Raw genomic sequence first — 69,791 nt, 5'->3', positions numbered from 1 at the left:
GCTTTCTTCTTCATTGGTGTAGGTCCTCTCCCCTAGCTATCTCAACCCCTATATTTTTACTTTTTTTAATTTTTTAATTTTTTTATCTCTGTTATATTCTCTATCTTCTTCATGCTTGATTCGACTGCATGATGTTCTCTGCTTGATTTAGTCATTGACACAATAAAAATTAAGATCATTAATCTGAATAACTGTGCATGTAATTATTCTCTTTTTTTTTCACATTTTGACTTGCAATATTAAAAAAATATATATATATATATATATTAATTTATAGGTCAAAGGAACAACATGAGAACATGAGCATGGAGGAGAAGTAATGTGGTGCTTAAATTGAAAACCTTGAAGACAAGTTGTCCTTCAACAGTGACCTTCTTCTCCCTCATGGCCGGACAAATATGGCTCCTGACTTGTACTTTTGTGCATGAGAGGTCCTTGTAAGTCCCCACTTGTTTTTCCTGCATGGGGGCCATATGACTCTGTCCCCTTCCTCTCATCTCCAAGTATCCCTACCTAGCTTCCCTTTTGTTCAATATTCACTACTACTGTGATCAATTACATATGCGGACAGATATTTAATTCACAGTAACTCAAATTAATAGTCATATTTTGATCACTGCGATTAATGAGATGTTATCTCTGTCCCTTACCTCACTTATTGTACGTTTCCTTCAAGTGGCATAATAATGAAAAGATTCTGACATATGAATGAACCCTAATCCTATAATATAGGTGCAGAAAGGCCTAGCTAGCTAGAGATTTTCTAGAAGAAGCTAACCGGTGCATTTTTCATGAAGATGAGAAAAATCTAGTCTCTGTCTTGCAACTGTACTTAGGGCTACATGTTTGAAAGATAAGTTATTGAGGAAGAAAATTCAAGAGTGAGCTGGTGAGTTCAAAATAAGACAAATCTTGAGTAAGATGATTGAAAGAGAAAGGTTTCAATGGCTAGTTGGTGCAATAAATAAAGAGATCGATCAGTAGAATAAACCAATTTTTTTTTTTCAAAGTTAAGTTTATAAACTATGTATACTATTAATTATTTTTTATTAAATTGATAAACCACAAAATTAGTTAAAAATGAAAGCATGTCAACCACATATATATATATATATATATATATATATATATATATATATATATTAAAGTAAAGAAAAACAACATATTATGTTTTTTTTTAATTCTAATCAAAATTTAACCTCTGTTAACTACCTAATATAGACTTTTCTTTTTTTTTCCAATCTAGGGTTGAAACTAATAAAAACAGTTTATTTAGTCATTTAGTTTCACTAGAACAATATGGAAGGAAAAGATTTTGTAGCTATCTTGCGGATTATTAGCTACCTTATACAGTGGGGTTTTTTTTTTTGTTTTTCATCTAAGCAGCTTGGAACTAACAAAACACAGTTTATATAGTCCTTTGGCTTTCAGTAGAACAACATGGAAGGGGAAAAAAAATTCATATAGCCAATCATAAATTGTTGGGATTGTTGGGGTGATGCCATATTTGGGGCCCCAACTAGCTAATAAAGTAGGCCTTCCCACTTAATGAAGAGTTATGTCAATTAATGAAAGATCAAGAACAAAATGGTATTCTCAAGAGAATGGGTTTTATTTGTGAATTTCTCATTTGTATGATTGTGGAGAGTGAGTGTGTGATATACTGTAGTAAGATTGAGAGAATGAAAGAACTCAAGGAGAAGAGGAGAAGATATTAAGGTTTGATGTTTGCAAAAGGATCAGATAACATCTAGTGTGGGATTCCGCTTATATCTCGGGTAGTACATCCTTGCATGTAGATCTCCAAATCCACCAGTTTGATCTCTCTTTTATCTCTCTTTCAAGTCGTAGTTTTCATCTTTGTATGAAGATGATGTACGTCCATTGTTGAGAGTCTCTCCCAGTGAATACTCATGCTAGCTAGAGAGAAATCTTTTTGGGAAGAGGAGCAGGCGAGCCCACTAAAGACCAGGGGGACATGCACTGAGCCTCGGTGGAACAAGTGGGGGATGGGGGCCACGCTCACGTGGTGCCCGAAACCACCCGTACACAATCACTATTCATAACTCCCAGAAATGTGCCCTCAACCGAGAATCGAACTCTCACCACTCGGTGAGAGCTCTATCAGCGACTCGTGTACTAATACACCCGAAGGTCGTTGGCCTAGAGAGAATTCTTTTGTAACCCTATTGTTGATATAGTGAAAATATTTTAAGTGACTCTAAAAGTCCCGTGGGTTTTTCTCTTAATTTGAAAGGCTTTCCATGCTAAAATTAGTATCATTGCATTGATTGTTTTGCATTTATCGGTTTAGAGCTTATTATCTAATTCTAGATCACAAAGAGGGATTAGAATTGTATTTTTAAAAGTTATATATAGCCTATAGGGTTATAGGCCTGCATAGACGCTGCACAATATTGCTAGAAAGTCATACGGGCTCATTGCGACCCGCATATGTAGAGGTTACACAAAGTCAACAAAAAATGTGCACATGTAGAGGTTACACAAAGTCAGCAAAAAATGTGCGGGCAGTGTATACAAACCGTGTATGTAAACAGTAACAGTACTATAATAGTCAACAAAAAATGTGCGGGCAGTGTATACAAACCGTATATATAAACAGTAACAGTACTATAGTATTATTACATTAGCATGAACAATGATAGTACTACTAGGGATGGCAAAACCCGATCCGCCTCGAAGTTCCCGCTCCGATCCGTCCCGATCCGCCCCGATTTTGAGCGGGGCGGGGCGGGTTTGGTATTTGCTTGCCCCGCCCCGCCCGCCCCGCCACGCCCCGATAATAATTTAATTTATTATAAATATTATATAATGTATAGAGTAAATGAATTTTTTTTAAAATTTTCAATAAATTTCTTATGAGTTGTCTTTAAAAATATATGTTTTATAAAATAAATCTATTCTATAAATGTTTTTAAGAATTTTAAATACTTATTTATAACTATAAGCATGGAGGGAGATTAACGAAAAACAAAAAACGGGATGGGAATAGTGCCCCGCCCCTCGCCCGCCCCATCCCATTGCCATCCCTAAGTACTACAGTATTTCATTGAGATTTTAAACTATATATTGCAAAACCGTAACCTTGGCAGGGACTAATGATTGTTGTTGTATCAACCCCACACACACACACACACACACATATATATATATATATATATATATATCATATATATATATATATATATATATATTCCGGTGAGCTTTCCATGTGTTCTTATTTATTTTAATTCCATTATAATCAATTATTATTAAAAATAAGGAAAAAAAAATAAAGGTAAGAGGTAGCAGCTCAACGGAGGAGAGAGACACAAAACAGAACTTGAGTGGATTGATGGTCTCGTCTCCAGCACACAGAAATCACAAGAAGTAGGAAAAACAATAAACAAGAATTTCTAGGGGTGCCGTTGTATTTTATTTATTTTTTATTTACTAGTTTGGACAATGTACAACTAAAGTAATATTAAAATTTAAGAGAAATTCCATTGATTAGACTAATTAATTTTAAGTATATTAAATAGAAATTTTACTAATATTCCCAAACATTTGATAATCAAATTAACATATAAGCCCGGATTAACTAAATTCTAATTTTACCAAATGCTTTATTTCAGCTCTCAATAACTGGCAGTCCTCTATAGCAGTACAGATATAGTGTTTTCTTTGTGTGTGTGTATATATATAAATGGATAAAAGATTGTATCATTCAAATTAAAAGGCAAATTACATAAGAAACACTATATATAAAATATCATGCAATAAATTGGTGATCCATATATATGAGTATATCTCTTAATTAATCCACTAGTGGTGGAGAAAGGCTGGTAGGGGAAGACTACAGTGGGGCATGAAGCCGTGTTGGTGTTAATGTTGGTGACAGTTAGGATACTATATATTGCTCCGAATGGCTCATTTGTCATTGGGCTTATCATGTTACTTAAAACATTAGTTGCTTTGACCCGCTCCAGTGTGGGGGATTGATCCATCTTCATAGATGGGTGAGAACCTCTTTGAGAAATCAAGGCTTCAATTGAAGGTTAGTACCTAATTCTCTAGCTTGGTACAGATATAATTGTTACTTACAACATAAAACTCGCTCCTCCAATGTACATTTTCATTAGCTCCATATATATAACAATATACTTTAGTTATATATCTAATTAAATACCACATGAGCAGAAACAGTCCATGTTTATTGAGCTAAATAGTGTACTTACGAAACAATAATCACTCTATTACATAGTTATCTTTTAAACAACCCAACAAAAAAATTGAAATAACTCAATTCCAAAAAGCGAAAAACTAAAATGCAATCACTAGTAACATCTAAACATATTTGTTAGGTCCTTCAGTGTGGTTTGTGAGTTTTAGGGAACACTCAATCACTCATAGAAATCTCACACAAACCAACAAAGAAAGATACACACGACGTTGGTAACCCAGTTCGGCGTCCACTCACCTACGTCTGGGGGGTCAAGCCCGAAAATAAACAATCCACTAAAAGAGGTGAAAATACATGAGTACAAACACTTATCACTCAACGCTCACAAACAAAAATCACTACTCTCTCTAGATTGTCTTGTGCACCCACACTCTTTAGCTCCGGTCACACTTACAATCTACGAGCAAGGTAGCTTATATAGACGCCTCAACGTCTCAAATATAGTACATACCTCTTTTGAAATCTCCGCGGCTACTAATTTAAAAACCTTCCGAAATTAGCTGTTGCAACTCCTGTTGTAACATAAGTTGCAACATGGCCCTGACTGCTGACTTGACTGAGTTCTGCTTACGTTGCGGACGACCTCAAGACCCATCGACCTCCCGGTCATGCTTAGTCCGAGTCGATGCAGCTAAATCTCCCGATCCCGACTGCCAGCAACTAGCCTACATCCTCAGTTTCTCATCACGCAGTCCCCTCGCAAGGGGCGCACGTCCTTGTGCGTCTTCATGAAACTTGCCAAACTTAGTCTTCAATCTTCTAAGTTTAGTCTTCAAAGATTCTCCAAACTTGATCTTCAATTAATCAATTCAATCATCAAGGATTCTTCAAATCATATCTCCTTCATTCATACCATAAATAGATATTTCTTCAAATAAGCTACACCATATTTAGTCTTCAATCATATCTCTCTAAGAATAGTCTTGATATGATCTTGAACAAGTTATCAAGAATAATACCACCAAGATCTTCAAGATATTTTCCTCCAAGTTATAAACATACTAAAAATAGCTCCACCAAGATCTTCAAGATGTTTTGCCTTGCAAGCCAAGTCTCCTTGTCATGTCACCATACTTTCCATGTCATCAATTATACCTTGTCATCATGGTTGACACGTCATCTTGCCTTGGTGTCAAATCATGCCAATTAAATAGTGCGGTTGCACTAATAATATTTATCAGGAAGAATGTTTAGTATGGATACAAAAACAGAACTCATGCATGTAGGCAAGATGAACAACATTATTCTTTAGTATCCATAATTGATGTTATATGTACATGACTGATAAAACATGAGTCACATAAATAGAAAACCTAACCTAGGAAGAGCAATTAGATACTAAAGAATCCATAAAACATACATTCATAGACCCGAAAACAGAACTCATGCATGCAGGCTATGAACAACATCAATTAAACTAATTGATGTTATATGTACATGACCAGTGGCGGACCCACATGGGCGGCAGCCCGGGCTGGCCGGCAGGAAAACCTTAGAAGAACTCCATCCGATAAGGTTTAAATCTGAGCTAAGGAAAGGAAGCCCAAGGTGAAACCGTGATTGGGACACAATGTGTTTATTATGAAGATTGATTTTTATTTAAGCCCGGGTTGTACCAAATTTCTGGGTCTGCCACTGTACATGACTGATAAAACATAAGTCACATAAATAGAAAACTTCACCTAGGGAGGGCAATTAGATACTAATGAGTCCATAATTAAAATTTCTTAACTTGCTGATGTAACATATATTATTACGAGTAGTTACCTTAATTTTAGTATTATATGCTTCGATGATGCAACAAAAGGAGAATAGAACATAACATACTAACATAATCTTGAGGCATTAAATTATTCAAGTGATAAAATATAAAAGGTCTATTAAATTACATGAAAAGCCACTTATCTTTAATAGCTAACCTAACAAGGCTTAAAAAGGGCTAGATATTATAAAGTGAGAGCCACGAGGATATTCACCAAATGTGAAATTTGCACTAATGACTAGGATTTGAGATCAATTTCCAATCAAGAAACTCACTATAATATATGAATCACTCACGATCTCCTTATAGTTAGCTTGAAGTAAGAAAAAGAAAGAAAATTATAGTTGCTGATAGCTGTTGTAAATCTAGGATCCCATATCACATAATCATTTATTTTTTTATTGCTTTTTTAAGTATTACTTAATCGATATAGTGCTACGCAGTTATTAAAATAAAGTTGCATTTATTTATTTTTTGTATTAATAAATCATGAATTTATTAAAAAATAATAATAATAAACAAAATATATAAGGAAAGCTAAACCACAACAAGAGATAATGAGCTAGTTAAAAACATAGGTGATGATAACGAAAAACAACAACAACAGAAGAGAATGAGAAAAAAGAGACATTTTTCCAATAGGATGCCTATCCCGCTGGCAAATCATCTCATCTACTCTTCCAACTTTGTTGCTGAAAGTTTTTCCCCCACAATCCACAATGGATGAGTTTTGTGATATTGAAATCAAACCCACATTAATTTAATGGTTGTGTCACGCCCCGAACCCGGCTCATCAGACCCGGTGCGTAGACAAACGGCCGCACACCTATGGGCTGAAACCCAATAAGCATGCAAGGCCTCAGAACTGTTCTCACAACAAAAATATAACCTCAAAATTTTTAAACTTCAAATATGAAATGAACATAAAAAGTTCAAATACAAAGAAGTTTTTCCTAAAACAGAATTCACACACCAACCTAAACATAAAGACAACTCAATTAAAAGGGAACACAAGCTCTCACTAGCCAAGTAAGTTGCTTGACGATCTATTTACTCCTTATCTGAAAAATATTAAACAACAGATTATGAGCTTGACATAATTCTGACATATCCCTTTCAAACATGCATATCTCTTAATCTACAAATCTAAAAGCAATGAAATTATTGACAACGAGATCACTCAAAAATAAACAACTTTCCTATTTTTCACCTTACCCAAATCAATCTCTATGACCATCAAAAACACCCATCAATCTTGATCTTCTGCACAAACATCCCATCCGAGCTAGTTTACTAATAAAATCATATCTCAGAAAATACAGGTGTATAAAATCTGAAATTATGGAGGTACTTAAATAACATCAAACTCTACAATTCTCTTATTTTACAGTCCTCTAAATTCTGCCTCCAAGACCTCTAAAATTGATGAGGAATTTCTGCTATTTCAAAAGCAGATATCTGAAACTTATCAAATGAGATCAATCAACAATTCCTCTGCCCTAACCGTATAAAAGATTTTGAAGGCATAATATGAATTTCACCCGAGGTTAAGAGACCATTCAATAAGGCATCAAAATTAAAGATAGGTAAGGGTAACTGATGCGGGACGTATTGAGGAGATGGCATGCCCGTTTCCCATCAGACTAGGCCCAAGTAACATAAAAACTCCACTGCCCGGCGAATTACTAAAATACCCTTATTACTTCGAGTCCCATTTCCGCATGAACGCGCATGTCATCTCCTCAATACGTCCCGCATCATTCTCGCGGTGAGGATAGAATTCGACCCAATTTTTCATCATCCGAAGAGTCTCCATAGAAGGGTAACAAATGTTTGATATTGAAGACATCCGCCCGTTCGGATATGGCTAGGGAGTCGAGCCGGTGAGGCATTGGAATTAATCTTCTCAATAATCTCGACAGGGCCCAATTTTTTGCCTTGAGCTTATTATACTCCCCAACGAAAAACGCTCTTTAGATAACACGACCCACACAAAGTCACCCACCTCGAACTCACTATGGCGGCGATGTTGGTCGAGCATGCCTCTTGTAGCGTGCATTTGAGGAAGTTAAGTTGTCAAAAGACAGTCTTGTGAATGTCTTGTAACCCCGTGACAAAAATCAGTGACCTTTCCATGGACTTTAGTCTTTGCGGGAAGGGAAGGAGGTCAAGTGGTCCACGTGGAGCGTCCGAATACACCACACGAAATGGGTGAATCTCGTACTCTGTTGGTAGCATGGTTGTGAGCAAACTCGCTCGATTCAACTTCATGTCCCACCCTTTCGGATGGTCCCCCACAAGGCAACGCGACAAATTGCCCAAGGAGGCGGTTGGCGACTTGATGCCGCCCATCCGATTGAGGGGTGATATACCTTTGCTCATGTTAAGTTGTGTATTCAACATCTTCCACAGGCTTCGCCAAAAATGACTAAGAAACCGAGTATCCTTGTCGGAGACAATGGAGGACGGAAGGCCATGGAGGCGGTAGACATCCCGAAAGAAGAGTTGGGCGACATTGCGACATCGATGAGTTTTCTTGCGAGGGGATGAAATGCGCCATCTTGGAAAAAGCGGTCCTACCACAAAAAAATTGAATCACTACCACGCTGGAGTGCAGGGGTAGTCCAAGTACAAAGTTCATGCTGATGTCTGTCCACGGCCGTAAGGGTAGTGGCAGCGGCATATAAAGGCCGGCGTTGGTGGCTCCCCCTTTGGAGATCTGGCAAATCCGACACCGTTGGACAAATTTTTCCACTTCCTTGCGCATACCCGGCGAGTAGGAAGAGCGAATCAAGTGGAGTGTTCGGTCCCGTCCCACATGCCCTTCGCCATGCAACTCCCTAATGATGCTGCAGCGTAGGTGCAATCATGGAATACAGAGCTGATTTCCCCGGAATAAGTACCCATCATGCAGCACGAAATCCGTTCGCTTTGCCGCTTGGACATCTAAGAAAATCTCCAAAAAATATGGGTCAGTAGCAAATAAATCACTAAAAGAGTCAAAACCGGGTACCTCGGCTCTCATTGTTGTTGTTGCCACCAGGCGGTGGCACGCCCACGCAGTCGTGTTGCCACTAGCGCCACTCTTTTATCCTCCGGGATTCCTTTGAACTCCAAGACTTCCTCGACCGTGGTAAGCCAATCAAGGAACTCCTCCGCTTGTAGTCCACCATGGAATTTTGGAATGTCTACCCGTATGCCCGATTCCCAACGCCTATCTTCATCGCGGTGATGACGGGTGTCAACCCCATGATCCCGTCCTCCCCGACGCCCTAAGATGTCAGCAAAGTAACAATTGTCTTCCTCGATGGTGCCATCACTCCCACTCTCGGAGACACGCCCCTGATTGCCGCCACCCGTCGATTGGGCGATCCGTTCGATCGATTCCTCCATCATCCGCTCCATTCGAACATCGAAGATGTGCCAGCGACTTTGCTCAAATCTAGCATTGTCATCACGATGCGTAGATCTCCTCCACCCCTTTGTGGAGTCGTCCCGTACCACGTCCTCGCGGTGTCGTGATCGCTTCGACTCCGGTACCAAGCGATGCGGTGATATACTCAGCTGATTGATTCAGCTACGAATACCGGTACAAGCCTTCAAAACACTGTTGATTAAAGATAGCCGAGGGAATTGGAAAGAGGTAAATTTTTATTACTCAAGAGAATAACTATTACAAAAGCTGAATTCCTCTTGCCCATAGGCTTACATTAAATAGGAAAAAATATCAAAGATATGAAAATAATCCTAAAACGGAGATAATTTGAAAATATACCAAAATTGGTAAATTTTCAAATACCCGACAAAAATAAAAGAGTTAACAAAATAAAGACTAACGCCATAAAGCGACACAAATCGGAGATTTCTAGCCAAAAGAAATGGCGAAATCAATTATTACTAAAAAAATAGCAAAATCGAGGGTTTTCGAGGGCCTAAGCGATGGAATTTGGCGAAATCATGCATGACTCACGAAATTACTATCTCGCATGAGGCTGGTGAGTCATGCATGATTTCGAGCTCAAGTCAAACGTCTGCTATGTTCATTCATGACCGCAAATCGTTCATGCGCTGAAACTCGTTATTTGATGATCTCTGATTGGCGTTATCAGTTACTGGTTACTTTGTTGCTGCGTGATTTGATCACGATTTTCGTATGATTTTCAAATTATCGTTTGTGATTTTCATATCGATATCTTGTCGACTGATGTGTATCGGCTGAGTCAGCAGGCAATCCAGATGCTACTCTTATCTGATCGCGAGTCTTTCAATCGACTGTTTCTGAGGCTGATCTTGTGATCAGTCAACGGATCAGATATCATTGCATCGACTAACTATCAAAAAGGTCAAACTACACGGCCCACAAGCAATTCCCTTTTACAGAAAAGTTTTCTAGCTTTAATGTTGGCAAGAATGTGAGTACGGATCAACACAATATGCTTAAAAAAAACAATAAAAAACGATAAACATGGTTTGAAAATTATGCTTAACCCCTAGAATTGATGATAATCTAACAAGACCTAATAACTATAATTGAGGATTTAAAAAGAACTCATAACACAAAAGGACGAAGATAGCATAAAGAAAATCTTGTTTAAGGTGTAGGTTTTCTACGATCACCTACCTGTGGTTATGCTTGCTATTCTGGATCTCCCCTAGGCAATCCATTAAAGAGAAAGGGAGACGCGTTCTCTTACCAATTTCAAAGTACGCGAACTCCCAACATGATAAGGGTCAGTTGTGGAGATCGTGGCTTAAAAAGTAAAAATAAAAGAAACAATAATTTAAATCAAACAATACAGATAGAATAATGATATTTAAAATTTAAATATAGATTTACTTTAAAGTAAATCTAATGGTGGGAATCTAATCAGGGTTATATCTAACGGTGGGGATCTAATCAGGGAGTGGGGTCCACAGGTTGGGTCTAATTTCTCAAACATTGGTTTTAAAAACCTGCATTAAAAAAAAATGATCAATCCCAATTATAACTAATTTGGGAGGAAGAATATACTGATTCAAAACTCAATATTTTGCACAGGTCATACATTTCACAAGATAGCATGAATCAAGAGGTCTCATATTCCCCAAATGCCGCTACTTAAGTTGGCCCTCCAACAGGTCCATTTCTTGGCTATGTTGGTTAGACAGCTGGATTGCTCATGTAAGTGGCTATATATATTCATTCAAAGCACAAGTAGAGCAAAAGAATATACGATCAACCATCTTCACAACTGCTTTTTTTTTTCTCAGATGCATGGAATTATTTTAGAAAGTTTGGAGAGGTATAAAAACATATCAAATAGAAGAAATGTAGAAAAGCTACATATTCCAACGCTCGATCTCAATTTTGGGTGGGAAATAAAATATCAAATCTTCTGTTAGTAAGAATAGTCTTTTGTATTTTTATTTTTTTAATTTTAGTTTTAGTTTTAGTTGGTCTCTTTTCTTCAATAAATTTGTAGTTGGTTTATTCTATTAAATAATAATAATAATAATAATAATAATAATAAAACAAAACACACACAGAATTGATTCTATAAGGCCTTGTTTGGATTAGCTTAATAAAAAAGTGCTTTTTTTAAGTTTGGTAAAAGGACTTTTAAAAAAAGTGCTTATGAGAGTAAGTTAAGTGTTTTTTTATATTTTATGTTTGGATATGTTAATGTAAAAGCACTTTTATATATGTAAAGTTGTTTGGATATGCATTCTTGAAAGGACTTTTTTCAATGTCAAATTACTAAAATGGACCTTCATTAGTTTATTATGATAACACTAATTCTAATACTAATATACTAACATACTAATATTAATACAAATATAATAATAATATTAATATGAATACAAATACTAATTAATATACTAATTATAATATATGAATACTAATATGAATACTAATATACTAATACAAATACAAATATACTAACATACTAATATTAATACTAATATACTAATAATAATAATATCCTAATAATTATAATAATACTAATATACTAATATATTAATAATAATACTAATATGAATACAAATACTAATATACTAATAATAATACTATTACTAATACAAATATACTAATATACTAGTACTAATACTAATATACTAACATACTAATACTAATATATTAATGTACTAATTCTAACACTAATACTAATGTACTATGATTATAATTATAATTATAATCATAATTATTATTATTGAAAAAACAAAAATATAAAAGCATAGTCATTTCTTTATTTGATAAGGGTAACCTAGTAATTTAATAACTCCAAAATAGCTTCTAAGAAGTGCTTTTTCCAAAAGCACCACAAGACTAGCTTATCAAAAAAGCTGTTTTTCAGCTTTTTTATCAGCTTCTGCTTCTGCAGAAAAGCTAATACAAACATGATTTTTTGAGCCCAGAAGTGCTTAACTTATAAAAAAGCACTTCTGGGCTTTTTAAAAGCCAATCCAAACACCCCCTAAATCTAATAAAATTGTCAGAAAAAGAAAACTGGGCTGGATATAGCCCAATATGATTGGGCCTATATGTACTCGCTTTAGATAAGGCCTAGGTTAATAGAAATTGCATTTGAAAAATAAATTATTTTAATATCCCTTTAACCGGATTTAATATATAAATCAGACATGACTTTTTCTCGTCTAAGTATTACTCGTTTGTATTAATTCTAATTCCATCAAGTCCTAGTATTTTTAATATTCTTTATTTAATCAACTACAAAACATAGCCACATCAGATGGCTTCCTTTTCATAATGTTCATCCGCTAGTTGGCCCTATCAGTAATGTTGATACACTAAAATATTTTAATATTTTATTTTCTTACAGTTATTTGTATCTATTTATATATTACGGTCGTCACCATGTTGGCACACTTTGGTATACTCTCACGGTTGTCAATTGATTCATTCATATTTCCATTTCACTTTGTCTACTTCTTTAGTTCTTTTCATCACTACTTTTGTATTATTTACTTTAATGTATTCTAATTAAATATTTAAACTTAATATAATTAATTCACATATTTAATTATAATAATTAAAATAATAATAGTTTAAAAAAAATAATGATGTTTAAATTATTTTATTATGTTAATCAATATGTAAATATGTTGTTATAATTTAAATTATTATAATTAATTATTTAAACTAATAATTTTTTATTAACATATAATTAAATTAACAAAAATAAAAGTTTTTTATTTATAAAATAATTTAAATATCATTACTTTTAATTATTATTTATTTGAAATTAATATAATTAAACTTATTAATTAATTATATTAATTTCAAATATTAATTAATGTAAAGAGAAGGGTAATATGGGTATTACCCCTCCCATGAATCCCATTACCCCTAATTTTGGGGGTAATGGGAATCCCTTTAATGGGATGGTCCAGCAATGGAACTCCCATTAATCTAACCCAAATTTAGGAGTGAGATGTATATGTGTTTGTGATTCCCACTCCCAATGATCCAATCAAAGATCCAACCCACCTCTCTTAATTCCATCTCAGCTGATACACTAATTTTTTTTTTTTTTAATGTTTTTATCACATGTCATTTGTCTACGAAACTAATGAATTTATTATATAATAATAAAATTGAGAGTAAAAAAACACTTATGTATACATGGATAAATCACAAAATATAATGTAAGTCATTTACAAATCATGACTCATATTATTTTTCATCACCGGTGGATCAAGTATCAAATTCTTTTTATCTTTTACGTATCATTTGTAAAATTTCTTCAGAAATAGTTTTATATTTGAATAAAGTAATAATTTATTTATTTTTATTAAAAAATTATACTAAAATAAATAACTTAAAAACATAAATCACTTTCACAAATAACTCTCACAATAAAAGAGTGTAAGTTATTTCTCTTTTAAATAAAAGATTGATGGTTCTGACGGCAATAGTTTTAAGGTGTACATTATGGCTTTCCATATTTATTAAAAAATTTAATAAATAATAAATTTTAACTAAAATTAGAATGCGTAAAAAAAATTAAACATATTTAAAACTTTGAATGCCGTATAGAAGAAAATAAACAAACACTTATCTTTTGATTTATAAAACCAAGATGGTATCTTTATATTAAAAAAAAAATCTCTTATTTGTTTGTCTTCATCTTTGTTGAGTTTTACTTCTATTTCTCTTTTGATGTTTAATACATGCGTATTATCCAAATTTATTTATAAATATAAAATAATGCTCATTGATTTTATGTATTTATCACACCACGCTGTCAGCACTCTAACTCTAATTATAAAAATCTCCGAAATATATAACAAATAGTATCACATTGAATATAGTATTATGTGAGGGAAAAGGAGTAAATTTTTTGGTAGGTTACCTATCTTATGCCTTTTTTCGAAAAGGTATCCCACCTTTAATTTGTATCAAAAAGGTATCCAAAGTTGTGTTTTTTTATTTCAACTGGCAGTGACTCGACCAAATCCCGGTCATTTAAGTCGATGTGGCGCTTAGGGCATTGTTTTGTTGCCACGCCAGCAAAGCCACATCAGCCAATAACCATGTGGACTTCACCCTAGACTACCCTTTCATCTGAGAAGAGGAGGTCGGGCAATATGGATTTTTCATCATTTCTCCACCGGAAAAAGCAGATGCAATTCCTCCTCATTAGAGAAGAGAAGGCCGGGCAATATAGATCTGGAGAAGGAGGATGGTCGAGTGAATTGAGAGAGAGCACAAAACCTAGACTTCAAGGGAAGGAGGAAGTTGTTTTTTTGTTTTCTTGTTTGTTTTAATTCTTTTTTTAGGGAGCAAGATCATATTGTTTAGTCCCACAATTTTGCACATCAAATCATATCGGTTGATTCAATCATGCGGGCTTAGCATGGTTGATCGCCGGAATCGTCGAGTCGGGTATAGATTCGAGGGTTCATTGTGTAATGTGTTGTCTTTCATATTGATTAAGTTTAAAAATAACTTTGATGTACCACAACAATGAAGGTAGGATTTCAATGAATTGATGTGTTTGTGTTTTGAATTTGAGTATGAATTTTTATTTTTGGTCCGATGTTATACTCGACAAAAACCAAATATTAACTCACTCCAACCTCGAATGCATAAGACTCACTTCAAAATTTTAAAGATTTCACCTGGACACTGCAAAAACAACTGGAAAAAAACTAGAGAAAATTGCAAAGAATAAAAACCGAGAAAAACCGGAGAAAAAAACTGAATTGAAAAAGTCAGATCTCGCTATTGATTCAATGGTAATAATTTTTTTTACAAAATTGTGTGCAGGTTTAGAGAATTCTAACCCTCTCATCTGCAGGTTTACATAATATTAACTCACTCCAACCTGAATGCATAAGACTCACTTCAAAATTTTAAAGATTTCACCTGGACACTGCAAAAACAGCAGGAAAAAAAACTAGAGAAAATTGCAGTGACAAAACTGGAGAAAACTGGAGAAAATAAAACTGAATTGAAAAGCTGTATCTGCTATTGATTCAATGGTAATAATTTTTTTTACAAAATTGTGTGCAGGTTTAGAGAATTCTAACCCTTTCATCTGCAAGTTTACATAATACCAAGCCTGCAGAATTCTAAGTCTGCAGGTTTACAAAATTGAACTGTTTCCAGAATATTGCAGTCTTTACAACATACATAGAACCAATGAAGTACCAGAATTCTATACCAAAATACATATGCAGGTTAACATAATACCAAGCCTACAGAATTCTAAGTCTGCAGGTTTACAAAATTGAACTGACATTCTGGAAACAGTTTTCCAAAATATTACAGTTTTTACAACATACCTAGAACCAGTGAAGCACCAAAATTCTATACAAAATTCATTGAACCAATAAGATTGCAGTTGTAGTTGCATAGCAACTCTCTCAAAAATGGTAATTGGTCAATGGCCTCCAACCCCTGGTGGCAACCAGATCTTCCTCTTTTTGTCAGCACATCTGGGTCTGTTGGATTCCCCCCCTTCTTTGTTTTTAACTTGAGCTGGTTGTAATGGTTTGATTGTTTGTCTTTGTCTATATTGAGCTGCCTGGAAAGTAGAATTAATCCAATCTATCAATAATAAAAAATTACAACAGTATTCAAAATATTCTAAAAATAATTAACTTACATGTGTTTTTTTGCTATCCCTAACTTGGTCTGCTTTTGTCACCTGACTGCATCCTGCAGATCTCTGTGTATGTGTATTGAATGCCTGCAATTGAGCCATTAGGGAACTAATCAAAAATTAATTACTACAACACAAGTTACAAAATAGATTGAGAGGTTCATATACCTGATCTTCCACTTGTGGATTTGGCAATTGTGTGGTAGGTGATTTTCCATATGATGCACCACAAACAGGAACTGTAAAAAACTGCAGTGAAACACATAAAGGTGTCATCAGACTCATGGACAACTCTAATAGTAATTAACACAAACAATGCAAATTCTCACCTGTGACTGGTTTGGTGTACCTATGTTAGATGAATTTCCCTTCTGCCTAGAAGGGAAGTCCACACCATGGAACCTTTTATTGTGGCCTTGTGCACCACAAACACTGCAAGTCATCCTCATACCTTTCTTACTCACCTTTCCCTTGTTGTAGCCACTTGTTTCACCAAACTCCTTTCTCCTAAGCATGGTTTTCCTGCCCTTTCTCTTGTTTATTGGATGTGGTGGGATGATGGGAGGATGATCACTCCTTGGCCAAGAATCCCTATCATGAGTAGGGTGAAGGATGTGCCTATATGTTGACATGAAGGTACTCGACTTTGTAACAAGGGTCAAGATAGTCCCTCAGGCTCTCCCTATTGTAATACAGGACTGAAAATTGAGTGACTACAAGGGATCCCACTAAGTCGCCACCTTCTACATGAACACTTGACTCGCTTTGTTGACCACAAATTGACCATCAGGACCAACAACTTGGTACTTGTCCCCTCCCGACCATGTAGTATTATAGTACCAACTATGTTGTTTGGATTTCTCAAGCTTTTTTAATATCTTAGGGCAATGTGTGGTTGTCACCCTATGCATGGCATCTCTCCTCTTTTTGGATCCTCTTCATCAATTGTGTTCTTATCATTTCGTTCATTGTAATAACCCCCTTAACCCTAGCTTCTAATATATTGCTGTTGAAAACCTCACAAAGGTTATTTAGTAAGATGTCACACTTAAATTGGGTGTGGAAGTGTGATCTACTCCAATGTTTTGGTTCTATCTTTTTCATGAACTCAAATGCCCCTAACGACATCCCTTTCAACCCCTCCATTGCTCTCTCAAAGGCAGCAAGGTAAGAAGCCTTAGCACATGACCAAAGTTGGTCCTTAATGGCTTTTTCCTCTAAAGTTCTTTTTTTCAAATTGGTGTGAATATGCCTAAGACAAGATCGGTGCTCACTGCTTTGGCAAAATATCGACCTAGTGCGGGCATCAAACCCTAGTGTAAAAATAATCAAGTGAACCATACCCATCAACCCATAATCACAACACATGCCAAGAAAAAATAAAAAGAAAGAAAAAAATTTCGCTAGAAACCATTGGTAAGAGCAAATTAATTAACAAGGAACTCATGTACTTATTGGTTGAAAATCCAATCAAATAAATAAGCAATTCATCTAAAACATTTTAATTAACATCAAAGCAATAACTTATACACAGATTTAATAAAATTATGTTAGAACCCTAAATCAGAACAATTTACAAATGTACTTATTGGATCTGCATCCAATTAAATAAATAAGCAATTCATCTAACAACAATTTAATTAACACTAAAGCAAATATTTACACACGATTTAATAAAAATTTTTGTTAGAAAAATTAAATCGTAATCAGCTTTGTTAATGTACTTATTGGATGCAAATCCAATCAAATAAAAGAATGTTAAAGCAAATACTTACACACAGATTTAATTAACATCAAAGCAAATACTTACACACAGATTTAATAAAAGAATGTTCCTCACCTTCTGTCTGTCTGACATGAATGCCCAATCTTGGCTGTCAGTGATCCTCAGATCCTGTTTCAACACTTGTAGAAACTTGGTCCAACTCTCTTTGGTTTCTCTGTTGACCATAGACCATGCTATGGGATAGATGCAGTCATTGCCATCTATCCCAACAGCAGATAATAACTGGCCTCCATACAATCCTTTGAGCCAAAGATCCATCAAGTGACACAATTTTTCCCTACACTGCCAGAAACCAGCCCTCAGAGGGGCAAGACAGACATACATACCTTGAAACACTCCTTCTTCACTGCAGTCAATGATGATAGTTGAGCCAGGATGTGTCCTCATCAACTCCAACCTATAGTCATGCAACATGTGGATCTGTGTCTCCTCATCACCATCAATGATCCTTGAAAACAACAACCATACACAAAAAAACATATCAGTTAGAAGACATGTGAAGGTTAATACAACAAAAGATTTATAAAGAAAAATCACCTCTGCTATAAACACTTAGCCCTCGTATGCCTTAAGCCTCGCTGATTTCTACTTTTGATTTGTTTTCACAAACTTGTATGATCCCGACTATTTTTCCAAGTTGGATCTGCCTCGAACTCGCTCTAAATAATGCCTTGCAATCCAGCCCTGCACCGACATGCCTCGTTATTATGATCCCTAGAGCACTCGTGCTCAAGCACACCTGCTTTTAATTTGTACTCGTGGCTTTGTCCTCACCATGGGTGATGCCCACAAGTAGAAAGGGCATCCCTTCTACAATAGGGCTCTTGCATTTCTTCTTGGTGTTTGGCCTAAAAATTCATCACATATCGATTCTTAATCCCATAATTTCGACCGCCTCCTTGAACTGTTTGAAATCTCCGAATTTCATGCCAATTCTAAAATGGGGGTTCTCCATGTCAACATCCCCATTAAATTCGTGGATATCTACACTTGGGTGGAGCTAAATCTTCCTCATCCGTGGAAGATGCAGACTATAAGTTGTCTGAATCACCATAATCCTCCTCATCATCAAGGTCAGAACTAGCATGTGCTCCATACTTGCCTATGGGTTCTTCTTGTGACCTATCTTCATTCCCCTGTGGGTTCATCATCGATTTATCATTGAAACTATAATCAGAGTCATGGAAATCCCACTCTTCATCAACATTCTTTTCCTTCCCTTGACCACCAACTATAATTTCCTCCAATTTTGCATCATCCATAATATCATCTCCATCATCTTCTACATCTTTCAATAACCCCACATTTGCATGATCATCTTCTGTTGTCCCAATGTCATGATCTGAAGGGTGGCCACCACTAGGAAGATTGATATACACCCATGTCTCCTTAGTACTCCCAACAGACGTGGCCATGTCTAAGGCTTCTAAATCAGTTTTTATCTCCTTATAAACCCCCACACCAGTCCTTCCATCCAACCATCCAATTGAGAAGCCCTCTACATCCAAACCAAACTCCTTGGCCATGCTAACTAGTTCTAGCCTAGATATTTGGTCAGCACAACAGTAATCTATGTACCCAGCAAACCCTTCTATCTCATCCAATCTGTAATGAAGCCTTATTGTGAACAATTCAAAGATCCGCACTGTGAAGAAAGCATGCATTTCAAGAAATTAATTAAAAAAACAAACTATGTAGACACAATCTAAAAACTGAAAAAAACTAGGAAGTAATTAAATCATATGGCATATATCATTTGGCCACAATCAATTGAAGAACAAACAAAAAAATCACCTTTGAAGTGTAACAAAAAAATATTTTTTTCCGCTCAATTATGGTAGGGTAATAACATGTACATAAAAATCAGGACATTTATAATTGAGGCTACAATTGAGACTAGCAATGGCCACTTAAATATATGTAGACAATAATAAGCGAAAAAGTTAGTCACCGAATGGGTATCAAAAAAACAATAAAACCATAGCAACCTAATTATTTCACACAACTAAGACCCCCACTGACATTAACACATTAACTGAAAAGGAGCAAGACAACTAATAACTCAATTGAATATGCAACTAGAATAGACAAAATGGGGAAGCTGATTGCCAAGACAAATGATTGGGGGTAAGAAAGTTTCCTATTTTTTTCAATCGATTGGGAATTAAACTACAACACAATCACTTGGGTAAATGGCATCAACAGAATGGCATTAAAAAATAAAAATAAAACCATAACAACCTAATTATTTCACACACCACACAAAAAGAAAAGAAGCAGGACAAACTAATAACTCAATTGAATATGCAACTAGAATAGACAAAATGGGGAACTGATTGCCAAGACAAATGAGGGTAAGAAAGTTTCCTATTTTTTTTTTCAATCGGCTGGGAATTAAACTACAACACAATCCTTCGGGTAAATGCCATCAACAGAATGGGATTTAAAAACAATAAAACCATAACAAAACCATGACAACCTAATTATTTCACTCAACTAAGACCCCCACTGACATTAACACACTAAAACAATAGGACATCAACAATGCGATGTACATCTAGGCGTATATAAACACATCGAAGCTTCTTGAAGCCACTGTTCATCACAACAAACACAAGCATCACATCTACTGAAAAAGAAAATCACTTACAGTAGTCCGGTGCTTCCTCACCCTCACGCCGAATCTCCCAGTTAACCGCCATCTACGTACGTCGGAGAGCCAACTGAACTTCAGCCGACAGCGCTCCTTCACCCGATTCACAGTCCGCACAAAACCCTAAACTTTGTCTATCGCAATCTCCGCCCGGTCAAGACAACGAACCCACTGTCCAAATTCGAGATTCCCGCGAAAGGGCTTCTCCGACGCGTGGCACGATGGCTTCATCTCACTCAGCCTATCTTTTGTTTTGATGGGGTACAAACCAAATGACTCAGCGGCTAGATAGAAGCCAGGTTGGAATACCCCAGATGACTCAGCGGCCACATCAGCTTAAATGACCGGATTTGGTCAGGGTCACCTGCCGTTGAAATAAAAACACAACTTTGGATACCTTTTTGATACAAATTAAAGGTGGGATACCTTTTTGAAAAAAGGCATAAGATAGGTAACCTACCAAAAAATTTACTCGAGGGAAAAGACATCAATTCTTTTATTATAGAGTTTGTATATCTTTTATCATTGAAATGAGTTCATCTATTGGGTTAGTGTTTTTAGCTTTGCTTAAGCACTAATTCTTTTAAAATTTTATTACGCATTATTATGCTCAAACTATTTTAAATATCCCTCATTTGTTTTTAGGTCAACTTTATTTCATATAAAATTATAATATAAATACTAAAATAGTGGAGATAATAACTTTAGCTTATTACCAGTAGTAAGTAATTTTTTTATTTTTTTAGTAAACATGGACAAGACAAATAATTTTTTTAAAAAAATAAATAAAACATATCAATTAAAATAAAAATAACACACAACAATCCTCCATTAACCAGACGCCGAGGAAACAAAAGAACTGACAGCACAATACCACTAGATGTGATATTATAACCCAAAAGAGGGAAATAAAAATCGGAAAAACTACAACTAAAAACAGTACACAAGAACGAGGAAACAGGCCTCCTCAAGCCACACCCAAAGAAATCCTAGCCCAAGCTCTAATTCTGAACCTCCTCAGAGGGTGAAGCCCCACTAGTCTCCTTCACATGAGGTCTTAAAAACTCCAAGCTTCACAGAATGGTAGCAATAGAATCTTTCAATTTCACTTTGGGCCCATCGGCAACTGTTGAGAACCAAGACAAAAGCATATGATCAATTTTCAAGATAAACACATGTGCATGCAAGGTATTAAAGATACGATCATTTCTAGTAAGTCAAATATTCCACACAAGCGATTTCATGACTAAGTCCCCCCACGTCTTTAATCTAAGGTCTCACTAGTGACCTCAAGAGCCCCAAATGAATTGCATAGATAGAGACGGATCTGACAGTTGTAGAAATCTCACAAAAAAATCCCACACATATCTAATGAAAGAACATTGAATGAAGAGATGATTAATAGATTCCATCACCGAGTGACGCATTACATAAGTAGTTATCGGAAATCTATTGCAACTTTTTTTCATAAGATTCTCAAATGAGTGAATTTTATTTTTCCAAAAAACCAATTGAAAAATATATATATATATATATATATATATATATATATATATATATATATATATATATATATATATATATATATATATATATATGTTTCTTTTTTTAATAGCCACAATGAAATGTATTGTGTTTTTCACACACACACACACACATATATAACTTGTCTATTTTGTTTTTTGGTGGCGAGAGCAAAAGGGGAAGAAGAACGGAGATCAATGGACGGGAGAAAGGACGGAGAGGGGAAGCCATGGTCGGAGAGAGAACAATTATCCAGGGCCTGGGGAATCCTCCTCTTTGGATTTCATTGGCGCCGCCGCCACCATCCTCGCGGTATCCCTTCTCTTCTCGACCCCAAAGTTTCAATCTTTCCTTCAATTTTTTTCTTTTTTTTTTGGCCTTTTTTTTTAATGGACAAAAACTCTGAATTTGTTGGTTATTTCCTTTCTTTTTTTCTTTCTTGTCTGCATAATTTGATTATGGTCATATTATTGATTGAGTTAATTCTTTATTTGAGATATATTTTTCGTGTTTTATTCCATGGGTTTGTTCCTTTCAGATGATTAGGAACTCCCTGACATTAATTCATTAATTAATTAATTTTTTTGAACATCAATTCATTTTAATTTCACTTATTCGTGAAGTATAAATCTGACAGGTTGGACATGTCCGCAGAACTGTTGATTTGTTCAACATTGAGGTATAACACATTCTTATTCTTCTTGTTTTCTCCTGACAACTTATGATGCAAATAATATCAATCTGATATCCATTGGAATTGATTTGCTGTGAAATAATATACATATATACAGCAAGAAATGTTCTTTATCTTGTTTCTCAGTAGTTCTGTTCAGTTACCCTCTGCTTTCTATGTTATGGTTGTGTGTAACATGAGAAGTCATCCATTGTTTGGTGTGAATTTACATTCTTATTAAAGAACAGGTATCTATGAAAAGTTCTATATGTTGATATTTAAGAAAACAGAACATATGTTGGTGATTCGGAGAAGCTTCCCTTTCGAGGTTCTTTATATATATATATATATATATAGTGCTTCAGAAGTAGATTTTATCTTCATCGCATGGCAGCTTATCTCGTCGTTACTTTTTCTTTTCTAGTTATCACTAGTTTTTTTCTCGTTTTCATCTAAGAATTACTACTCTGGTGTGATACTGAACAGCTTTTCTGGTTATGATTTTATTCTGCATTCCAAAAGCTGAAATGGCAATCAACTTCATCACGGAATTCCAGTCATAGGACTAAACGAGGAGACACTTGGGAAAGATTTAAGCGTCAAATGCAAGAGGAGTATGAGCAGAAAATGGAACGAGTGGTTGGTTTGTGCCCTTTTTCTGATTTTCATTGTTCATGTTTTCCTACCTATAATTCTTGTTTTATTGCTTAAGATCACCAACTGTTCATCTGATTTCTGTTCTCTGTATTATTTGATTACATCAAAATTTTCTTGTGGAAGTTTTGGGGGGTTTTATACTTCCAAATATTGTTTTCACTCATGACCTAACATTTTCATTTTCAGTTATTTGTTTCACTCCAAGGAAATTGCAATGTGCTAGTTGTCTGAAAGTAACCTTTGCATTGTCTGCTTATTTCTATTCATGCTGCCATTGCATGTAAATGTCTAGGAACGTATAAGGCGCATGCAAAACATGTTCAATAGAGAAAGAGATAGACATAGGAGGGGTTATGAAAGATGGAGGGAGAATGCCTCTGGACCATATCAACAATCTCCACAGGACGATTGGTATTGGAACACAGATACCTCATACCAGCACCAGAGAACCAACTTCAGATCTCCACAATGGGATAATAACAGTTGTTCCATGTCACATCATTACTCAGTTTTGGGCCTTGACAGGTATTGCATAACGCTCAAGTTAATATAAGTTACAGTTAAATTTAGACATAGTCTAGTATGGGATATTTTAAGGGATTGTGACATATATCATGAACAAATGGGTAGAAATAGTGCAAGACTTGAATGAAAACATGAAGCAATGTTATTTTTTGAGAAGCAGTAATTTTGCATAGTCTGAGCAATATTAGACAGGTTCATTTGTATCCCTTATTTTTTTATTTTTCCGTTTTTCCAGATCGAGGAAAACTCCATACTCTGATACTGAGATTAAGGTATTACCTGCATTTCATTTGTTTTCTTTGTTTCTAATATGTTAACATATGATTGCGAGCGTTATTGTGGCGTCTGTTGAATATCGTATAATATTTATTATATGGCAGGTTGCCTTCAGGGCAAAAGCAATGCAGTACCACCCTGATCAAAATCAGAATAATAAAGGTGAATTAACCTTATTAGTTTCAGACCATTTATTATTTAGAAAAAAAAAAAATTCTGCCTGTTATCTTACTGGTTTCTTTTTCTACAGAGGCTGCAGAAGCAAAATTTAAAGAAGTAATGGCATCCTATGATGCCATAAAATTAGAGAGAAAGAACAGATGTTGACTGAACAAAGAGAAAAACAAAGCCATGATACTTGTAATGTATGATAGAATTCAACTGAATGTCACCATTCAAGCCAAGGTGATATATGGTGACCTAATTTTGCATCTCAGCCATGTGCTTCTCGGAAGCAATGTGGGCTACTTGGAATGGTCCATACATCGGTCGGGTATTCAAGATGAGTGTTGGTCATTTAGGAGGTCCTAATGCGATACAATATACATTATAAACAAAGCCATTTTTTCTTGTATATTCTTAACTACATTGTGACATTCTGCCGTCAGGATTTTCTTTCCATGGAGATTCCTGTAGAACTTGATGATGATCATTATTTCATTTCATCATCTTTGTTTTGGTCGCAGTGCAGTGCTTTACTGTTCATGTTCTAAATCGACACAAGCTCATCTGCAATTATAAATTACCAGTCATGCAAGAATCACAGATAAATTTATCGTTTGAATTCAACAACAGAAGATGAACTCCGGAGTTGTTGGTTGTTACAATGCGAGTTGTGCATATGAGGTACATCATCCTCACTGTAAATATCTAACAGATTGGCTCGGCCATGACCACGTCCACCACCACTGTTTGCAGGCTGGCCTTTCCAAGCTCTTCTCTTTCCCTTATCCTTTTTCGCCTTGGCTTTCGCCCTAGCTTTCTTCTTCTCCAAGTCCATGACTCCCCGTCGCTTATACATCTTGAACGTGACATTCCTCTCCGCAGCCATCTTCCTGACCTTCTCTGTTATCTCCGCCGCAATCTGCCTATTGTACAGCTTCTTCAACCCTTTCATAAGCTTTGCAAAAGTATCCGGTTGCGGCATAAGGCCAGCATCCATCATGTCCAAGCAATACGAGCAGGCCTCCTTGACATGCTTGTTAGAGAACAATGCATGTATCCATATTGTCCATGCATACACATTCAACTGAATGCCTTTGCTCACAATGCACTCCCACACCTCCTTCGCCAACTCGATCTTCTCAGCCCTCAACAAAGAATTCAGAAGATCTTTCAATGTTCCATAATGCGGGGTTGAAAGAAGTCCTCTTGCAACCATTTCCTTGAAGTACTTGCAGGCTTCAATCAACAAACCCTGATGAAGAAATCCATGAATCATTATAACAAAAGTATCAAGCCCCGGGCTGAGACCACTGGCCTCCATTTCATCCCAAAGAACCATTGCCTGCTTGAGCTCTCCAATCTTGCAAGCCAATCTAATGACAGTATTATACACACCAAGATCAGGAAAACACCCCGCTTTCACTATCCTAAGCTTAAGCTCCAAACACTCTTCTAAATTCTCCTTCTTCTCCAGCGCCAAGAACACACTCAAGTACACACTAGCATTCGGCTTGCATCCTCGTTCGATCATTTCGTCGATAAACTCATACGCCTTATCGATCTTTCCGGCTTTCGAAAACCCACTGATCAATGTAGCATAGGTGACAACATCCGCAGCACAATTGCATCTTCTCATTTCCACAAACACATGCATTGCTTCATCCATTCGGTCTTTCGAACACAATGCTTGTATCAGAGTTGTGTAAGATGCAGCATTCGGTTCACAACCTTTTCGACGCATTTCTCGAAGAAGATCATATCCATCCTCAATCTTCCCCGCCGAGGCGAAGCCACTCAGTAAGGTGTTATAGACGACAATATCAGGGTCGAAGCCAGCCTCACGCATCCGCACGAGAACGACCTTCGCTTCAATGAGTTTTCCGGCCTTGCACCAGCCATAGAGCAGTGAAGTGAAATGCCTCAAAGTTGGAGGGAACCTGTCGCGCATGTCCTCGAAGAGAGACGAGGCCTCTTTAACACTTCCGTTCTTGCACAGCGCGTCGAGAAGGCAGCCAAACACGTACTCATCCGGCTCGCACCCATACTTGGGCATTTCGTCGAGCACCTCAACTGCTTTACTAACCATACGGGATGAAGCGAACCTCCGCATGAGAACGATGAATACTTCAGGGGTAATGAAGTCTGGGGTTTCGCGGCGCATCTCGTCGACCAGTGCCCACGCGGCGCCGAACTGGCGCATTTTGCCGAGCATCTTGACTACGGATTTGTAGATCGTTGGGGAGGGGTGATAGTCGGGTTGTTTGGAAGCCCAGGTGAAGAAGCGGAAGCCAAGAGCGCCGGCGTCACCGCAGCGGCTGAGGACGCGCTCGACGAGGCCTGGGCGGAGAGAAGCGCCGGAGTCGTGGAGGGCGAGGTGGAGCTTGTCGGGTCGGGAGTGGAACTTGCGGAGGATACGGTAGATGTTCTCGACGTCGGATGAGAAGTCGTCATGGAGAGCGTGATCGGAGGTGGTGAGGGTTTGGACAGCGATGAGATGGGACGATGGAGGCTTCGCTCGTATGCGCACAAGGTGTTCGACGATTGTCCAGGAAATGGAGGTGCTTCTCTGCATCTCTTTTTCAATTTCAACGCTGTGTTCGGTTTGTGATATAATTACTATTTATGATTTTTAAAAACATAGATATATTTCAATTAGATTATTAAGTCCTAAGGATAGATGACAAAAGATGAAGTCTCTTTCCATGGCATGGCTTTCAAGAAGAGCATCCGATTCCCAGGTTCACCTACCGGAGAGGAGAGGAGCGCCACCTGAAGATTCAAGCTTCAGATGATACTAACTAGTCTTTTTCACCTTTTGGGAACATATCTTTTTTAACTCAAGGTTTTTACCAACGATAAAAGAAGATATTGATAGTCGGGTTTTTATTAGAATCATTCACAGTTTGTGAGAATTCAAATCGTGTGTGCGAAACCCCACCTTCCACTTGCTTCTTTAAGGTCTATGCACGTTTTTATCCTTCTTAGCGGAATAATTGTTCATCTCAGAAGAAAAAAATAAAATAAAATAAAACTCGAGGGTTTTTGTAGTTCATGTTTTGATGGCTTCATCACCTTTCTTTTCCTCAATAAAAGTTGTGATTTATTTTTATTTTAATAGATTATTAAGAAATTTAAGCTAGTGAATGTTTTTGAGTAAGTTATACATAAATATATTAATTAAAAGTTACTTATATATTATTCCAATAAATTATTTTTTTATATACACACTCAAGTAAAAAATCTGTTACATTACAAAAGTTAATGGTGCGAAAATTTGAGATTCATTGAAATTACTTAAACAAAAATAACCTTTTTATCCCTTATTTATATATTTAGAATTTTTTTTTTGTTCTTTTTACAAGTCTGTGAAAAGATATAATATTAAATTTCATTTATAATGTAGACATGAGTGTCCATATGCATGTAAAAAAAAACTTTTTTTATTAATTTAAAATAAAATACATTATTTTAGTTGTCGTTATCATTAAAAGCATGAAAAATACAACAAAAAGAAAAAAGAGAATATCTAAAAGTGGGAGATCAATTTTAAGGAGTTCTGATCATATTTTATCCAAGTGATATGTAATTTTTTTTTTTTTATTTAGAAGACGTACCAATATATCTAAATTAAAATTGACTCATAACTAGCAATTTTTGTTTTTACAAAGATGACAAGACATGCATTCATTCAATCTTTCAGATTAAGTTTTGGGACAAACCAACCATTTAACATGCGCAATTGAGTATAGAACAAGATTCTATGAATTTAGAAAAAAAGAACAAAACTGAAGGAGAGGAAACAGGCACTCATTTCATTTTCAATGGTTTCTTCCCATTGAGTTCCAACTTTATTTTCATTGGAGAACTAGTACAATTGACTAAATAAATAGGATACTAAGAATTAAGAGGAGGAAAAGAAAACAAAGTTTTTATGAGAATGAATTAATGAAAGGGAGGATTAAGTTATCCCAACCACTCATATTTTTTTCTCAAGCGTGCATCACATATTCTCACACTAAGACATAACTTTTTTTGTTTTTCCTTTGAAAGTCCCCACCATTCTCTTTTGCTTCTCAGCACGCTTGTCAGTGCCACAGATGAACAAAAAGAAAGTGGGTGGCGTGGAGTCATCATATACTCCCAAACTTTGGATATTATCACTCTTATTAGTTATTAGTACTACTACTACTACTAATAATCATAATAATAATAATAATAATAATAAATTAAAGTTTATCTGTAAGCAAAGCAGTCATGCATTCTTTAAATTTTTTTTCTCCTTTCTGATAAAATACACACAAAATAAAGGTTAAAACAATTAGTTCAGATCCAGATGAATAAAAAAAAAGAGAAAAAAATCAAAGAACAAGAACTCAAAAACAAGCTCTAAAAATCACAAACCAAGCAAGTGGATTAGCTTTCATTGTAGTGGGTATACATATGCATCTCTATGAAACCTTCATTAATAAGAAGCTTGTTTTAAAAACCCAAAAAAAAAAATACAAATTGTTAGAAGAGGAGGAGGAGGAGGAGGAGGAGGAGGAGAAAGATGAGATGGAGAGAAGGCATGGAAATCAATAGTCAGGCATGAGATGAGAGATCTTACCATCCTCACCAGGCATCATCCCTTCCTTCTCAGTGACCCGGAGCCAAATGCAAACGGCGGTGAAGCTGAGAACCAAGCTCAGTAAGCCGCTGCCAAGGCCAATCCCGACGATGGCGAGGACGGAAAGGCCTCGGTTTCTCAAGGGTGGCAAGGGGAAACCGTAAAGGCCGCGGTTTCCGGTGAAAGAGCTGGCATTGAAACGCGGCAAGGCAGTGCCGCTGCGGTTGGAGAGGAGAGAAGGGATGGGTCCTTGGAGACGGTTGTTGGAGACGTCGAAGGCGGAGAGGCGGACGAGGAGACCGAGTTGGTCGGGGATGGGGCCGGTGAGGAGGTTGGAGTGAAGGTCGATGACGTTGAGGTAGGCGCAAAGGGCGAGTTGAGGAGGGATGAAGCCAGAGAGGAGATTGGAGGAGAGGTTGAGGACGGCGAGATTGAGGAGAAGAGAGAGTTCAGGAGGGATAGGCCCAGTGAGGGAGTTGGAGGAGAGGTCGAGAGACTGGAGATTAGTGCAGTTGGAGATGAATGGAGAGATTGAACCAGAGAGCGAGAGGTTAGGGAGGGAGAGCTTGTAGATGCGGCCGTTGTTGCAGGTGATGCCCTGGAGAAAGGACAACTGGCCGTTGTTGCAAGATGAGGAGAAGGTGGAGCTCGTCCAGTTGTGGAGACTATTGGTTGGGTCTTCCATAGAACGGTGGAGGTTGGAGAGGCACGCCTCGTCTTCAGAGAAGGAGAAGGAACGCGATGGAAGGAGAAGGAGGTGGAGCGCCACCAGCGCCGCCGGTGGGAACGCCATGGAATGGACTGCTGATGATGATGATGATGCCTGGTGAGTGTTTGATGAAATGCCGCAATGAAAGAGATGGAGTAAATGGTTTGGTGTATTGAATGTAAAGGGAGTGAAGTGCATTAGAATAAGAGGGTCAGGATCATGTGACCATGACTCTGACTGAGCTCATGCGCGTGGAGCCGGTGTAGAGGTTTAGTGAGTGAGTGCGGCCACTGGTACTACAACTACACTCATGACTCATCTCGTGAGTGTCCCAGTCCCAGTCCCAGTCCCAGTCCCAGAAAGCAACTTATGGGGTTATACTACTTATTCCCAGCCGTAAGCTTTTATACTTACTATTTGGACCCTGTTATCAACTTATATCAATCAATGTTGAGTGGGTGTTTGATCTAATCCACTGTGAATGCATAGCAAAAATCATTGTGGAGTGGAGATAGATATTTTAAACTTTCTTATCTTTTTTTATCATGACATGGAAGATTAATATTAATTATTTATTTAATGAGGATATATTATTGTATGATATTTTGGTTGCTGTGCCTCTTTTGTGCTTCCGAGAACAAAATGTGTTCTTTGTTGTCCATAGATGTATCATGTATGTACGCTATTTGCTGTTTCCCAAGACTATGGAGGTTTACAATTCATAGCATTGGGAACATGCATGACATGAGAGAAAGGATCTCTTGGATTGGACGCTGGGTGTGACTTGTGCTGCTAAATCCAAGCCAGAACAAAGATGTGGTGTGGTGTGGTCTGTTACTTTCTAGTTAGTTTCCAGAAGAGAAGCAGGGGATGAGAACTGGGACCAACTCTCACCAATTATGTATTGCACTTGTTAATGGACGCGTATGCAAACAATGAGAAAGATTGCTTGATTAAAGAGCTATAGTAGTTCACATGCGTGGATGAAGAATACAGCTAACAAGTATCATAAAATGTTGAAAAAGTAGGAGAATATTCAAATGACAGCATTATCCCTTTCTCATCCTATAAGATCTAGGGACAAATTAGCTGAATTAGTACCCACTAAGGCATTGTTTATATATACATGTTACTTTTATAAATGTTCTCCCAGATCCTCCTGTCTCATCTCTGCTCAATTGCAAGCACACTGGAGACCTTCCAGGATGCTTCAGAAGATCTTGGAATATAAATTTCAGTTTCTTGGCAGTAATTAAATAAAATGCAGTATCATCATCTTTCAACAAAGAACTACAGAAGATGCTCATTCATTAGAATTTGCTGGTTAATAAATAAAAAAAAATGTCATCAACTGATAACAGAATCATAAGTCCCATAACAATTATGAAAGTATTAAAGAGAAACTTGGGAAGTTGTTCAAACAAAATTTTAATTTGCATTGGTTCTAACAGTAAGATCAGGATGTGTTTACATCTCTATGGTACAATGTAAAAGACAAATGAAATATAACAGTTTCTCCTGCCAAGGATTCTGGAACTCTTTCATACTTTGCTTTACTTAGACTGTGCCACCCAGCTCTGCTCAGATCATTGCTCACTTCTTATTTTCATAAAAAGATATTTATTCCTTCCGCTCATAATAAGTGTCCTGTAGAATTGTATTCTTGTTAAGAGAAACTAGAACAATGAATCAAGTTGCTGGTCGTGCACCACTCCAGGCATCATCATCACTATAAATCCTGTTCATGTACCCATAATATTGGCTTTCTTTCATGTAACATACACCGGACCATACTGCCCGGACGAGAAGGATGCTCACAAACACCAATGTACCCAATGTGCATGCCACCTACAAACAATGCAACCAAAGAGACTTTATATACTTCCTTTGTGAAGGTGACTGGCAGACTCATAAGATAATAGAGACTTTGTACAGTTCTTAAGGATTGAAATCTTGAAGCAATACATACAAGAAATAGTCTCAACATAGACACTCACATAAGATAATGGAGCTTCCAAGGAGGCTAAAGTAGTTTTCAAGGAACATACAAGAGAAACCATAATCTATCACCCGACCACATAGATCTACCGGTGATGAAATAGCAATTCATACATACTCATAGTTTTGAAAAATAAAAGAAAAAAATGCTATGAAAAAGGGCTTCTTTTTGGCAGGTCTTTCAATAGGTTTCATTATATATGATATGCTCATACATATATCAAATGCAATGATATAGTCCATAATCCATATATACCAGTCACAAAAAAGAGCTAATTTCATCATCTGATAGAAAATAAAATATTCTTAAAAAAACAATATTGCTGTATAAAGGAAATATCAGCAAAAATTACGTTCTTCAAATAATTTAAAGAACCAAAAAACCTTTTCCTCATTCCATGGTGCAATAGAACCAAAAAGTTAATCAATCAGAAGAGCTTAAGTTTCTTACAAAAACTTGTTTCTTCTTCATTCTTGTATGCCTTTTCCAACACAATTAAGTAACATATGAAAATCTGCATAATGTTTACTTGTGACCTTTGAAAGCACTATCAAAATATATTTGCCATGTAGTAAATTAGAATACATTATATTCAGTATTATTGTTAGCCAGAAATAATCTCTATCTTCAGTAGTATAATGACTAGTAAACATATTATGCCTAGAAACAGAGTCTACATAAGATTCATGAGTGCAGAGATATACTGACAATTATTCTTAACATGCACTAAGACACCTTGAACATATTAAATTTCTCACTAAGATAGAAAATGTCTCACCACCAATTGGAACACTCATGAGTGTGGTTAATTAAATGAACAAACAAACAACCTGTCTGTATGTTTGACAAAACTAAGCTATTTAGAAGACCATGATCAAACAAATTAAACAACTCAAACACTAGCACAATTTATTAAAAGCTCTTCATTTTTGTGAAACATAAAAAAATTATAAGCTAAAAACAAAAATTCAGTTTGTTCATTGATTACCTCAAGAAATGCCTTGGTAATCCACAGCAATGCCAGAATCAAAACCCCATCCACTGAAAACCTCACCTGTTAACACATCAAAAATCAAAATTTTAATCCAATACCTTAAGAAAAAAAAAAACCATAATTTTCTCGAATCATATGCATCCAAGAACAATGAATTAGGAAATCCATGTGAGAACAAACCAAATTGGTAGAAATAGAAGGTGGGAGAACAGATCTAACAGCTTTCCTGGTCCTGCGGGAGATTTTTCGAAACATATTATGAAGAAATTGAACCAATAGATCCAAACTCCGGTCTTCCCCCTCATCATCATCGGAATCATTCTCCCCATGATCGTCCTTTTCATCATCCTGATTTCCTCTCCAAACACGCGGGTCAGGTACAGCAACAACCGCTTCATTGGGATAAGATGGGGATCGCCGGGAAACTCGGAGCGAAGTCCGGACTAGGTCGGAAGGCAAGTTAGAGAAGAAAACAAAAGGATGACGCTTCCATTGGGAGGAATCCACGGGCCAGAAGGCAGCCAATCGAAGTAGCGAGCAAGAGGAGGAGACGGCGACGGCCATGAAAACGAGGGAAGGAGAAGCTTGAAAGCTCCGCGGGAGATAAACCAACACTACAGAGAATGCTCTGTTGCTTTCTAGTGAGGGAAAATTGATGAAATATAGCCAATATATATAAAATGAGGATTAATAAACTGCTATTTTTATTTATAATGATTAATAATTAATTATTATACACTGGTACCGGAATTGGTCCCTCTACTTTTCTCTCTCATCTTTTGATCCATCTATTCAGAAATACTCCCAACTAGTCTATCTACTCTTAAAAATAAGCCCATTTAATTTTTCTATTCTTATTCTCTTTCTAACTAGCCGCTCTATTTTTAAAAATATACATATTAGTTGGCCTATTTTCATGAGTAAAAAGAATTAAATAGGTCCATTTTTAAAAGAAGAGGAATTAGTTGGAAGTATTTTTGGCCCATTTTCATGAGTAAAAAGGACTAAATAGGCTCATTTTTAAGAGAAGAGGAATTAGTCAGGAGCATTTCTTGAATAGAGAGATTAAAAAAAAAAAAGAAAAATAGATTGACCAATTTGGGATATATTATACCTTACACATCACATGAACAAAAATTGCAAAGAACAGGAATACAGCCTCAATTGGGATCTTCACAATGCTTGTACTTTGCATACAGATAATTGAATAGCTTATTAGTATGTACATTGTCACATACTTGATTGGGAAATTGCAGAAATGTACATAGAATCATTGTTGCATAATTGATTCATTCAGATAATTGAGCAGTGCATTGGATAATTGCATGTACAGAAAGTAACAAATAAATACAAATGACACAAAACATATTTGCTTATATGTGCATTGCTGATTAGCTTGAAACTGGAGAAGAAGTTTCAGAGGTCTCCCCGGAAGAATGGTGGGTTGAGGAAGGAGCTTGAGAAGGTGCCACCTCCATTTGGGAAGAGAGTCAGGAAACAGATAAGGCCCAAGACAATGCCCCAAGCAAACCTATCATCTCCCTACAGGTGTGATCTCATCCTTGGCCGGAATTTCATCTCCTCCTCTGAAGAATGTCGCGAAATAACCCCCAAGCCAAGCAGAGAACACTGCCACTCAACCCACCGATGCCGAGGAGAAGAGATGTCCCCGAAAGAGAGCAATGTAGCTGTGTTTCTTCCGAACAATGCCTGAGCTATTCTCCCTCCTTCAAGCCTTCCGCATGGCAGTAAATTTAAAGAAGTCACAACCATCCCTGCATGTTGTGATGATGCACTTTATGTAACAGTCGCAACAATGCAATGAAATTCAAGCATTGAGTAGCATTACCTAAAAGTCCAGCGAAGGCGAGCGGATCCACAGGCACTCCAACTCCTTCAACAGCGTTTGGTAATACATTTCCTAGTTCGTCCGCATAAGGCCCGATCACTAGTTGAATGAATGATAGCAGAGGGTTGTTGTAGAAAAATTGCGGCCTTATAAATCTTGAAGAGGAAGAGAAAGATTAAACATCACTACCAGTTCAAGATCAAACAAGACTTTGATCTAAGATAAACTTCAAAACTTACAGAGCATTGTCTCCTCCATTGAAGCTACCATCAACCACAAATGCAGTAAGAGCAAGTGCTAGTGATGTCAAATAAGCAGTTGCGGTGCGGGCAACAGGAATATCAAATAGAGCTTTCTTATTAGGTAATAGGGATTCATAGTTATTCATCACTCCTAAGCACCCAGTCCAGTTAGATGGGACAAGAAAAGACGGACTTAGCTTAACACCGTAGCGAGCTGCTGTAACCCTCGTAGCAATCTGTGAGATGCGAAAGCAATCAACAATTTTCATACGGGATTCAGCAAAATAATCTAACCATTGATTCTATAAATTGTGTTGTGAAATGATAAATCTGGTCATGTGTTATAGTAGTAAAAGAATAGAGATACTACCTCAGAGGCACCTAAGATGGAGAGAAAGCCACCAAAAAGAGGGAGAACATCAGCTACATAGTCATCAAATGTAGCATCTGGTTTAAGGAAAAATCCACTCATCAGTGCAATGGTTCCGAAGGTCGCAACACAGAGAAGTATGGCACTGATATATCCCCAAGGAGTGCTCAGTTTTGTAGACTCAAACTGAAGATCCATCTCTGACTTTGGTTGCACCATACATACCTAAACAAAATTGAAAAAACATTGCAAAGCAAAACAAATTTCAGAAGATGTATATCAAATTGGACATACTTCAATTTGCAATTCCAATTCAACTGTAGCTCTATATGATTAACAAATTGAAGAAGAATGACAAATATTGATATTCAAGTGTAGACTCATTCCATCAAGACAAGCTCAAAATGCAATTAGAATTCAAGCTGGGTCTACAAGACAGTAACAGTAGCTCCTTGAACTGAGCAAATTAAAGAAACACATCACTGATATTCAAGAATAAATCATATCATGAATAAAAATACTTCAATTGCAGTTTCAATCCAAAATAAGGCCAGAAGTCAGCAACACTAGCTCCCCGGATTGACAAATGGAGGAAGAACAGCATTATCTTATTAAAAAAAAAGACCCATATCAAGAATATATGCTGCAATTGCAATTCCAGTTCACAATAAGACTACAAGGCAGAAAAAGTAGCTTTCTAATTGGATAAATTGAACAAGAATCCATATTTACTCGAAAAATTTATACAAAGCTCAACTTAATGCTTGGAAAACATTCACATTTACCTGCTTGGTAATGTCATCAGTTTTCTCCTCCATGAACCAAAGAACCACATCTCGTCCTGCTGCTTCTGAGAGCTTCTTTTCCAATTTTGGTATGACTTCTTCAATAGGCTTTCTCAAATTGCCAACAAAGATCCCTCCATCTCCAAATCTCCGGACATCCACAGCAAAGAAAGTATCAAAGCCAAAGCAGCTCTTCAACTGCAAGTTCACATCTAAAACTTAACTTCTTATGAATCCAGAGAGAGTAAACAGGTAAAAGTCGCACCTTTGGATGAATTCAGAATCACCTTATTGAGATCCAATGCCTTGAAAGCCTCCTCAGCTTGCTCCAACCTCTCTTTCTCTCTCTCCAAGCTCTCCCTTGCTGCTCTCCTGAAGAACGCAGCAATAGGATTGCCTGCAGACTCCTGGTCGAGCTCCCGGAGCTTCCTATCAGCCCTCTTCTTCTCAAGCTTGATAGCGGCCTCAATCGATGGATTGCCCATGAAGCTCTTGAATTCCTCATCAGCCTTCCAATCCATTTCCTGCTGTTTCATCTTCTCATCTTTGTCCCCATCTTCCTCACTGTTACCCTCAGCTGTGGATTCTGCAGGCTTATCATCAACCTCCTCTTCGGAAACCATAGCTACAGAGGAGGTGGAAGGAGAAGATGGCGCCATGATTTGCTCTTCTTGGTCTTGAGCTGAGAACTTAGGTCTCTGTACCTCCCTAACAGAAAGCTTAAAGCTTTGGCCATGGTTCGGGTTCCAAGATTGTATCTTTGAGCGAAAATGAAGAGGAGGAGATGTGGTTCTTTGGAGAAACCATGAAGAAGAAACGAAAACAGAGGCCATGGGAGTGAAGGTTGTCCGGACGTGAAGATGAAAATCTCCATTTGGATTGGCTTCCAAGATGAAGCTTTGGAATGGGAGTGAGAGAGGAGTCTAGAAAGCCTGAGATGCATGGAGGAGATCCCAGTGATTCCAAAACATTATTATTGAGCTTTGTGGCCCCTTCTTCATCCACATCCTCACAAAATTTTCCAAAAATAATACATCGATCTCTTCCTCTCCACAATTAATTTGATCAGTATTAAATGTGTAAATAATTAACTGTTAATCACTATTCTTTAAATGTACTTAACACAAGCATGAAAGATACAAAAGAAAAAAAAGAACACCAAAACATCAAACTGGGTCCCATTCACATTCATATTCATGTTTCCAAAAGGCAAAACTACATTAATTCAAGCAATAAACCATGACAACTGATCAGCCATTGGAATCCAAGAAGTGGCACTGATGTACATGGGATGTGGCTTGTTATGAAGTTCAAAAATCATCTTCCAATCTGAGCCACCATCACCATTAGTATGTTCTTGATCAGTTAAGTGAAGCACCTTTTTCACAGGAGTATCAGTGCTTCTCCTGGCAAGGTCAGCTGTAAGCAATGTACTGCTTGCCATGATCTTCTCTACATCATATCTTGTTATCTTGAAGTTTGTTACTGCATTTCCTCCGCGGAACTTAATTGCAGCAATGTCATAAGCTTCAGCTGCTTCCTCTTGAGTACCTGTTGCTCAAAGATTGGAATCAAGTATCATGAGTTCAGTCTACAATACCAAATGTGTGAAAGTTTGCTATAATGAGAACTCACTGAAGGTTCCAAGATAAAGATCTTTGTTTCCAGCTACCCTGCCTATCCTGGCTTGCCATCTTCCATGCTGATGATGCCTGAAATCACAATGAAATTGATGCAAAAGAGAGAATTTAAATCATATATATATATATATATATAACTATTGTTTTCAAGAAGTAGGAACTAACCTTGTTACTCCACGGTAAATAGATGCTCCTCTTGAAAACCCACTGCTTTTTCTGCAGAAAATTAAGAAAAGGAGAAGCATGTAATTATTGTAAACGCATCATTAATTAGTAGATAAGAAGAATGAGGAACATGCCTTCTCAAATGTGACACATATTCCTGCCTGTTCATGTTCTTCATTTCTTCAAGCTCTTCATGATAGTTCTCCAACTGCATGAAATCAAAGACTCCATAAAACTCACTGGCACTTTGTTTCTCAAAAAAGTTGAAATTATTAAGACTAACTGGAAAGTTGATATGAGTTGAAGGTCCCCAGTATTTGAGTGCAGCCAAGTCATATGCTCTTGCAGCCTTTTCCTCCATGTCATAACCACCTTCATCCACAATGACAATTAATGTTTTTAGTAAACTGCAAAGAAAACTTGCAGATGAATAGGATTAAATTGAAGACACAGAATTTACCAAGATAAACTGTCAAGCAGTAGATGAAGATGTTCCATTACATTCCCCAGTCAAACAACAAATATATATGCCAATTAAACAAGATATAACATCAGTAATTAATTAATCACCACATTACATAATAATTAAACAAGAAGTCATTATATATAGTTAAAACATACACACCTTGCCTTCCTTTCCTGGTTTGTCCTTCCTTTTTGCAACTGTTATCCCAGAGATGAGCTTCATATCTTCCAGTCCACCTATGCCTGGTGCACAGACATGTTTGACAGTAAAAACACAATAGCATCACATGCACTGAAAGGACTAAATACTCACCTAGTAACACCTCTATACTGTGATGTTCTCTGGCCAAATGAATCAATGGTTTTCCTGTGCACTGGTTGTTTTTGAACCCCTTTCCCTGTGCCTTTCTTTTTGGTTGAATTCAAGGCCATGAATTGAGGTGCTGAAGCAGGAGGAGAGAGATACTGTGAAGCTATGCTATAGCTAGATTGAGGTACAGGATTCATGGACAAGCTCAAATAGTGCAAGTCCTCATAACCCAACCCTTGGGTAGCCAAGTTTTTCAGGCTTGAAATGCCAGCTTCTGCCACTAATTCCTCTCCCAATGGTTGCTGAAATATCTCCTGACCTGCCAGTCCAGAGAACATCCCCTCTCTCTGCAGTGTCTGCTGCTCAGTGTTTTGATGAGGGTAGCCATTAATTCCACTAAAGAGATCTTCAAGTTTTGGAGAAGAAGATTTCACTGTTATTTCTTCATAAAATTGAATAACAAAAACAAGAGAAACTGCATGAAGTTTTTAATTAGAGATGAAAGAAAGAAAGAGAAGATGGAGAGAGGCAGACCTTCTTGTTGTGACCGGCTGAGTGCTTCCCTGATACACAGAGATCCATCGGACCTCAGTGGCATTACAGACAACTGGGAATAGAGCTCTTCAACTCCATAGGTCATCTGAGAACTAGTTGAGTGATTGGGAGGAAAAAAGAAGCTGAATGGCAGTGCAGAAGATACAGTAGCTGAAGGAGCAGGTTGAGCTTGCTTCATTGATTCTTCAGAGACCTCCATATTCATGAGAAGGCCTCCCAAGATGTCAGGAGGAAAGCAGCTAAAGAGGAGAACAGGAAACAACAAAAAAAAAGGAAAAAAAAAATAAAGAAAAATGGAATGAGATTTGAGAGCTATATTACCTGATCATCATCTCTCATTTCTCACTGCTTTTAAGGCTTAAACCCTACCAAAAACCTTTGCTTTACTACAATGAGACTAGCATACATGCAGAAATGCATAATAGTGCATATCCACCATGATCAATGGCTCAAAGCAAGGTTGCTTTTCTTTGGTAGTTTGATGACACTAGATGTTAGATAGATTGTCAGCAAGGACAGTTGTCAAACCAGGTCACTTCACAGCAGTACTAGTCCCCCTGCTCTAGCCTCTCATTTAACCCAGCTGATAAATGAGTAGGTTTATTTTAACTTGTTCCGAATGATCTCAAACTGTGCTCATCTTTGTTTTTCTTTGAATCTGTTTTTGCATGCATGCATGCATGGCAATGAGCATGGTGCTCGATCATCAACCCACATATTCCTGTAAAGAATCATTTAGGCTTCTGAGAAAAGTTGGTAGTGGAGTGAGATCTACATGCAACAATCAATAAATTGATGTTCTTTCCCCTTTTTGATTGTGTCAATCATGGCTGCATCCACCAACTCCATACAACCCTTTTGCTCGGAATGAAGTCATGTCAGCTTGGAGCTCAGTACTGCATGCACTCTCTCTCTCTCTCTCTCTCTCTCTCTTTCATCACTCTCTTACCAAAGATATTAAATTAGTGGACCTGAGTATTTGTTTTTGTGTTAATAACTTAATAATGCTCAATAGAAATCAGTGGAGCATTGTGCCAAGTTTAGCAAACTGAGGCCGGGACAAAGACAGAACAAGTGAATTGACAATTCATACCATACCTACAAGTAGGTTAGGCACTAAAATTGTTCTTTTAAAAGTAAAAAAAAGAAAGTAGTATAAATTTTTTTCAATAGTATTGTTCAAGAGGCAATGCACTGTCCTGTTATACTACATCAGCTCATTCCCCAAACATAAATTCAAAATAGATCCATTCATGAAATGCTGCCACCGCATAACATAACGGCTGCATGTAATAGTAAAAAACAATGGTTTCACGTGGGAAACACAAAAATCCAAACAAAATCCAACCCAGATCCCCTGCAAGAGAACAGAGAGATAGAGCTGAAGGAAGAAAAGGAAACAAGAGAACAGAGCTAGCTAGCAGACATTGGATGACACTAGAAGGATAGTGACCTGAGCTGAACTAGTCAATCAAAGAGAAAAAAAAAGAAAAAGAAAAAAGTTCTTGAAACCAGAAAGAGAAAGAAGTCACAAGACCTCCTAAAGCTCCTTCCAACCTTCTTCATGCTTCATGTGCTCTTTTAAAATTTTTACACTTTCATTTCCAGGATCTCCTTGGAAGGTGAATGAGAAGTCACCATCCAGGAACCAATGTTTCTGATGATCAAACATAGTAAAGGTTAGGTCACTTCCTTATCTTGGATGCTTCTTTGTTAGTTTGTTAGTTTGTTTGTTTGCAGAAAAATTAATGATGTACAAGAGGGGAAGCTAAGGTGGGGGGTTTTAACTTTTAAGAAAAGGATTAACACTAAACCCAATAGCATAACAATGCCCAGAAAAATGCAAAGTTCTTTGAAAAGATAACTTACCATCTCCTTTGCTCACTTTGTACATTTGCTTTTCTATGGCATAGTACAAGGGGATTGATGGGTTTAGGAGTCAACAGGGAGGGGTTTTCTTTTCTTTCCAGCTGTTTGTTCTTGTGAAGGTATGACTGATAAGAGTGAAAAGAAGGGTTGAAGAGATTGAACTTTGTCAAAAATAATAAACAAGAAAAAGGCCAATGACATGACCTGCAGCATCTTGTGAGGAAACAAGCATGCAATGGCGCCTGAAGGAAAATAATGGACTCTGTTCTTCATTTAACTCCATCAAGTATCCTTCACTAACATTGCATGGGAAGGCTTTGCTCATTATGAAAATTATTCGTTGTATTACATTTAACTCTTACAAACACAGCAAACAAATTTACAGAACACTGAAGATAAATTCTCTGTCAAAGAAATAGTCTTTTGAGCTGGAATGCCATCATTTACATAGAACAAAAAGGAAATCAAAATTGGAAACCCCATTTACACAGCTTGAATCACCACCTTCTCACCAAGGATGTCAGAAGCTGCAACAAGGTGACCCATACAATTTTTAGTGCAAAATATCACATTATGCATTAAGCACACATATATTGCAACATGGTTATTTAAATAGTAAATCAACAACACTCTGTCTCATCTGAGAATATTATGTTGTGAACTGGTTCAGATCAAAAAAATATGATTCTGTGATCACAAGTGTAGATATGTTGCTAGAATAAATGAAACGTTTGGAAAATCAAGTTTACTACCTCAAAAAGCTCAAACGGGCTTCCACGCCTGTATACATCACTTCTCTGGCTATGCATTTTAGGAAGGAAATTGCAAATCAAAGCTCTCCATCCAATCAGTAGAACTCCTGTGCTTCCCATGGTTACCAAAATAAATGGTGTTGGTGGAATATGACCTGATGTTGCTGCCCTGATGGCAAGGCCCAACTGCAAACAAAAAAATTTAATCATAAGTATACAAGAGATGAAGGCAAAAATAACAAGAATATGGTACTCTTTCATGGAATAAGAGATTAGATATGATCCTTGGCATATTTAGCAAAGTAAGAAATAGGAAGCAAACCCAAATTACGGTAGGCAACCAACTTGACCATCATCCTCAATTATGTGTATGTTACAAATTCAAAGATTCATCAACTCTCGTACCCACACCCAATAGAGACTACCCAGTAACTTCGAATCATATTACAGATTTTCTTTCATAACTCTTGGAAAATTCCTTAAATACTCCCACATTGAAAGCTCACTTTTGAGACATTTCTCATACATTCAGATCTATCCTGTCTTCTACATACCTACTTGACTCTCTCTAGTGAATCACCAAAAGCATCTCAGTTTCTTCTGCCCCACCCTTACAAGAAATTTCCAAGCAGCATGGTAGGCATAGAAACATCATAACACAATGTGAGGCATTAACATATCTAGCTTGTACAAATATATTGCCATTAAGAACTTCCAACCGAAGAAGCCTCCAGATTAAACGACCTTTGAACCCTGCGCCAGGAGAGCTGAATCAGCTGACCACTTCCACCTCACAAAGCAACACTTCCGACCCAGCTATCTGAAAGTCTGTTTCCTACACCTCTATTTTTCTCATGTTATTCTCGTGTTGGCTTCTCCCCTCCACCCCCGGTGGACCTCTAGTGTTTTCATGTCTAGCCTTGTTCTTTTTGTGTGTTTTCTCTTGGATGTGATATGGCATCTTTGTTAATTCAATGTTTGGTTTAGTTGTTGGTCATTGTCATTTTTGTATTGCACTTCTTATTTCTTAATGAATTAGTAGTTTATCCACATTTTAAAAACTTCCAACAGCCAGAATCATGTCTATGCTTGCATCAAAAGCATGATGGAAAACAATGTAACCACAGAACAGCTTGGTTTGTGCTCTGGTTTGAATCTAAAATAGTGGTAATTCCAGTATATCAGTCAGAAGCCAGGCAAACAAGAAATACTCGACTAGACTTAAAATAATTGTTCTTATTTTTGGAATTTTCTCCAACACTTTTCATATAGAGGACCTTCTATAACATTGCCCAACGATTCACATGATAAATAGTCAATATTGACATCAAGTAACACCATCTTCACTTGCTCAAATAATGAGAACGGTATAATGCTCTAAACAACCTTAGACTGATTCACAAATATTTTTAAAAAAAAAAAAAACTCATGAGATCAATAACAGATTTCAAAAATCCAAGAACTAAAATTACACAACAATTTCCTTTGTCTCATCAATGGCATTGCAAGCACCTCCATCCCTAACCATTTCTTGCAGGTTTACAGCAAGCTACAATATATAGTTCTCAGTAAATTCCTAAGCATCAGATCAACAAGAAGAGAAACTAACAAATGAAATACATTTCATCCCAATCAATCAGCCCACAGAATAAAGAAAAATAAAAATTACCGGAATTCCCACTGCCCAGGACTTGGCACCGGCAACAATGGCTTTGGCAAGACCATTGACTCCCTTGGCATCGTCCCCATAAGCACCGACAAAGTAAGCACTCAGTAACCATCCAGCAACAAAGGGATCTGCAGTCCGAGCAGTCTCGAAATCAACAACAGACATCCCATGGTTGAACCTCCCAAAAGCCGCAAACAGCAACAAGCAAAGCACGTCGCCGCCGGCCAGAATCCCCACCTGCCTGCAACCCCCAGAACAACACGGTTCGCATACCATCCAAATCCAGCCAAAAGCCACAAAAACCAAACTTGGCAGAAGACTCACACCCAAGACAGCAACTTTGATGGTCCAGAGGGCTTATCGAACTGAATTACGCCTTCGAGTGGCACGTTTTCATCCCCAACGAAGACGGTCTCGTCGATTTGGGTTGAAGAAGAGACAGGACTGGTGGAGGGGGGCGCTGGATCACTGGCGGCGCCATTGGAGGTGGAGAAAGAGAGGAGTGGACGCCGTGGAGGAGCAATAGAGGGCTTGGGCCTGGAGAAAAGAGGAGTCTTGGAGGTGGAGAAGCGGAGAGGAGGACGAGAAGTGCATCTCCGGGCGGAGAGAGCACCATTGGGAGCTTGGCTCAGGAGAAGCATGGCTACCGCTTCTCTTTCAGCCAATAAACAAGGACCCTTCTTTATCTTGTACAGACAATCAGGTCATTATCTTTTTTTTTAATTGAATTTGAATTTGAATTTGAATTTGAATTTGAATTTGAATGTGTGTTTTTTGAGATTTATATATTTTTGTTTGTATATGAAATGGTATTGCTAATGAGTTTTTGAAAAAATGAGTTTTGAAACTTAGACTAAAAAAAAAAAGAAGAAGAAGAAGAAAAACTGAGTTAGGTTCATCTTAGTTAATTTATATTGATTTTAAGATAAATAAAATTCATAAATAAAGTAAATTTTGAATAAATAAATAAATAAAACCTAATAAAAGTCATTCACACTAATAATGAAAACACAAAATACAAAATTATATTTAGAAGACAATATATCTCATATGGTAAACTGTTGCATATGCTATCATTGGGGAGATCACAAAGTTATGAGGAGAAGTAGTCGTCAAATACGATGATTTTGTAATGAAATGAGAAACAGGAAATGAGTGCTCATTAGTTAATTAGATGATGATTAGTAGTAATATTAAAATGAAATGTAATTTCTGAAATCAAGGTTGTTAGAGAAGTCGTTATAATTGAATAGTGTGTCCTCCCACGTGATGAATACCTCAATGGTAAGTTTGTTACAACAAATGATTGTAATAATTCCCTATATAATCAGGGATAAAAAGAATGAAGAGCAGGGAATATTTTGCTCCTATCTAGCCTACTTTTTCTTCTCCTCTCTTTCTCTCCTTTCTTTACTTCCCTCCTCTTCATCTCTTCTCCGCCAACTCTGCAACAAATTAGTGCTTTCATTAAGATATGACGGAGGACAGGATGATGCGAGCCCGTGTGGTGGATGAGCAGTTGGCGTCGATGGCTAAGCAACTCGCCCCGCATGACTCTGTTCTTGCAAAATTGGACTCCTTATGTTCCATTGTCCAACATCATTCATATTCCTTTAAGTTCTTCCACAAGAGCAACGCTAAATTCTTCGATCTCCTGCGCCATTCTATGGCTTCTCAGCAAGCCATCATGGCGGGATGATGGTAAAACTACAACACTTAAATAAACCTTCCACTCCAACACCACAACCACCACTCCTTCCTCTTCCTTCAACCTCTCCATTACCCTTGTTACAGCCTCACACACCATTAACACCATCATCCATGTACTATAATAGCTCTTTCATCTCCACCTCGATTGCCCAAAATTAGCACTACCATCCACTCTGTCGAATCTTTGTAGCCGCTTTCTACATGGACGGTGTTGGGGGGACTTAAGGCTTCAGTACTTAAGACCCCTTTCGGAAGCACTAACACACCCATAGATGTTCCAATAACCTGTCAAGGTTAGTCTCCAAAACACATGAAAAGATAGTGCAATAATAGAGAAAGAAAGAAAAAACACACACAAATCACGACACAGTAATTATGTGGAGTTTGGCACTCTTGCCTACGTCTCCACGGGGGTCGGGAATTGGAATCCACTATGAAAGAATGTCTCTGATAGATTGAACAACTCTCAAGCTTGTCTCAAGAACAAAATAATAAGAAAATCCTGACCTACAATCCTCATCCCCAACATAATGAGAGATGATTTATATAATTTAAGTCAGTATGTAACTAACATGCACATGCCCACAGGGCCCAACACCAAAATGGGCTCCAAATGGACCCATGATAATGAGAATAAAATTCTTTCCCACCACTGTCACTCATAGTTATTTCTTATCATTGTTTCTCTTCACAACCTGTTAAGCTCTTCAATGGTTTCATTGGTTACATGCTACTTCACAACTGACGCAATGGGATGATTTTGTGAATCATGAAGCCGCACTCTTCAAACTCTGGCAAACAACTTCCGTGACAGCTTATTTGAGCAAATTCGAGTGTCTCTCCACTCATGTCACTGGTTTGACTGAGCAGAGTCTCATAAATTACTTCTTCTCACACCTCAAAGATGAAATCCAATAGGAATTATATCTGTTGAAGCCCGATAATCTCCATGATGCCATGGGTATGGCGAAGTTAGTGGAGGATAAATGCAATGCTGGCCGTTCTCCGCAACCCCGGATTTCTTAGCCTAAACCATCTCCACTGCCACCACATCCAATTAATCACCGAGCTGCATCATTGCCAATAAACGCCTCACGCCAGCGGAAATAGCAGCATGACGAGAGAAAGGGACTATGTTTCAATTGTACCTCCAAAATCACTCCGGGTCATAAATGTAACCCAGCCTTGTTTCTTTGTTTAATGGTGGAACAGGGGGATTCTGCCTCACCGAAAGGCAAACCACCACCGAAAAATGAAACTACAACTAACAGAAGGCTGCATAGAAGAAGTTTGGACACAGGAAACACCGTCCATTTCCTTCCACGCATTACTAGGGCATGTGGTACAGTCCACATTGAAGGTCGACGGATCCATTAATGGACAAGAAGTCCTCATTCTAGTAGACAAGGGATCTACAAACAAATTTATACAATCTTGTCTGGCAGGACATTTGAATTTGGTGTTGCAGCCGTCGGCACATACGCGTGTCACTGTTGGCAACGGCGAAGCTCTCACGTGTGGGGGAGAATGCTCTATCGTGCCGCTAAAGGTAGAAGACGCAATCTTCACCGTTGATTTAATTCTGTTACCCATTTACGGTGCAGATCTCATCTTAGGGGTATAATGGTTGTTATAACTAGGCCCAGTCCTATTCGATTATGAGCACCTCTGGATGGAATTCATTTTCCAAGGCAATCCAGTACAACTACACAGGCTCACTCAACCACAATCTTAGCTAATCTGTCCTGCCTCTCTTCACAAGATGAATTCGGACGGAGACCAATTCTTTTCAATTAACAGTCAAGCCAATTAAGCCAACTAACCTGAACTCGGTTCCATCAATGGGATTAGATGCGCCCGTCATCTTCATCAATGACTTCAAGTCTCTTCTTCACATCTTCAGAGAAATTTTTAAAGCTCCTACGTGCATTCCACCTCCTCGAGCACAGGATCACCACATTACACTCACTCCCAGAGCACCACCAATGAATGTCAAGCCATATCGGTATCCCTACTTCCAGAAATTCGAGATTAAGAAGCTCATAGAAGAAATGTTTTCTAAAGGGATTATACGGCCAAGTATGAGTACTCCTTTCTCTTCGCCAGTGCTTCTCATCAAAAAGAAAAACGAAACTTGGCGATTCTATGTAGATTATCGGGCATTGAATGCGGTGACCATAAAGGCCTGGTTTCCAAATCTGACCGTGGAGGAACTATTAGATGAAATTGTAGAATCTTGGATCTTTTCCAAGTTGGACCTCTATGTTGGTTATCATCAGGTTCGAATTCACCCCGAATGATGTGGAGAAACGGCGTTCCGAACACACTAGGGACACTATAAGTTCCTCATTATACCCTTTAGCCTCATGAACGCATCGTCCACCTTCCAATCTCTAAAATGAGTCTGAATATTAAAATGAGTTGTAATTTCTGAAATCAAGGTTGTTAGAGAAGTCGTTATCATTGAGTAAGGTGTCCTAGCAGGTGTAGCGTTTGTGAAAATGTCTCAGTGGAAAGTTTATTACAATAAATGATTGTAGTGATTCCATGAGAATATTTTGCTTCTATCTAGTCTTCTTCTTCTCCTCTCTTTCTCTCCTTCCTCTTCTTCCCTTTTCTTCCTCTCTTCTCTTTTCTCCGGCAACTCTGCAGCATAAACAAACTTCAAAAAATAAAATAACAATTTAACCAATGTTTACATTAATTTTAGGAACTAAAATAACCTTGTGAAAACACAGAAATAGATGAACCTATATTAACATTAATATTAATATTAATAACTACTAACATTCCCAAAGAAACTCCATGGAAACAACATATTCCATCATATAAGAAATTTTTAAACTGTGGTGGGCCTAAAATTGGGTTAGCCCAATATTATCATCTATCATCATCATGGGCTTCTGGTTTGGGAGTTTTTGATTGGTGTATATTAAAAGAGAAGGGAGTTGAAGAGTGGTACTATTATTGCACATAAAGCATATCAATTTGGACATTATTTTATTTGAGACAACCCATGTTTTTGGATTGTTTCATGCTCAAATCCCAAAGCCAAAGAACATGAAGTGATGTGTACTCCAAACTTTAATATTCATTTAAATGTGTTTTTTTCCTTTCTAGTTATCTTTTAAAAGTTTCAGTACATCAACGTATAATTATTAACTATAATTCTACATTCATGCAATTGTTAAGAAATGACTCACATCATTTAACTAATCAAGGTTGTCACACTTGCATGTGGGACATGGCGTGCTTGAAACCTTGGTTAACGAGAAACCACCCTCCCATTTTATATTAGTATATATAATTTTTTTTAAAAAAGGAAGATTATATATGATGTGATAATCTAGTTAACTAGTAATTATATATATCCAAGGCATGATGTGCGTGTGGGTGGCATCTTGATGTCCTCCTAGGAATGTGTAAAATAAGGAAAGCATCATTCTTAGGGTTCCTCCCAATCTCACTGGCTGGACTTCTCTTTTGTTCTCTTCTTTCTGCCAGCACACTGATGACATACTTAAGATGCAATGAAAAAACATTAAGAATAGCAAGTGGAATTACTTAACCCTAACAAGACTTAATAAGTATATGTATATCACTGTGAGTTAATTATAGTACTAAATCAATTCATGGCTTTGCATGCATGGTGGCATCCACATGGCTTTGTGGAGCAAAAGAGATATGATCAATGGAGTAGTGGTACTGAAAGTATATGTCTATATATATATATATACATAGAATGAGGAGAAAAGTTAGAAGTGCAACACAGTGAAGCCATGGCTGGTCCCCATGCAAAGTTGCAAACCAATGAGGCGCGCAGGGCTCTTTCCAAAGCACACATGCATGCAAAACTATATGTAAAACTCAGAGGCACCACATATTTCCACTTGAGCAGTCATTATATTATATATTTAGGATTCAAACCATTGGAGAATGTAACTATATATATATAGCTTATCTTTTACTATACGCCGCCACCTTGGAAAGGGAAGCTAGTTATATATGTAATATATATGTTGGAGTTTGAGACAATTAGCAAAGAACACTGCATCCAAAGTTTGGAACCTTGATCAATGTATACAAGTTATGTAGTTATGATGAAATCAAGCTGATGAAGTCTAGCAAGAGATATTTCAATGATAATATTGATCATAATTCTTTATAATTAAGAACATATATAATTATATACATAGGACTAATGAAGATTTGCCTATAACTAAATGGAAGGGTTTGAATATGAATATAAGTATGGAGATATGTAGACGCATGAATATAAGTTGAAAGGTTGACCAAGTGAAGACAAATCAAGAGACATCATGGGCATGGGGAACACAATGAAACTGTTCTTTTCTGAGTAGCTTGAGTGTGTGCGCTCTCATGCACATTATGAAACCCTAGAAAAGACATGAGATAAGGTTTTGGTTTGAATTCTCCCAAGGGGCTCATTTCTCCATACGACACACCCAGCATCCCTTCCTTTCTTTATTTAAATCATTACTACGATCCTGCAAATTAGGCCAACGTAACTTTGAGACAATGAAACCATATATGTACTCTTTCCTGAGCACACTAGAAAGCTTAGATTGCATGAATATATACATATCTTGTTCAGAGAAATGGATATACCATGAGTATATATATATATCACAGTACAAAGTACAATCCGTCTTTCATAAATGTGTATCAATGTATATTTATACATATATTATTGCATGACTTAATTTTTTTTTCTTTTCTTGTTTTATAAATCCTATTAAAAAAATTCAAATGAAATGATATAGTGGGCCTTAGATTACTAAATGATATGTATATATAGTGAAAAGTAGTTGCATTTTAGAAAAGGAAAAGCATATGAAACTTCAAAGAAAAAGAGAAGGAAATAGGATCACTTTAAAAAAGAATCTAATAGTTTCTTGTTTTGTTAATTTTTTAATAATATTTCGTTAACCATGTATTATGTGATTTGTCAGATGTCAATTATATATTTTAAGAAAATAATTGGAGATCAAAATCAACCCAAATCAAAAGTAAAATATTATCATTAAGAAGTTAAAAAGTATTTTAATATTAATTATTTTTTATGACAATGATGTATTAGTTTTGAACGTTGGTGTAATTTATTTATATTTTATTTTAAAAAAAAATTCTTGACATGGAGGAGGCTCATTAAATTTCGATTAGGTGTGACGCGGAAACAGTTTAAATTTGATTGTTGTGGCCTCTTCATTGTGTCCCCCACAAGGAAGCTATTCAAGGACTCAACCAAATTTAACAAAATAAATAAACAAAAAAAAATCATCAATATTTAACAGCCACACCAAAAATAAAAATAAAAATAAAAGGGGAAAAAAAGAGACTAAAAATGAATGCTAGAACGGAGAGTGATGGAAGGGGTCCACGTGGACCAAGGATTCCGTTGACACGTCGTAGTCAAACCTCGGTGTTAGATTCCAAGGAGGTATCATCACCACCCATCCAACCCCAAACCCAATCCCAACCATTCAAAGTGAGCGCTGGAGAGCCGTACGATTGATGGTCCCTTCTTCCGGTTGGACGGTCATCATGCTTTGCTTTCCGTCTCATACCTTCTTTAGATCCCCACACCCTTTGTAACCCATTAAACAATATATATATATATATATACTGAGTTTGAGTTATTAGCAACCATTCAACAAAATATCAACCATAAGTCCATGACTTTAATTTCAATGGAGTATATTACTTGTGGTTGAGACTTGAGAGATGGAGAGTGTTACCATTTTACTAGGAAGAGAAAGTTAATTGCAAGTAAAGAGTTTCTAATAAAAGCTCATGACAGCTCTTTACCTACCTTACCCACCTTTCACACTCATAATAAGAAATACTAGTTAAATTTATTAATGGATAGGGAAATATGTCCTTGTGTCGTTGTTTCCAACATTCAGAAACTTGTTGTGTCTATTAACTCTTGATGATATATTTGGCAAAGTTATGTTATGTTTGGTCTCTAATCTTTTCTGTAAATACAATACAAGCAAATGATTATATAAGTAAGTTTTATAATAATAATAATAATAATAATGATATAATAATGTGAGAAAATTAAGAATGAGTGGAGGGGGAGAAGGTGGTGGTGGCATGGGTGTGCCTATGAGTTGGTAATAACAGTAGGGAGGTGAGCTCTAGTCTGATGTTTGGTATGGCATCACATGGCTATGCACAATATGCATCTCGGTGTATGAGTACAGAGTACCAAATCACTCTCATCAAGAGATTGAAAAATGAAGATGTTGTTGTTGTTGTTTGTATAATTTGAGAGCAAGAGAGAAAATGGAAAGTGGACTAATTTTCTCACTATGATGAATTAAGTAACAGTACAAACAGAACAAAAATGAGAAGCTACTATGAGAGAGTGTTGGAGATGAGAGAAAATGGAAATGAAGAAAAAGCAAAGGAGACACTCCTACTCCTCTTGCTGGCCTCCAATGGCAATATCAGACACAAGGACCCACAAATCAAGTGAAATCTATACAGAGAGTGAGAGCAACAAGTTAGCATGGCTAGTGTTAAAAGATAATTTATATATATATATATATATATATATTGAAGAAGAGGAAGTGTTAAATGTTAATGCCTCCTAAGAAAAGACCAGCAGATATTTTGTTGGCATGTCTAAAGATAAAGGAGAGAACAGCATTCCCATTTCACTCTCTCCCTCTCTCTGTTCTCATAAACACACCTCCTTCCTCATAAGAAGTGAGAACAATGTCTACTCTTCTTCTCCTCCTCCTCTTACCCAGCACCATCTTCTGCTTCCCATTGTCAACTGGTTCATCTCATGAAACCACCACATATGCAGTCCTTGCTTCCACTGTCTCGTCATAGTCTCTAGCAGTGGTTAATGACATGGACCTTGGGGAGTTAGTGGGCATGGAAGGGTTGGTGAGTGCGTCCTCTGAGGGTGGTGGTGGTCTCTTCTCTTCCTCACTAGCCTCCTTAGACACTGAAATCAAAGGCCAAAAAGGCGTCTTTAACAATGGCTTCTTCAAGCAAGGGAGGCCTGGTGGTCCAGATGAGCATGATTGGAGGTGCCTCAAGATAGCCAGGACTAACGATGTAGCAATGCTGACAGCTGCAGCACCTCCATCTCTTCTAAGGTCCAACTCCCACTCCTTCTCCCTGTCCTCTGATGGGGAGCAAATGCTCAGCTTCTCATCACCAAAGCCAGATGCTTTGCTTCTTAGCAGTGATGGGCCTTTGCCCTTTTACCACCATCCATTTCCTTCTGTTTCCTCTTCACCAGCTTACCTCAGGAATGCAGGTATGTCACGGAAACTTTGTTCGAGTGTCTTTGAAAAGAAATAAATTATGTTCCTTGTTGCTTGCTTGGTTTGTGTGTTTGATTCTTATCATTAACTATGAGTGCGTCTTTTCGTTGTATTTCAGATCTTTAGTTTCAAGTCTTGTCAACGAAAAAGTTGTATTTTTTCCTCTTCTTTTGCTTCTCTTGGGTTAGTCTTGTCTTCAAAGATGTTTTGTTTTGTTTTTTTTTTGTGAGATGTGAAGGGAGTTTTAGGAGAGAAGATAGACCAGCAACCACTGATTCTTTTTGCTTTTATTGTTTCCATTTCTTCTTTTTTCTACCCAAAAAAATTTCTTTTTCCTGTGTTTTGGCTGAAAGAGATGGGGGAAATAGAGAGAAAGAACTCATCTTTGATAAATCTGAGTTTTGATAAGCTCATTCTTGTGTTTTCTAGATCTTTGTTGTTCTGTTCTTTTCCATGTGTCCCCTGTTTCAGGGGTGGTTGTTCTGGATGCTCAAGTATATTAATGGGGTTTTGGCAGGGCTTAGGGGTCCCTTCACCCCATCTCAGTGGATGGAGCTGGAACACCAGGCCTTGATCTACAAGTACATCGATGCAAATGCCCCCATACCATCCAATCTCCTCCTCCCTATCAGAAGAAGCCTCTGCCATTCTGGGTTTCCTGCCTTCTCATCTGAATCTTATAGATCCAACCCTTGTAAGTCTCTCTCTCTGTTACCCTCTCGACTGAACGTATGAAGTAAAAATGGCTTCTTTCACTCTTTCACTGATTTTATTTGGTAATATGATAGTGTTATAGCATTTACATGCTTCTTCATATGGTTTGAGCTTTACTATGCTTCTATTCATTGTTCATTTGGATATATTGATCTGCCATGTGCTCTCCTGGAAAAAAGTTGTAGGTTTTCATAGTTTTATCCAGTCATAAATGAAACATCCATCTGGATGGAAATTTTGTGCAGTATTGTTATTGTTGCTGGTTATTGCAGTGGGGTGGGGATCTTTGTATCTGGGTTTCTCTGGAAATACTGATCCAGAGCCTGGAAGGTGCCGTCGAACCGACGGGAAGAAATGGCGTTGCTCGAGGGATGCAGTTGCTGATGGAAAGTACTGTGAGCGACACATGAATCGGGGCCGCCATCGTTCAAGAAAGCATGTGGAAGGCCAGAATGGCCATGCCGCTAAAGCGATGCCTGTCATCGCCCATTCACCATTATCAGCTTCTGCTGTTCCTTGCGGCGGATCATCTAACAGCCTCACCATTGCAAAGCAGTGCACTGAAAACTCACGGCTTGCTAATCCTTCTGCCTCGCAGCTCGGCAGGTAGATTCAACTCCTTATTCTCTTTCAAGTCCACACATTTCTTTTTTCATGCCAAGTGTGTTTCTTTGCTATTTTCTATTAACTGATTTAACAAGTGTGTATGTGGAATTAGTCTTACAAGTAAAAAATACGTTCTCCTGAACTTATAGGAAATTAGTCGGATAATTAGCTGCTATGTTCATACCATTAATGAAGGAACTTGAATTCATTCAAAAGGTGTAGGCATGATTGATACATTGCAATGGATTTTATCAAGCATTATTGCAATCAGTTGAAGCTGCATAATGGTAAAATGCCAAACTGCCATTACTGCACATGTAGCACTTTATATGGTATGGTTGTTTTGTATAGTGGTACAGATGGCCTTTGTTATCATAGTCCTATACTCTGTGCATTGCCTTTGTGATCATTATGAGCAGAAAGGTATTGATTTTGAAGAACTATTGGATGCTGAGTGTCTTTCATTTGCTTAATTAGCACAATCTCTCTATGCAGCTTAAGGCAAGAAACTGTCATGCTCTTGTTTCATTTGTGTGTTTGATCATCTTCTTTATTTTGTATTTATAGTGAACGGAAAAGAAAAACTAATTGTCATGACTTTAGCAGGATGCTAACAAGCAAAGAGAATGTTAATGGAGGTGCACTGGATTCACAAGGCTTCTCCATGCTAACTTCTGCAAATCCAAAACCTGTAAACACCTTGTTTTCTGTTCCTAAACATCAAAATCCTTTTGAAGGATCCTCTTCTCGAGCAGACTTTGAACTCATATCCAACTTTGCTTCATCCCCGGAATTCAATGATCAGCAGTCCCAGACTCACTCCCTTCGCCATTTCTTTGATGATTGGCCGAAGAACCGGTCTGACCGCTCAACAATCACCTGGCCTGAGGTCGAAGAAATGCAATCAGATAGGACTCAACTCTCCATTTCAATCCCTATGGTTTCTTCGGACTTCTCATCCTCGACTTCATCTCCCAACCAAGAAAAGCTTACACTGTCACCACTCAAGTTAGCTCGTGAGTTTGATCCTGTTCCTATGGGTTTGAGTGTTGGGGTTTTGAATGAGGCTAACCAAAGACAAGCTAATTGGATACCAATCTCTTGGGAGTCTTCCATTGGTGGGCCTTTAGGTGAAGTCCTGAGCAACACCAATAACAATGCTGCAAAAGACTCCGGTGAGAACTGCTTATCATCGTCTTTAAACCTTTTAACCGATGGCTGGGATTCAAGCCCTCGGATAGGTTCATCTCCAACTGGTGTCCTACAGAAGACAGGCTTTGGGTCTTTGTCTAGTAGCACTGGAAGTAGTCCCAGGGCTGAAAGTCACAAAGCTCAGGACAATGCTCACAGCCTGTGTGATGACCTTCTTTGCTCAACCCTCGTGAATGTCTCCACCATTCCTTCTCTGTAAGCTTACAAGTTGCAGAGAGACAAATGACTAGAAACAGAACCATGAAAGCATCGATTATGAAGACGTGGAGCTTTTATTTAGTTTGAGTTTGTAGAACTGTTTTCATTCTCTGGTTCTTACTTTGTAATTTTTCCCCCTTGATCTTATGTACTATTTTTATAAGCCATGCCTGAACAGCAAATGGCAAGAAATATGGCTTGCTTTTGAAATGAAACTATTAAGTGATGAGTTGGTTTGATGTATCTTTTCAGCTTCCTGCTCTTCCTTCTTATGATGTTCTTAAATACCTGCCCATGTCAAGGAATTTGTTCCTGTTCTTGCACTGCTCATTGAAACAATTGTGGCATAAACTGTGTTCTTCTTAGCCAAGTAACTTCTGCTGAGTTCTTGAATGCCAGAGATATTGTCTTTGCTTGTGTCCTGATGCAATGAGGGTACAGTTGTTTGAACTCTTCTACATGGAAACAGTTCTCATCAAAAGAGAGGGAAAGTAATGTAAGGAAATTTTTCATAGCTTAATAAGATTAAAGCGGAGAGTCCGATGTTGCAGCAAATGACAGTTTGTTGGAAAGTGGTTCACCCTTTTGGAAGAATTATTGAGCTACTTTTCAGATTTGAGTGAAACAACAGGAGCTCTGCTACATTAGACACACCTGAAATGTCAGAGTGTCTTCTTGCACGGATTGTTGATTTTTGCAGAGATGTTAACTTTGATTCTGATATGCAATTAAGAGACTGAATTAATCACAAAACATCCTATTTCATGTGATGTTAGCATTTGCCAAGATCAACTAACTACATACTAAAACTAAACAAGTCCAACAAATCCAGAACTATTTCTTCACAGATGTCTTCAAATATGAGAACTTCTATTTCAGTTCCAATCTCTCTCGCTGTACGCTGGTATTGTCCCCACTTTTCTTTAGAAGCTGAAAAACTTCTCATCTTCTTCTCTAATGAAAAGATCATCACTTCATTGACAACCTTCCCCTTGTCTAGAGGTTCTCTTGCAGTAATATTCTCTTCTTGCTTGGCTGCTGTTTCAAAGAACACAAGCAAGTAGCAACTTGAGTTCAAAGAATTTAAAGAGAAATATATACACAAGCATGTGGTAGTAATTAATACTCTTAATGTGGTGCAATGGAGATCTTTCTTCAACTGAGCTCTCCACCTCTTCATCCACTTCTTCAACAACACTAAACATTCCTCCATTCCCACCCTTCTGCTGCAGAGCTTTTCCATGCAACAACTTGTTAAGAATGAAATTCAGCAACCAGCCTCTGTTCTTTCTGATACCATGAATATTAAAGCTCTGAAGCTTCATGCATGCAAAGCTTGGCCAGCAAACATGTGTTGTTCTTGTTGATGCCTTGCATGTCAAACCATTTTCCATGAGATACACATCTAGGATGAATGGCTCCTGCTGCTCTTCCATCAGCTCAAAGAGGCGTCTATGATGCTGCTGTGTAGGAGAAGATGATGACATTATGTCTGAAACTTTGTAGTCTAGAAATTAATTGCTTCTGTTTTTGTTATCAGAGCTGTTAAACAAACAAGACAAACATCCATTTAAGTAACAAACAAGCTATATCTTGTCATCAAGTGCCAACCTAACAAAGACCACACAATCCCAGATTAGGATTGAAGGAACAAATTACAGTGCTTTGATTGAGAAATGGTAGGTTCAGTAGAGTCTCATCATCAGTGGAATGGCAATGCATCCAAATTTTAGACAATGAGATATTGAAATGAGCTAACATTGTTATCCATTCTCTTATTCAAAGCTGGTGGCACAGTTCTTCAGGCCTTCCTTTTTTCCAATCAAACTCAATACACATCCCTCTGACACTACAACTCTTCCTTCCATTTTTTTATTGAAAAGACTACCACAGGACCAGTTCCTTGGTGGTTGCCTGGTTGGTGGTTCTACTTCTCCTTCTAACTGAAAAGCAACAAGAGAAAAGAAAGAAAGAAAGAAAGGTTGAGTGATTCAATGGCAATGTAAGCAATTTTGCAGCAAAGTTTCATCAACTTCCACTTGTTTCACTTCACCAACTACTAATTAAAAGTATGATTTGATACCAAAGACTAGACCAATTGAAAATAATTAAGACAATCATATTGTACCGAATAGATGGAAATGTATTCTTGTCTTTCAGAAACCGAAAGCATCATAAATGTAATGCATTGGTTACATTAATCTTATATATGTTTCATGGTAGCAAACAATCCAACACTGAATGAAGCAGATAGTGAAAGTACATCAGTAAAAGATAGTGAAAGTTTGTGCACCAAATTATGTAGCAATATTGATATATCAAGTTCATATATTACCTTTTTCTTTATAGTTTTATTAAAATCTGAAAACACAATGGCGAGCTTACACACAAGATTCAATTATAGTAGTTTAGTTGGTTTGAACTTTAAGATTAAATATGTATGTTAACTAGATGGGTATTTAGCAGTAATTGTTACATCTAAGTACACTTTTAGTTAATTAAACTTTGGTCAAATCCTAACATACCACACATCTAAAGAAGAATTTGAAGGTTGGATGTCAAGATTATGTCTTTAATTCCCATTCTTAGTTACAAAGCAAAAAAGAAAGAGAAAAGAAGAAGTAAAGAATTAAAAATTTTGAGCAACAATTAAGACAAGAGAGATTAGTTAAACTTGGTTGTCTAAATATGCCATGAATATTCATCCATATGTTCCCCCTCAGTTGTATCAGAAGGATCCACTCATACAAAGACAACCACTTTCACTTAATTAAAACCATTGCTTTAATGAGCACAATGGGACAATACACCCACAAGCACATTAGATCCCTGACTGTTAATTGATTCTAATATCTATATATAGGCTTTTTTAAAAAAAATTAGAAGTAAAATCTAAGGTAATTTTTTCTATGTATATACGTAGAAAATATATTTTTACATGACAAAAATGATAATGCAGATAAATAGAAAATAAACAAAGATAAAAACAACAAAACAGAATAAAATAGACACAAGACATAAACATAACAACACAAAAGTAAAACTTCATTATGGATTGATCAACAATATAATTACTTGCTCTTCAGAGGAAAAAAAAATATACTTTATAATGTATTATTAATTATGTTCCGCTAAACTCATGGAGAAGATCCAAGTTCAGGTCCTCTGTAAAGGCCTATGTTACCTTTTGATGTTATGTTGTTTGTTATATCCAATGCTGTGTTATTATTTCTCTGTGGCATCTCCACTCTTAGGGGTGGTATATATTGTTACAATTCTTTATGTACCTTTGTAAGTCTATTATTTTAATTTAATATAGTTTAATAAACTTAAAAAATGATATCAAGTGCAGTGTTTTGTCTGCTTTAAATGTTATCTACCTTTATTTAAAAGAAAAAAAATAGTATTAAGATAAGATAGCTATTAGTGGCTAGAACAATCAAGTTTAATCAAATAAACTGTTTTTTTAATAATTTTGAGCTCAATTATGATTGTAGTAACCACGCATGCTTAATTTATATATATATATATATAAAGAAAAAAAACATTAGTTTCAACACTGTATCTGAATGAGATAGAACATTAATTTGCTCTAATATTTATTAAATATCAAGAACATATTACCAAGATTATTAAAAAAAAATACTCATCTATATTAAAAATTAAATTATTATATTAAATATATTGTTTTGACTACATAACAAACTATATTATTAAAAAGAAATTATTAACAATCAAACAAGCATGTACCACATTTAAATTTAAAATAACCAGGACATCTTAGTCTTGTATTATTTGCTATAAAGAAAACTCATATTTATTGCTCACAGGTGATGACTAATGATTTCAACTGACATTAGAAAATTATATTCATATGTTTTATTATACAACTTGGCTGATAATTAATCAATTAGTGAAGCTTTTTGTAAGCCATCACCCTCATGTCACTGACTCTATTTAGTATTTAACTATTTATAATTGGCTTAATTAATACATTAATTAATTCTCATAGACAACCTACTCTGGCATCAACTGAAGACTGTTGTACTATTTTTAAGCTTTCTACATATCAAAGAATGAAAGTGACAGAATGTATAAGCCAACGTAAGCAACAGTAAAAATCCACAAAAACAACCTTTTTCTTTATTTTTTTTACTGTATTTATGATAAATATCAATAAATATTTACAAGCAATTAAGATCCGAATAATAAGAAAAGGATCAAGAGAGATAAATTTTGACACGTTTCCATTAGCAGTCAACATTGAGACAAAGGCCGGCCATTACAATCATTAGCAAAGATTTCCCATGGTGAGGGCCCCTGCTTAAATATCAGTACTTCCAGGGTGTTTTCCGAGAAAAATTGAAGTAGAGAGCAGACAACCATTCATTCATGAAATTTACGATCACGAGGCAAAAAACGCGGTTGGATTATCACGAGTCATGGCAGTTCTTTATGCAGAAAAGGTCCAATTTTTTTCATAATTTCTTGAGCACGCCTTAGAAAGAAATAAGAACTACCATTTTTATTATTAAAAAACAGCCCCTTAATAAACCACCGGTTTCCCACAAAACCAGAAACCACTAGTGGTTTTTCCTCAACGGAGGAGATAACTGGAGCCAAGAAGAGAGCCTGATATATATATATATATATTTATGAACTAATATTAATATATATATATATGGAGATCATACATGTCTCTTCTCGCACGTTTGTTAATCATTTGGCCGATTTTATGATTAAGTCCCTGAGTTCTTGATATTTTAAGCGATTATGGATGATCCTGTCTGTGCTGATCCCGAGACGAAGCCGCCGCCACACATGAGGGCGGCGGCTGGAGAAGAGAGCCGTTGGAGCTGCCGTGAAAGAAGAAACCGGCGTATCTCCGAGAGCCGAAGGCAGAGGGAGGTGGCTTCGGTGCTGAGCCTCTCACTTTCTCGGCGGAATAAGAAGCAGTTATGAGTCACGGCTCCGAGCCGGCTCGCAAGCTCCCGGTTCTCAGACCGGAGCCGGCTCGCTTGAATCCGAAGGTCCTCGAGATGCCGTTGCTTCCGCATGCGCGAACGCCGGGCTGATTCCCTGTTTGATATCTTTCGCCGGAGCCGCCGGTCATCGACCGGCGACAGACCGGGCCGGGCCGGCCCATCCGAACCAGAAAAACTATAGGTTTGGGTTTGGGTTTGGGTTTTGTTCTCTATTGGGCTCGGGTTAGTGGACACCCAAGGGGTGAATCCAAACCCGGGTTCCAAGGTTGGCAGGGATTGGGTCAGGATGGAGTTGAACTGAGAGTATTGCATGGCGGCGGACCAGAGTTTTTGGTTGGACCGAGAGAAACTAAGAAAAAAAAACCGGTTTTTTTTCAGAGAGGAAGGAGAGTAGAGAGTAGGGGAAAAGGGAAGAAAGGAGGAGGAAGGGACTCATATTTAAGGGCGGTGATGGCTCCTCTCTGGGTCCCACTTAACACCGACTTTTATCTACGTGTCATCAAGCTATAGCTTCACCGTATACATACGGTGGTCCCTCTGAGTCAGCAGGCACTAAAAGAGCTTCTTAAATTTAGAGCCATTTCTAAGTGGACGTAAATGATGGGGTTTATTAGTGACACCACTTAAGGAAATACATTGAGTAACTGTGACACGTGTGAAGGGTTTGGAACTGGGTCGGAAAATTGGTGTCTTATTGTGGTGGTGAACGGAAAGATCTTTTGGGGATGTGTGACGTTAGCCCGGTGGGGCCGGGGATAGAGAAACATTAGCTTAATCGCTAAGAAACAAGTGGGTGTTTGTGCGGTACGTGCGCACAAAGAGCTCTGGTAATTGATCGGTTTGGTCCGCGCGTGCGAACCCATCTTGTTGTTTGATTATTAGTGGTGATATTTTAAGATATTTATATATATATATATAACTATGGCCCCACTTAATTAGATTGGACAAAGTCATTGCCATGTGTTAATTAAACTGCATGCAATGTTATCAAGTGTTTGTGCTTAGTGATCATTGATCAAGATTGAAGAAGTGGAGCTCTTTATATGCAGTAAATAATTCATTTTTAAAATATATAAATAATTTATCCAAACTTATCATAAGTTCATTCTTTAATCTATGTTTCCAAGTGTAGGTAATGGAGAAAAGATTGAAATGTACTTGTTTATAAATTATAGGGTTTGGGAGGCTTTACGTAGGACGCATGGCTTCCTCTAACTCAGAAGAATGATGCACTTCCAAAAGAAATTTAAGAAAAGGAGGAGATATAAGACTAGGTTAAGCAAACAGGTGCATGGCTCTGAATTATCAATCCAAACAATTCATCAAAAGCTTGTTCTTTTCCTTCTCTCATTTGTTTCTTTAATTATACTGAAAGGGTATATATATATATATATATATAGAAAACTTTATATAATATTCAAGAATTGTTATATATAAAGGATTGTAAAGCTAGTGGCTGTGAATACTTCAGAAGAGGTGGCAGCATCTTTCTTTCTACGTGCATGGCAGCCACATGAAGAGATGCACTTGTTCTTCATCTGGTTTAATTAATTCCACGTGTCAAACTCCAATTAGAAGAAGCTCTGTAGACTGTTTGGAGATCCACGGTTGAGAATTGAGAGGTGTGGACAGCATGTGGTGAAAAAGAAAAGAAGAGAATCCCATTGTTTCTCTGAATGCATGGTTGGGATTTAAGAAAGGATGTTTTAGTCATTCAAGATGCTTGTCTTTGCTTTAGACAGGGGTCCATATGTGTATGAACACTGAGACATTAAAAAAATAATGTGTGTGTATATATATATATACAAGCCAAACAAAAGCAGAGTTATAAAGTTGATGATCAGTTTGCAAAAGCTGCAGGTTGTAGGTGATTCACGTGCGTATTTTCATAAATCTTTGTTTGGTGGGCTGGTGGTGGCTAGCTGCCCATGGTCAAAGCAAAAGCTTTCTTTCCATGAAAAAAAATAATATATATATATATATATTTTTAGTGGACTTCTGCACTCATTTTCAAATATATATATATATATATATATATATATATATTCTTGATTCTAGTATCAGCTGGAAACCTAGTGGAGAGTTTACAAGAATCATGATCAGATGAACTAAAAAAAATTAACACATGACAATGAAGAATTAACAAAACAAAAACTTTTTTTCCATGAAATATTGCTAGGAATGATCTTGTTTTTAATGCCAATTCTCTGTTTGCTTTTGATATTATTATGAAGTTTGACCGTATGCTCTTGTTTTGATTTTTTGTTGTTACAAATGATTCTAAAGAGAAGCTGGAGGGGTCCATGGAGCTCATTCGCAAAAACCTGAATTTCTTAAGCTCCCGTGTTGTGACTTCTGGGGAGAGTCCTACGTCAGAGGAGGTTTATGATTTGAGTTCGGGGTAATGTTTTTTGAGGGGAGTTGTGAAAGACGTTTATGTTTTTGTGGGGGTGTTTTATTTTTTGCTTTTTTTATGTTATTGTACCACATCTAATGGTTAGCTTTTTTTGTTTTTCTGTAATATTTTTATTTTAATGAATGTGATTTATTCATTTAAAAAAAAACTAGGGGAGAGTTTACAAGAATCAGATGAACTAATAAAAATTAACACATCACAATCAAAGACGGAGTGAAAAAAGTAATTAATTAAGCATTCCATTTCCTTCATTAGATAATGTTTAGAAAAGCCGTGTGAATGGTTTTATATATGTACCTTTCTTCATGTCTGCAAGAATATTCTAAGTCTCTTGGTTAATGGAGAGGTAAATTAATTAAATATATAATTAATTCATTGAAGATTATAATTAAGGTTCTTAGGTTAATTAGTAAACTCCTTCTAGAGTTCAGTCGGCTGGTTCAGCACTCTTCTATCACTTTCTATGAGAGCAACTTGTTCTGACTAATTAACAAGTGGCTCTAGTTAGCGCACGCCAGCATTATTTCTCTATTTCTCTTCGTATACATTAAAAGGAGAAAGAATCACATTGGTTAATAAAAAGAAAGCATAAGACAAAAGATAAAATCACAGACAAGTACTCCTCAAACTCCCACACACATAATTAAAATTCTAGAATAGTATGTTCTGATAATAAAAACGTGTTTATGCTATTTCTCACATTAACTTCTTTTTTATTTTCTAGTTTAAAGAAGGGTATTTTTCATAAAACCAGAAACTAATTTGATTAATCCTTAATCAAGCGGAGCCATACTTTTGCCTGTGAGCAGGCAGGGACCAGATCGCAAAGGGGAGCATGTTTTTTTTAAAGAAAAGCCTTATCTAGTGTTGGACCACCTTGAGTGTCATTATATCTTAGTGTGCTTAATTTGTCTTATTTTATTCAATGTATATCTTTTTTATCCAAAAAAAAAAAACAAAAATAAAAAACAAAACAAAACGTACTAGTATAAGAACTATCTTTGCAATAGAAAGAAAGATAATTTTTTTTCCCTCCCCAATCAGAAGTGGAGAGGTCAATTTACTTTCCCATCACTTAAAGTGAGTGGTTTGTTCTCAAAAATAAATAAATTAATTAATATAAGTAAAACTAACCCAAAAAAATTGCACTAAAAAATAATTAAAAATTAAAAAAAAGTCACACTCAATAATCTCCTCTAGTTAAATAGGCAGAAGCTCAAGGACTAGTCCGATATGGTTATAAAAAGTAGTTAGTTTCCAAAGCCTATTAGCGTGATCTTGACACTAGTACGTAATTTATTTGTGTTTACTATATGATCTTATGTGGTGATTCTCTCTATGCTTAGGGGAGTACTATTTATTTCGTTGTTATTCTTTGTTATATATTGTTTTTGTCTGTACTTGCAATGCTTTTTTTTTTTTTTTTTTAAACTCTGAACTCTATGTACCTGTTTGTTAAATTTCTAATAAATTTATTATTTATCCTTTTTATACTAACAATAATAATAATAATAATTTTAGTTTAATCTGTTTGGTGATGACCCTCTAATCTGTTTAACCACTAATAATGACCCTCTAATTTGTTTGGTCTCTTTTTTTGTGTTTGCTATACTTACTCTGTTCTTTTTAGTTTAACAAATTATAATTCATTCACTTCCATCAAAATAATAATAATAATAATTTCATCTAACAAGGGACGCCTCGATATCTTGATCCCTTTGGTGAGAATGCAAGCCCCCTCTTAATACCTTGGGTTGTATTAAACTAAGATAATATGCAAGTATTAATTAGTTAAGAATAAATACAGTGTTTATTATCAAATAAACACTAATTAAATGTTTGTAAATTTTGCTATTTTTGAATGAGCAGCAATTAATCAGTTGAATTCAAACCGACAGTACTACTGGAGGTTCTACATAATGAAATGGTACCAATTAAATGATCGTGACTGCACCAAATTGATTCTTAATCTTTCATCTTTGATGATGGAACACATGCTTAGCACATTGGCAAAAATATTCTTTTGAATCGTCAAAAAGATTTTAAAGGCAAAGCTAAAAAACAAAACATGAAAAAGAAGCATTTTCTATCTTTTTCATTGCCTTGACTAAAGAATTCATCGAATTCACACATTTTGCTTTTCATATACAGTTGCATTGTATATATAGACACTAATTAATTTAATTAGTGATCATTAACCAAGGATTAATCAAACTCAAACCAACTAAAATTAATTAAGTATATATATATATATCATGAGTTGACGTATAAATAGGGAGGTGAAGTTAATGGCAAAAGCTTCATATATATGCATCAACAGGATATAAATCATTAAGCATGAGTTGAAAATGTAAGTTTTTTATTTATATCTAATCATGGACAAAAAAGATGTATCAAATGGAAACCGCACTCATTTAGAACAACATATCATGCGCAATATATATAAATCTTGTCTCAGTGCAAAGAGAATGACATCAAGAAGCACTTAATTAGGAGCACAATGTTCATGGTCATATATCTTCTGTTGAAACCTCAGCACTACTAGAACAGGAAGCATTCATGCATTAAAAACTATAAACTATAAAGACTACAAATGTACGATCAATGATTTTAGAGATGCATGCATTATTACTTCAACAAGCACCACTAGATCATCAAACTTTGGCCATGAAATATCAATCTACGTACAGTGCATGCATGGGCCTGATAAGAATATGAGGTTAAGCAGCAGCCTGCAATTTGTTTTTGGGCCTATTTATTATAGTTTCCTGTAAGAGACTCGATCAGAAAGAAAGCATGCATTTAAACTGCTCTCGTTATGCTACTGTACGTTAACCCCTAATGCTAAGTTGGCGCCGACCTTGAGGCTTGTGCTGATGTCCAAGCTTTCTATATTTCTAGTTTAGTGCAGTTGCATGTCCTCTTAATTTCTTCTCCTTGCCTAGTATATGTATATATATATATATGTATATATATATTCCCCTCTATTTTGGTGGACTTTTGTTGTAATCCTTTAGTCACCATTTTTATAATTTTTATCTTCTTTTTTTTTTTTCATTTATCTGTTTTTATCAAACAATGCTTCAGTAGTGTGCATAGGTATGATCAAATTAATAGCTTTAAAAAAATTAATTTGTGTTCTCACTCTAGTTAAGTTAAGATTTTAATCTTGGTATCGAAAAAACTGCAGATGATACCAAAGCGAAGTTTGAAGACTCCATCTCCACAGTTAGATCGATACTGTCTACATTTTTTATAACTGCGTTTAGAGGTGCTTGAGGATGGCTCTAGAGTCTAAGAGACGCAGGATCAGTTCATGGGTTAGTTAAGAGTTTGTTACAAGGGATGTTGAGAAAGATTATATTCTTTCTCTGTTGGTGGAGTTGTGTTTTGTTCTGAGTTTTAGAATTGTATCACTGCTAGTGGTCTAAGATCTCTTGTCTATCGCCACAACTGTTTGTGGTTTTATGTTTGTATTTTTTGTGCTTTATTAATTGAAGTGGTTTATCTATTTTTAAAAAACAAAAAATTGAGTTAAGATTTTAAATTTTTTTTTTTAATAGGAGATTACGAGCATCCTCAACAAAAAGTTAGTACCAATAGGTTAAAGAGGATCACCACTTAAAAAAAAAAAAATATATATATATATTTGATCAACTTACTGGGTTCTCAAAACTTGTTCAATATATGTATGTTATCCAAAGGGAAATACTGAAACAAACTGAGGTAGCTATAGCACAACTAGCTAGAATCTCATTAGCGTCAATCCCAAAGCTGACAAAGAGTTTAACACATTTTATAGTGTGCCTACGCAAGTGCTGAGGTACAGCAAAAAAACAATTGAAGTTTATATTTGGAAGTCAAATCTAAGAAAACAAATCAAATATCAGCATGTTATGGGATCACCCACCAAAATTCACTCCCTCTATCATATTAGCTTTTGACCTACCTTACATACATAGAAATTAATTATAGCTCAAAACTCAAAGATCTATATATATCTAGTGTTCAATGCCCCATGACTAGCCTATTTCTCCTACATTTAGACCAATAAAACACATCATATTTGTTTTACTTCATTTTGATATTCTAGAATAGAATAGCATTGTTTCCAGGGATAAGAGGAGACTTTTGAGAGAAAAAGAAACAAATTAGAATGAGAAAAATGCAGAACATGCCAACTTGATCCACTTATCAAGGGATAGTGATGGAATTGAACCTTCCTACATATCTAATATTTTAGTGCACATATATACATATATATATATATATACAGTACATGCTAGAAAAATGTCAAACAATTCATAGATAATTAGTATTCCTCATTGTAGAGCCTAATCAGTGACTGAGTGATTAATAGAATGTGAAGTTTTTTAAAAATTTTATAGTGTTAAGCATTATAACATGGCAAGATTCAATGCTATCTTCATGAGTTGCATTATAATTAATTTCAGGGTTTATATTTAATTATATTAAAAGAAATTAAGGTAAGTACCATGAAGCTTAATGAACTTTTTTAGTAAGACATAAATATTGCTTGAGATTGAATAAATAAAGAAGGATGAAGCCTCCTGGTTTTTTCTAATTGAAAAGTCAAAGAATCTAGCATTATAATTTAGAGTTAATAATGAGAACTTATCTGTTAGTTGCAACCTCCATGAAGATTTTTCATGATATCAAATTTTGAGCAAGTTGCTGAAAATTAAACAAGACATCCCTGTCTAATAAGATTAGTGAAAGTTTCCATACCAAAAACTTAATTAAGCTTTTTAATGTCGAAAATGAAACGCGTAGAATTAATCTCTCAATTAACTTATTCTTAAAGAAGAGAATTTTCATTTGAAAAGAATTCCATATTTTTATCTATATCGCTTCTTCTTGAAAACAATTGGAAAAAAAAATTCTGACCATCTAGATGACAAGGACTATATACAAATTAACAAATTATATCTACATATTATATTTTTAAAATTTTTATATTAATTTATCTATTAGTTTTATATAAATCATTAGTGACCAAAAACACATGACAAATGACAGTCAGATTTTTTTTTTATATATATAAAAAAAATTCACAGATGTCTTTTTTTTTATAAAAATAGATAAACCACAAATTTATTGAAAATAAAACACTGCGAAGAAGTACAGTACATATAGAAAGGGATTAAAAAAACTTCATTTTTATATGAATATAAAATCTAAAGACTCAAATACAGATCTAGGATGTCTGATATATGATATAGTATGAGAATAGTATAAGAATGGGATGAGCATTATACAGACAGATGTACAAAGATGAGGAATTCACAAATGTCTTGTTTTCCATTTTTCAATTAAAATTTTACATTAAAATAACACAAAAAGTTTTTGGTAAACTTTAAAATTTTTTAAAAAAAGTATAGAAAAAATGTCATTTCTCATGTTCACTGTAGTGCTTGATTTCGGTGTGTTTTTCTGTATTTTGTTATCGTTCTTTTGTTTTTTAACTCTTGTATTCAGTCTAGCTATTTTTGCAATAAATTCATAGATTTATTTATTATTATTTTTAAATATGTACAAAATATTAGAAGAAAATCGGATAACCGACTAACTGGCCGGAAGCAGTACCGGTGGTTGTAAACTTTGGAAACTTTTATAGAAATTATGAGCGGTTAGTTAGTTGTTAGCTAAAAGAAATAACATTCATAAATGAATTTCTCTCCCTTGAGTCTTAAAATTACATTTCAACCCTCATGGTCTTTAAATATCAAACCAACTACATGAAGACCAACAGACCAAACCCAACCCCCATTGAAAAGTCAAATAGTAAACGCACCTATTACTAGCGATGCACACGAGGGTCTCCATCTAATTTTTCAAAAGAAACCCCCAAAAAGTGCTAAATTTTATTTATTTTTATTCACACATATTCAACACCACTTCTTTATCACCTATTTATAACCCACTAGCTCTCATACCGAACCTCCCCCAACGCTCTACCCAAATTATCCTATCTCTTCAATTCATCTTCTCTTCCCAAACTCTCTTTCTCTTCCTCTTTCACTCTCTCTAAAGTTTGAGTAAGATAATACACAACAAACATGTTGAAACATACCACTGTTCTTCTGTTTTCTCTCCTGCTCATTCTTTCACTCACTCAATCTTCAGCAAGGTCTGTGCCTTCAGATCCAAAGACTACAAAAGAGGTACATATATATATATATATATAGCCACTTTGTTTTCTTGTTTAGTTGTATATATATATACTCATGAGGATCATTTGGTGATGAATATTGTGTTTTGTTAAGGTGGTAGAAAAGGCCAGTCCAGAGGCAGTGGAAGAAAGTTGTGAAGGAGTGGGAGATGAGGAGTGCTTGATGAGGAGGACTTTGAGTGCTCACATTGACTATATTTACACCCAAGGAAAGAAGCCTTAGGGTTTCATTAGGATTTATATATATCTTGTATTTTAGGGGGTGTTAATTTATTTGTTATGAGTGATTACATATAATATTATCATCTTATATTATCACTATATATATGTTCATTGAACATGAATGTGATATAGTTATATATGTCTGAAATACTTGCAATTTTTCCTTCTTTGGTTGTGTGTGTGTGTGATATATATATATATATAGTTGTAATTTTTGTAATGTTGGTTGTATGTGTATGTATATATATGAATGAGATTATATTATCAGCATGAACAATATTGATTTATGTGATGAATTTAAGATTATGGTCAAACATTAATCTTAGTACTGTCTTATTTGCATCAGAGATGGTGAGAGTTTGTTGAGCTTTTGCTTTAATTTCCTGCAAGGAATAACTCAAAAATGAGATCATGAAGTCAAAACCACATCATCATCCAGCTAAAAAGTAAAGAAGAAATAATCAAGCCCATGCGGTAAAAGATAGATAGGATTATGGCCATTAGCATCTCTTAGTAATGCTAAGTTGACTTTTTTTTTTTTTGTGGGTTTGCTTTTTTAAATTTTGGTTCATATATATTGTCCGAGTTTCCTTGATGTCATAAATGTATTCTAGAATAATAAGCTGGTAGTTTCTAGGTAACTCTTTCATCATACTATTTGGAATTTTTTATGTCATGATAAATTTATAATCTTTAAAAATGAAAAGTATGTCTATAAACAGTGTTTTGCATTCTCATGTCTAAGTAGTCTCTCTGAGTCAATCTTTGTCGTTCAAATAAAACGGCTGGTATTTAATTGTTCCCAAGCTGTACGAACACACCACATCCAATAGAAAGCCACCAAGTGTGCATACATATATAACCATTGACATT

The 69,791-nt window shown here is 36.4% G+C and overlaps 11 protein-coding genes across 16 annotated transcripts; 3 read left to right on the top strand and 8 right to left on the bottom strand.

Annotated features, from left to right (window-relative positions):
- Positions 1 to 22,218: 22,218 nt before the first annotated feature.
- LOC120274899 lies at positions 22,219 to 24,552 on the top strand (the record flags this gene model as incomplete). Its single annotated transcript, XM_039281441.1, has 7 exons — positions 22,219 to 22,389; positions 22,715 to 22,756; positions 23,273 to 23,389; positions 23,700 to 23,932; positions 24,168 to 24,204; positions 24,313 to 24,370; positions 24,459 to 24,552. Coding segments are annotated over 7 exons (735 nt in total), but the record flags the coding sequence as incomplete, so codon positions are not given.
- Positions 24,553 to 24,704: 152 nt separating this feature from the next.
- On the bottom strand, positions 24,705 to 26,957 carry LOC120274770 (putative pentatricopeptide repeat-containing protein At5g65820). The gene has a single exon (XM_039281305.1). It carries the CDS (start codon positions 26,943 to 26,945, stop codon positions 24,981 to 24,983), a length of 1,965 nt encoding a protein of 654 aa, XP_039137239.1. The 5' UTR covers positions 26,946 to 26,957; the 3' UTR covers positions 24,705 to 24,980.
- Positions 26,958 to 28,928: 1,971 nt separating this feature from the next.
- On the bottom strand, positions 28,929 to 30,269 carry LOC120274444 (receptor-like protein 44). Its single transcript, XM_039280977.1, has one exon. The coding sequence runs from the start codon at positions 29,884 to 29,886 to the stop codon at positions 28,948 to 28,950; it is 939 nt and encodes a 312-aa protein (XP_039136911.1). The 5' UTR covers positions 29,887 to 30,269; the 3' UTR covers positions 28,929 to 28,947.
- Positions 30,270 to 31,040: 771 nt separating this feature from the next.
- On the bottom strand, positions 31,041 to 33,321 carry LOC120274505 (protein SHORT HYPOCOTYL IN WHITE LIGHT 1). Of its 2 annotated transcripts, none has more exons than XM_039281046.1 (3): positions 32,862 to 33,321; positions 32,676 to 32,741; positions 31,041 to 31,536 (listed from the first exon to the last, which is right to left on the bottom strand). In XM_039281046.1, the coding sequence occupies exons 1-3, from the start codon at positions 33,243 to 33,245 to the stop codon at positions 31,378 to 31,380; spliced, it is 609 nt and encodes a 202-aa protein (XP_039136980.1). In that variant the 5' UTR covers positions 33,246 to 33,321; the 3' UTR covers positions 31,041 to 31,377. The 2 variants fall into 2 exon arrangements, with proteins under 2 accessions (XP_039136980.1, XP_039136981.1); XM_039281047.1 differs by having other exon boundaries at positions 32,901 to 33,321.
- Positions 33,322 to 33,845: 524 nt separating this feature from the next.
- Positions 33,846 to 36,863, bottom strand: LOC120274867 (probable zinc metallopeptidase EGY3, chloroplastic). Its single transcript, XM_039281410.1, is given in 9 exon segments — positions 33,846 to 34,223; positions 34,225 to 34,284; positions 34,286 to 34,351; positions 34,353 to 34,456; positions 34,531 to 34,685; positions 34,770 to 35,008; positions 35,143 to 35,367; positions 35,928 to 36,125; positions 36,215 to 36,863. Coding segments are annotated over 9 exon segments (1,719 nt in total). The 5' UTR covers positions 36,761 to 36,863; the 3' UTR covers positions 33,846 to 34,097.
- A 245-nt stretch (positions 36,864 to 37,108) lies between these two features.
- LOC120274573 (AP2-like ethylene-responsive transcription factor CRL5) lies at positions 37,109 to 39,708 on the bottom strand. 3 transcript variants are annotated; one of them, XM_039281116.1, is made up of 10 exons: positions 39,384 to 39,708; positions 39,042 to 39,255; positions 38,511 to 38,949; positions 38,358 to 38,440; positions 38,193 to 38,201; positions 38,016 to 38,104; positions 37,867 to 37,940; positions 37,733 to 37,783; positions 37,563 to 37,639; positions 37,109 to 37,478 (listed from the first exon to the last, which is right to left on the bottom strand). In XM_039281116.1, exons 1-10 carry the CDS (start codon positions 39,399 to 39,401, stop codon positions 37,153 to 37,155), a joined length of 1,380 nt encoding a protein of 459 aa, XP_039137050.1. In that variant the 5' UTR covers positions 39,402 to 39,708; the 3' UTR covers positions 37,109 to 37,152. The 3 variants fall into 3 exon arrangements, with proteins under 3 accessions (XP_039137050.1, XP_039137051.1, XP_039137052.1); XM_039281117.1 differs by having other exon boundaries at positions 38,511 to 38,940; XM_039281118.1 differs by having other exon boundaries at positions 38,511 to 38,913; positions 39,384 to 39,707.
- A 1,525-nt stretch (positions 39,709 to 41,233) lies between these two features.
- On the bottom strand, positions 41,234 to 44,031 carry LOC120274450. Its single transcript, XM_039280982.1, has 4 exons — positions 43,677 to 44,031; positions 43,353 to 43,593; positions 41,684 to 41,869; positions 41,234 to 41,458 (listed from the first exon to the last, which is right to left on the bottom strand). The coding sequence occupies exons 1-4, from the start codon at positions 43,991 to 43,993 to the stop codon at positions 41,429 to 41,431; spliced, it is 774 nt and encodes a 257-aa protein (XP_039136916.1). The 5' UTR covers positions 43,994 to 44,031; the 3' UTR covers positions 41,234 to 41,428.
- A 7,655-nt stretch (positions 44,032 to 51,686) lies between these two features.
- Positions 51,687 to 55,345, top strand: LOC120274783 (growth-regulating factor 6-like). Of its 2 annotated transcripts, none has more exons than XM_039281321.1 (4): positions 51,687 to 52,365; positions 52,890 to 53,066; positions 53,359 to 53,692; positions 54,299 to 55,345. In XM_039281321.1, the coding sequence occupies exons 1-4, from the start codon at positions 51,951 to 51,953 to the stop codon at positions 55,101 to 55,103; spliced, it is 1,731 nt and encodes a 576-aa protein (XP_039137255.1). In that variant the 5' UTR covers positions 51,687 to 51,950; the 3' UTR covers positions 55,104 to 55,345. The 2 variants fall into 2 exon arrangements, with proteins under 2 accessions (XP_039137255.1, XP_039137254.1); XM_039281320.1 differs by having other exon boundaries at positions 54,296 to 55,345.
- A 515-nt stretch (positions 55,346 to 55,860) lies between these two features.
- Positions 55,861 to 56,629, bottom strand: LOC120274864. 2 transcript variants are annotated; one of them, XM_039281406.1, is made up of 2 exons: positions 56,229 to 56,629; positions 55,861 to 56,140 (listed from the first exon to the last, which is right to left on the bottom strand). In XM_039281406.1, the coding sequence occupies exons 1-2, from the start codon at positions 56,587 to 56,589 to the stop codon at positions 55,899 to 55,901; spliced, it is 603 nt and encodes a 200-aa protein (XP_039137340.1). In that variant the 5' UTR covers positions 56,590 to 56,629; the 3' UTR covers positions 55,861 to 55,898. The 2 variants fall into 2 exon arrangements, with proteins under 2 accessions (XP_039137340.1, XP_039137342.1); XM_039281408.1 differs by having other exon boundaries at positions 55,861 to 56,137.
- A 2,636-nt stretch (positions 56,630 to 59,265) lies between these two features.
- Positions 59,266 to 69,077, top strand: LOC120274898 (phytosulfokines-like). The gene is made up of 4 exons (XM_039281440.1): positions 59,266 to 59,356; positions 62,288 to 62,311; positions 68,651 to 68,688; positions 68,791 to 69,077. The coding sequence occupies exons 1-4, from the start codon at positions 59,266 to 59,268 to the stop codon at positions 68,917 to 68,919; spliced, it is 282 nt and encodes a 93-aa protein (XP_039137374.1). The 3' UTR covers positions 68,920 to 69,077.
- On the bottom strand, positions 59,602 to 60,921 carry LOC120274447 (bZIP transcription factor 44-like). Its single transcript, XM_039280978.1, has one exon. It carries the CDS (start codon positions 60,397 to 60,399, stop codon positions 59,866 to 59,868), a length of 534 nt encoding a protein of 177 aa, XP_039136912.1. The 5' UTR covers positions 60,400 to 60,921; the 3' UTR covers positions 59,602 to 59,865.
- Positions 69,078 to 69,791: the final 714 nt, after the last annotated feature.

The sequence above is a fragment of the Dioscorea cayenensis genome, chromosome 13 (assembly GCF_009730915.1).
Source record: "Dioscorea cayenensis subsp. rotundata cultivar TDr96_F1 chromosome 13, TDr96_F1_v2_PseudoChromosome.rev07_lg8_w22 25.fasta, whole genome shotgun sequence".
NCBI classification, from domain to species: domain Eukaryota; kingdom Viridiplantae; phylum Streptophyta; class Magnoliopsida; order Dioscoreales; family Dioscoreaceae; genus Dioscorea; species Dioscorea cayenensis.
The sequence above is the reverse complement of the archived record's forward strand: the minus strand, read 5'-3'. Positions and strand labels throughout refer to the sequence as shown.

Coding starts and splice junctions, on each gene's coding strand:
- LOC120274450 (XM_039280982.1), bottom strand. CDS start 43,993: ATGCTTCTCCTGAGCCAAGCTCCCAATGGTGCTCTCTCCGCCCGGAGA. Junction 41,870..43,352: donor CCTGGGCAGTGGGAATTCCG/GTAATTTTTATT, acceptor TTTTGTTTGCAG/TTGGGCCTTGCCATCAGGGC. Junction 41,459..41,683: donor GCCCGTTTGAGCTTTTTGAG/GTAGTAAACTTG, acceptor ACCTTGTTGCAG/CTTCTGACATCCTTGGTGAG.
- LOC120274864 (XM_039281406.1), bottom strand. CDS start 56,589: ATGTCATCATCTTCTCCTACACAGCAGCATCATAGACGCCTCTTTGAG. Junction 56,141..56,228: donor TCCATTGCACCACATTAAGA/GTATTAATTACT, acceptor TCTTTGAAACAG/CAGCCAAGCAAGAAGAGAAT.
- LOC120274444 (XM_039280977.1), bottom strand. CDS start 29,886: ATGCACTTCACTCCCTTTACATTCAATACACCAAACCATTTACTCCAT.
- LOC120274770 (XM_039281305.1), bottom strand. CDS start 26,945: ATGCAGAGAAGCACCTCCATTTCCTGGACAATCGTCGAACACCTTGTG.
- LOC120274447 (XM_039280978.1), bottom strand. CDS start 60,399: ATGCAATACTCTCAGTTCAACTCCATCCTGACCCAATCCCTGCCAACC.
- LOC120274783 (XM_039281320.1), top strand. CDS start 51,951: ATGGACCTTGGGGAGTTAGTGGGCATGGAAGGGTTGGTGAGTGCGTCC. Junction 53,067..53,358: donor ATCTTATAGATCCAACCCTT/GTAAGTCTCTCT, acceptor TGGTTATTGCAG/TGGGGTGGGGATCTTTGTAT. Junction 53,693..54,295: donor TCTGCCTCGCAGCTCGGCAG/GTAGATTCAACT, acceptor TCATGACTTTAG/CAGGATGCTAACAAGCAAAG.
- LOC120274573 (XM_039281116.1), bottom strand. Junction 37,941..38,015: donor CAACTCATATCAACTTTCCA/GTTAGTCTTAAT, acceptor GATTTCATGCAG/TTGGAGAACTATCATGAAGA. Junction 37,784..37,866: donor TATGTGTCACATTTGAGAAG/GCATGTTCCTCA, acceptor AATTTTCTGCAG/AAAAAGCAGTGGGTTTTCAA.
- LOC120274505 (XM_039281046.1), bottom strand. CDS start 33,245: ATGGCCGTCGCCGTCTCCTCCTCTTGCTCGCTACTTCGATTGGCTGCC. Junction 32,742..32,861: donor CTTCTATTTCTACCAATTTG/GTTTGTTCTCAC, acceptor ATGTGTTAACAG/GTGAGGTTTTCAGTGGATGG. Junction 31,537..32,675: donor TTACCAAGGCATTTCTTGAG/GTAATCAATGAA, acceptor CATTGTTTGTAG/GTGGCATGCACATTGGGTAC.
- LOC120274898 (XM_039281440.1), top strand. CDS start 59,266: ATGATAAATATCAATAAATATTTACAAGCAATTAAGATCCGAATAATA. Junction 59,357..62,287: donor TTTTGACACGTTTCCATTAG/CAGTCAACATTG, acceptor TGTTTTTAATGC/CAATTCTCTGTTTGCTTTTG. Junction 62,312..68,650: donor TCTCTGTTTGCTTTTGATAT/TATTATGAAGTT, acceptor CTCAATCTTCAG/CAAGGTCTGTGCCTTCAGAT.